The following is a 72,089-nucleotide window of genomic DNA, read 5'->3' as shown; positions in this document are numbered from 1 at the left end:
GTCCTTTGACAAAATCCAATACCCCTCATACTAAAAGTCCTGGAGAGATTAGGAATACAAGGCATGTACTTCAACATAATAAAGGCAGTCTGCAGCAAGCCCTTAGCCAAGATCAACTTAAATAGACAGAAATTAAAAGCATTTCCACTAAAAACAGGGACAAGACAAGGCTGCCCACTCCCCCGATAGCTACTCAGTAGAGTACCTGAAGTCTTGGCTAGAGCAATAAGACAACTGAAGGGGATCAAGAGGATACACATTGGAAAGGAAGAAGTCAAAGAATTTTTATTTACAAATGGTGTGATAGTATATATAAGTGACCCTTAAAATTTCAACTAGGAAATTTCTACAGCTGATAAACACTTTCAGCAAAGTAGCTGGATAGAAAATTAACTCACACACAAAAATCAATAGCCTTCCTATATACAAATGATGAACAGACTGAGAAACAAATCAGGGAAGCTGTGCCTTTCACAATAAGCTCAAATAATATAAAATATCTTGAGGAAACTCTAGCCCATCAAGTGAAAGACATGCATGATTAAAAACCTTAAGACACTGAAGGAAAAAAAAATGAAGACGATATCAGAAGACAGAAAGATTACTCCACCTCCTGGGCTCATCAACTGGTAGGATTAATATAGTAACAATGGCCATTCTACCAAAAACTATTTACAGATTCAGTATAATCACCATCACAATCCCCACACAGTTCTTCACAGACCATGAAAGGACAATCTTCAGTTTTATGTGGAAACACAAAAGAATCCTGGATAACTAAAACAATCTGGAATAGTAAAAGAACTGCTAATGGTACCACCATCCCTGATTTCAAGTTGTACTAAAGAGCCATAGCTTAAAACTGAATGGTTTCATGCAGAAAAATCCAAATAGAACCATACTTACCACCCTGCACAAAACTCAACTCCAAGTGGATCAAAATCCTCAATATAAAACTATATACACTGAAGCTGATAGAAGAGGAAGTGGGCAATAGCTTTGAATTCATTGGCACAGGAAAAGACTTTCTGAACAGAACACCATGAGCACTGGAACTAACCAACAATTAATAACAGGACCCCAGAAAACTGAAAAGCTTCTGTAAGGCAAAGAACACCATCATTTGGACAAAGCAGCAGCCAACCGAACGGGAAGAGAGTTTTACCAACTATACATCCAAAGGAAGACTAGTATCCAAAATATATAAAGAACTCAAAAGCTAGGTATCAAGAGAACAAATAACCCAATTAAAATTTTAGTTTAGATCTAAACAGAGAATTCTCAAAAGAAGAAATTCAAGTGGCTGAAAAATACTTAAAGAAATGTTTAATATCCTTGGTCATGACAGAAATGCAAATTAAAAACTACTGTGAGATTCTATCATACACCTGTCAGAGTGACTAAGATCAATAAAACAGTGACAGCCCATGCTGGCGAGAATGTAGAACTGGAGGAGCACTCATGTTGCTTCCTCGGGAAGACGGAAATTGATCTACCTCAAGACTCCGCTATATTACTCTTGGGTATAGACCTAAAAGATGCTCATCCTACCACAAAGGCACTGCTCAGTTATGTTCATCGGTGCTCTACTCATTTCAGCCAGAAATTGAGATCAACCTAGATGTCCCTCAACAGAAGAATGGATAAAGAAACTGTAGTACATTTACACAAGGAGTATTATTTAGTGATTTTAAAAAATGAAATAATAAAATTCACAGGTAAATGGATAGAACTAGAAAAAAAAAATCATCCTGAGTGACGTAACTCAAGCCCAGAAAGACAAATATGGTATGGATTCACTTACATGTGGGTGTTAACTGTTAAGTCAATGATAACCAAGCTATGGTCCATAGAATATAAGGGTTAGGTATAGAGTAGGGGACTAGGGGCACAAATAGATCACTCTAGGAAAGAGAAATAGAATAGATAGTTATGGATGGATGGGGTGGTGAGACTGAAATGGGAGAATCCAATGAAGAAGGTGAGGGAGGAGGAGGATTAAGGAGGAAATATAGGGAGAGACAGCTAAAATTAAAAGCCATTTGAATGATAGTAAGGAAACCTAATGTAGTAGAAGCTTCCTAAAATACATATATGAAGATGATCTAAATAAACTTGCTAAGTAATGAGGGAGGCGGAGCTCCAATGGACATTTCTTGTCACCAATTGAAGCTTTCCGCACCAGGACTGTGGTACATATAATTGAGTTGTTGGCAAAGGGATCCTATAGCAACCTCCAAATAACCCAGGCTATTGCCAGGACTATACGTTTCTCTCCATAAACTAATGACAAGGCTTCATTGCTGAAGATAACACCTACACAATTTACTGAGCATGGAGAAGTTGAGCTGGTGACTACATAGAGCCTTCACCAATGCTGGTGTCTGGTATAGGAAGATACCTTGCACACTATCAAAGGAGAAACATAAACACCAAAACAGCCAAATGTCTTTGATCTGCGATGATGTCCTACCTTCAAGTTCGGCTTGTGCAATGGTGACACAAAGTCTGTGGGAGTAACCAATCAATATCTGATTCAACTGAAGACCCACTACATGAGCTGGAACCTATACCTGACACTGCTTGGGTGACCAAAAACCTGAAACCAGATAGCCCAGGGACCTAAGATAAAACCTAACATTACTGTGCCTTAAAAGAAAAAGTTAAAATAAAGTGATTCCTAATGACATTCTGCTATACCCATAGATCGGTGCCTTGCTCAGTCATCATCAGAGAAGCTTCCTCCAGCAACAGATGGAAACAAATACAAAGACCCACAGCCAGACTTTATTCCAAAAGTGAGAGACCTTGCAACACTCAACCTGAAAGGGATGGCTCCATTCATTTTTCCCTTCAGGGCTCAGGAAAACCTGTGGAATAGGAGGCACAAAGAGTATAAGGGCCAGAGGGGATGGAGGACACCAAGGATTCAAGGCTTTCTAAATCAACAAGTACGCTCAGAGAAACTGAGGCAGCATGCACAGGGCCTGCATGGGTCTGCACCAGTTGCAGTCCTAGAGCTGAAAGGAGAGGTGAACACATGACCCCATCCTTAACTCAGAAGCCATCTCCCATTGAGAACAACCTGCAGATGATAAGCTAAACAAAACAAAGGGAACTAAACGCTGTAAGAGTAGTTAGTCAGGTTGACTCAACGGGGGGAGATCTTGAGCTTTCTGCCAGACAGAGAATACTCTTACTTACTAAGCTTCTTGGAACATTTATATAAGACACAGAAAAACCCGAAAGACAGGTAAGTATGCATTCAAGGTTCTAGAATATGGTAAGAAGAGAAACTGTTAATGCAATGTATGTTTGAAAATACGGTTAGTTGGGGGGTCTTAATGATTCATGAATCATAGAAATCAGATGTGTAACTACAGATTCTTTTTTTTTTTTTTTTTTTTTCTGTGTAGCCTTCGCTGTCCTGGACTCACTTTGTAGACCAGGCTGGCCTCGAACTCACAGCGATCTGCCTGCCTCTGCCTCCCAAGTGCTGGGATTAAAGATGTGCACCACCACGCCAGGTGGTATAACTCCAGATTCTTAAGGAGAAACAAAACATGGCATTTTGGAGACCACACAATCAAGCAGAAGCAATCATATAACCTTCCCTTCCAGCCTTATGTTTGTTTATTTTCTGTTCTGTGACAAAAATACCTTGACAAAAGCAACTAAGGAAGAAAAGGTTATTTTGGCTTCAGTTCCCATCATGGTGGGAAGACAGGCAAACAGGGGAGAGGAGATAGCAGGACAGGATTGTGGGCAGTCACATTGAGTCTATACTTAAGAAACAGAGCATGAACAAGAAGTAGGGCAGCTCTACATCCTCAAGGACCATCCCTATTGACTCACTTTTCTAGGCAAGGCTTTGCCTACTAAAAGTTTTACAACTTTCCCAAACAGTACCACCGGCAGGGGTCAAAATATTGAAACACTTAGTCTGTGGGGCAGATGTCATGTCAAACCATGTGTGCGTGTGTGTGTGTGTGTGTGTGTGTGTGTGTGTGTGTGTGCGCGCACATGCTCACATGCATGTGTTTGAGAGAAGGGGAGAGAGAGAGAGGACATATAGAGTGTGCACAGGCCATGGCCATGTGTGGAGGCCAGAGAGCAACTTTTGGGAGAAGGTTCTCTTAGGGCAGAGTCTCTCTTGCTGTCTGGGCCACGCTGCATACTCTAGGCTAGCTCACCTGTAAGCTTCGAGACAGTTCTTCCTGCCTCCTGCCTCCCATCTGCCTTGAGTCCCAAGGATTGAAATCAGGTCATCAGGCTTTTTCAGCAAGCACTTTTATTCTTTGAGCCATCTATACAGGCTTTTAACAGTCCTTTTATATAAGTGCTTTAATTATATACTTTAAAAATGAAAGCTAGGGAGCCAGAGAGATGGCTGAGCAGCTAAAAGCTCTAGCAAAAAAAACCTGAGCTCAACTTCAAGAACACACTTGATTGGCCCACAAACACCTGTTACTCCAGTTCCAGGGGATTAGCTCTTCTAACCTCAGGGAGCACCTGTACCCATGAGCACGCGCGTGTGCACACACACACACACACACACACACACACACATACACACACACACACACGTACAATTTTAAAAATCAAAGATGGGTGTTAATCAAAAGCATGATTAACAAGCAAAAAGCATAAAAGGGCATCAGTAGAAATTGTCAAAATAAAGGCAGACATCAATGTCACAAACAAAACAAAGAAGCAGAAAAGAGTCTGCTAACAGGGAGAGGGTGGCATGCCTGTCTCCAGACACCTCTGGGAAGGCAGGAGAAGAGAAGAGAGACACACAATTGAATTGGCTCTGTGCAGTGAGGTGTACTGAGGGGGGGCCGTCCTGAAACCTAACACGGAAATTAGCCACACCAAGTGAAACTGTGCATAGAAAACTGGTGAAGTTTCTGAGGGGGAAAAAATCCTAATTATTAAAACCATCTTTAGAAAATTTGGAACCCCAGGTAGTAATGATATTCATGTTGAATTTTTTATGATTTTCTTTTTCAGAATAACTTTTCAAGAATACCATTCTCAAATGGCCGTGCCTCCATGCTCCTTGCATGCTTCCTGGGAGTAATTAGCCCCCTTGTCAAGTAAACTCTACTGGAGGGTGGCAAAGGCATTGTGTTCATTTTTTTTTTAATTAACAGAAACTTGAAATTAAAGCTTGACCAATAGCACCCATGGGGTGGCTTCAATTTGGGTATAAATACTATATATATATATATATCATGCCCAGTTTCTTTCTCCTGACCCTGTGCAGAAACACAGGAGGACTCCACTTGGTTTAATCTCTGCTGTTACCACCTTGGAAGATGTTTGAAAGTTACATTTACTAAACATCTTTACTCATGACATTTTATATGACGTTAGTTATACTAATATATAAAACATATACACAAAATGTTTACCAATGAGAGGTCTTCATATAGGATTGCCCAGTCCAGCCTTGATCTGAGGGCTTTTGCCTTGTCTTATTGTATTTTGTTTTGTCTTGTTTGGCTTTTGTCTCTTGAAGGCGCACTGTCTTCTGAAGAAGAGACAGAGTAGAAGCGGATCTAGGGGAGAGAGGGGACCTGGGGATGGGGGCGCTTGGAGAACTGCAGGAAGGGGAAGCTGTGTTTGTATTGTATGGGAGAAGAATCTATTTTCAATTTGAAGTTTAAAATTAAAAAATAATGTTTGAACAGGGCTCCCATCTTTTGATTTTTGTATAGGGCCCAGAAAAGCATGATGCCAGTTCTGTTAGGTGTTAGAAAATCAGTATCATAGTACAACATAAAAATCTCTACCTTTATTGAAATGAGCGTATCTAAGAAATGAGATTAAGCACAATGGTACATCAGTGACTTGGACTACATGTTGATATTATCAGATACTAAAACGGTGTGGTAGAAACAGAACACAAAGCTGGCTTTCTTATAGATTTAAAATTTGAATAAGTGGGTATGGGCATCCAGTCAGAAAAGTGCTTGCTGTGCAGACATGAGGACTGGCATTTGTTGCCCGGTACATACACCTTTGTGTGGTGACACAGGCTTGGAATCCCAGCTCTGGGGAGAAAGAGAGAAGCAGAGCCTTAGAGCTTGCTGGTCAGCCAGCCTTCCTAGTCACTGGCCTCCAGCTCCCAGTTAAAGACCCTGCCCCATAAAGCAAGGTGTGGTCACGCATGGTGGCACTTGTCTTTAATCCCAGCCCTCTATACACAGGAGCAGGTGAATCACTCTGAATTTGAGGCCATCTTTACCTACATAGTGAGTTTCAGGACAGCCCCCACTGTGAAGAGAAACTTTGTCTCAAAAATCAGAACAAAACAACAAAATTGTGGGTAGCTCCTGAGGTTGATCTCTGACCACCATGCACACATGCACACACACACACACACACACACACACACACACACACACACACACGCAATCACAAACTTGACTGGAATATTCTGGACTGACTTTTTTAAAAAAGAACCTGAATACAAAATAATTATTAATTCATTAGTAGAGAGCTTTGTTACTTTTTAAAAGAAAGAGAAAGAACACTACCCAGGGTATGGAGGTACACAAACATTGTGGTACACACCTATGGTCCCAGCTATAGAGAGGCTGGGCAGGGAGAGCATGTGAGTCCAAAAGCTGAAAAAAAAAAATGTCTTGAGCAACATAACAAAACCCAGTCTCAAAAAAAATGAAATGGGGCCAGGAAAAAAAAAATAGACTCTATCTCAAAAAATAAAAGAGAAGTGCAGAGGAAGGCAGACAGTGGCTGTTGATCTTCATCCTCCACGAATAGGCACGCCCATGTGCACACAGACACACTAATAAATGCATACATCACACACACAAAGAAAAGAAAAATGAAAGAAAGTGAAAGGAAGCCTTTACCACCATCGTGGTAAGAGAAAACAAATATGTGGTCCAGGCCGGACTGGGAAACAGAAGCAGGATGCTTCCAGGGGACCAGCTAAGTAAGCACTATGTCACTGCAGTCAACATAATTATAAACTACCAAGATTCAACAAGACTGGCCAATAAATTATAAATCACTAAGCTTGTTGAGTTCAAGGAGACTAAGCATAAATCAAGACTATCATAAACACACACAATAATTATTTTAAAAGACATGTACACTAGAGTTTTTGTAGCTGCAACAAAATTCATAAGGAAAACAATTTAAAAGGAGGAAAGGTCTGTTTGGGGTCAGTTCCAGAGGCTTCATGGCTTCATTTATTCTGCAGCATTGGTGACCAGCACCATGTATAAGTGTATGCATGGCCTCATGCTTCACGGCGAATCAGAGCCGCAAAACGAGCAGAGCAACAAAATGACCACCTCATACTAGACTAATAGATTTCTGCTTCGTGTTTGTTTGTTTTTGTTTGTTTGTTTGTTTGTTTGATCTTTCTAGCCTTACCCAAGCTGACCCTGAACTCCTCTCTCTCTCTTCTCTCTCTCTCTCTCTCTCTCTCTCTCTCTCTCTCTCTCTCTCTCTCTCTCTCTCCTTCCCTCCCTCCCTTCCTCCCTCCCTTCCTCCCTCCCTTCCTCCCTCCCTCTTTCAGCCTCTCAATTGTTGAGATACTAACTTGGGCCATCATAATGAATTTTAGAGTAAGTTTTTAAAGAAGGAAAAAGTACCACAGCGCATGTATGTCAGCAACACAAATAACTGACAAAAGTCAGTGGAATCTATAAAATAATATTTTAATATATGAAGAAAAGAAATTGCAAGTATATTACAACGTTGCCATAGAGTCTCGTTAATAGGCACCAATTGATGAAAAAAATGAGTGAGTGCTCACCGCTTTCCCATTACACAGTTAGTAAAATTCCTACCAAATACCAGTGGAATATTTTAATGAAACAAGTATTTATAAAATAATTCTAAACTTAAAAAAAAATAAACAACTGAGAAAGGTTGGAAGCATTTTTCAAAAACAGAGAGGGAGTTGCTTTGCCAAATTTTAAAGTGTGCTGTGAAGTTCCAACAATTAAGTGTTTTATTGGCAGGAGAATGTGCAAACAGATCAATAGAACAGGCTAAGCATGCACAGAAAGAATGTGGAAATATGTAAGACTCAGAGGATGATAAAGAGAACATCACACCCAAGGGGGAAGGAGTGGCTGAGTCATCAAATAGTATTTGTATTTATAAAGGAAACCACAGGGGGAAGAAAAAAAGAAATAAACACATGTCAATAATTACTGCTACTGGGGCACGGCCATGTTTGCAAAATGAACAACAGAAGCAGTACACAGGAAAACACTGACATATTAAAGCATGGGGCCTATACAGATTGTGCACAGATAGAATGAAAAAGTGCATCCCTGTAAATAAAGGTGAGACCATGGGTCCCAGGATGTGGGTCAGTGGTACAACAGGTGTTGAGCACCCACATGGCCTTGAGTTCAATTTCTATCACCCGAACAAACAAAACACATATAAATGGGAGTGAAAGTCCAGCCAGGACATGTTGGAAAGAAATATTTTCAACACACACACACACACACACACACACACACACACACACACACAAAGCAAATTGTCATATTATTTAAAGGAATCTCCCAAATCAGACAAGAACTAACCAAGAATCTAGACACTAATAGAAATACAGGAGAGATTTGAGGTCAACAGTCAGCACACCACGAGGAAACTGCAAAATACCACTGTCCCACCTATGCTGAAGCAGCAACCAGAAATGGAGTCTCCTTTGTTCTCGGTTTTAAGGTTGAATACAACCATTCAATAGAGCAAGCTCTTGTGGAGCAGGGTGGCACATGCCTGTTGACCCCACCTAGCACTCAGGTGGGGCCATAGAATTTTCCAAGCTGTTCTAATGAGTTCTAATGAGTGCACAAGTTTGGGAGCCTCAAAACATGTCTCTCAACATAATAATTCCATTTCTTCACATCTAAGCTTTAAACACGTGAGTGCAGCCCAGAAAGATGGGAATCTGGCCACAGACAACCCAGCAATGTCATATTCCAAATGCCTCTACTGTTGAGCACGTAATACAGCCTACACTGACTCAATCCTTTAGACAAAGGCTTGGCTTTTTTTTTTTTTTTTTTTTTTTTAATGTTTAGAAAATTGAGATTCAACGCAATGACAAGTGTGGAGGAATGCTGAGTGAATGTATCAACCATCAATAAAGCGCTATTTCGCCAATCAGCTGGGCAGAAGGACAGGAAGTGGAAGGCGGGACTTCCTGGAGATGAGGAGAAAGTTTGATGGTTGAAAGAGGACGAGGGGGACCCCGGCCCAGGGGTCATAGTGGCAAGTGTTTGGAACATATGTATGTGATAAGGTTTAGAGTAGTTTGTTTAGTTTACAAGTAGATTAGATTCAGTTCAGACTCTGCCCGGTGAAATGCTGGCAGCTTTAAAATACGTTTCAGTCTCCCTGTGTCAGTTATTTGCTTTGTAGGCCTAATGGATACAAAATACTGTAACAGACAACATATAACGCAGAGAAGAACCTGGACCCTTCACTTCATTTTTTTCCCATGGGTCATTTTGTCTGCCTATAGTAACTGGTCAGTGGACATGTGACAAAAGGAAAGGTTTGGGGTGGCAACTGCTAAGACACAGACTCTAACACTGTAGTTGTGACAGTCAGCTTTCCTGAAGATCAAAGGAGAGGGCTTTAATGCTCTGAAGCTTTCTCACGTGAGCCTCTATCCCTTCCGGAGTAGTTGGGCCTCTCCTTACATTAGAGCTTGTAAGCCTGGGGGAGGGGCTTCATTAGGAAACAACCAGAATAAGTAGTAGAGACTCTCAGTGTGTGGCTCTACACTGTACAGGCATGGTCCCCTCAGTTGTCAGAGGAGCAGCTTGCCCCATGGCCTTCTATAGAACTAGAGGTCTTCACATAAGGGCACAACAAAGCCAGGGTGAAAAGGATCTGAAGCCAGCTCAAACTGAAGTGTCCTGAGGAACCAGCTGGGAAAAGTTGCAAGGGGATGAAGATTCCAAAACAAAATGAAATGAAAGCAAAAATTCTCACAAACAACAATAACAATACATGGAGTTCATTTTGTGTTGGCCAACTACTCCTGAGCATGGGGCCCACCCTGGAGTGTGGGTGATATACCCAGTGACATCCCATATAAAAGGAACATGAAGCTGGCAGGGTGGGGGGAGAATCTCTAAGGAGTAGGGGGCGAAAAACATGATCAAAATATATTGTGTGATTCTTTTTTTTTTTTTGGTTTTTTAGACACAAGGTTTCTCTGTGTAGCCTTGCCTGTCCTAGACTCGCTTTGTAGACCAGGCTGGCCTCGAACTCACAGCGATCTGCCTGCCTCTGCTTCCCAAGTGCTGGGATTAAAGGCGTGCGCCACCACGCCCAGCTTGTGTGAAAATTTTAATTAAAAAAAAAAAAATCAGATTCCCAGACCTGGCTTTCCGAGGGTGTGATTCCTCTGTCTTTGCCCCAGGCAGGTCTGCCAGAAGCTGTTCTGTGACCACACTCAGGCACACTGCTTGGAGCCCAGGAAGATACCCCTCCCCAACTGCCACCCGTGGTAACACTCCAGTCCAGCAAAAAGTGTTTCACAAAATGGTGGACTCACTCACTCAAAATGTTAACTTCTGCCATTTTTAGTACTGTGTTGCAAGAAGTTTAATGGGATATGAAAGCCTGTTAGGCATTGCTGCTCGGGCCATTCCACCTGGTCCCCCACCTCCACCAGAAAGCATCTACTCAGGACTCCCCATCATAGGAGAGAGGCTCACCTACACCCAGAGCCTCATACCCTCAGTATCCAGGCCCTTTGGCCAAATTACAAAATGAAGGGCTGGTAGACCCAGGGGACCAAGAGGACCTAGAAGATCCTTTCACACCCGTTGCCTTCCTTTAGGATTGAGGCTTTCTGTCTAAAGACATGATTACCACTGTTTAAAGTTCCAATTATATTTTATTTATGGTTCTTTACCAATGTAGAATGGCTATCTGGCTGAACATGGCAGAAAGAGTGGTGAAGGCAGAATAAAGCAAAACAAGTTTAAACTTTAAAAGTAGATTGGCTGTTGCCTGGTTCCCAACAGGCCATTTTTCTTGGGAAGGCTAAGATGGGTCTTCCTGGGCTAAGTCAGATAGAGCAAGCTCTTTCTGAATGATTGTCAATGACCTTGTGTTTCCAGGAAGAACTGGTGTGTGGAGGGAATCTGGCAACTTCCCTGAAGTTGCACCTCAGTTATATGCAGCTTAGCATGAGGAACTCCATGTTGATCCAGCCCACTGGGGCCTGGCACAGGAACTCAATTCACAGCAATGCTCCCATATCTCATTCAGCACTAACGTGGGGGAGTAAACAATCACCTGTTTGAATCACATGTACCTCGCTGTTCTTGGCAAGTTGCCGGGCAGATAGGTTCTGCATGAAGGGGAAAGGATAGAGAGAGTGTTTTCAGACTCCTCACTTTCCCAGTCCATGGCAACTTTGATAGGAAGTGGTAGAACTTCCTACTCCCCTGAAACTGTGGCTTTGGGGGACTTTGGTAAGTAGGGAGGGTCTTCTTCAGGCCCTATATACCGACCCCCAAATGTCCTGGGCACGTGGTGAGAATGATGGCTGATGGCTGAGAACACTGAGTGATGCCCCATCAACCTGTGGGCCACCTCCCTCCATCTGCTGTCCATGGAACTAAAAAGGCAAGAGTTACTACTAGGTTTGGTCAGTGTGTGAATCTGTGTGTCACTGTGTGTGTCATGTCTGTGTGCTTGGATGTGTGTCTATGTGCATATGGGTCTGTGTGTGTTCCTGATACTTGCAAGGCCAATGCTTTCCCACTGAATGACACTGCCAGCCCCTGAGCTTAATCTCCAAGTAAAACAGAGAAGAAATTTAAGTAGCCCTTCTGCTACTGTTTTCAGTTACAGAAGAATTAGCTTCCTCTAATTACGATAGCAATAATTATACAATACATAAGATATACTATGTAGATCAAATATGCAATTAAATAATTACCATTTTTATAAGCTTTTATGGGATAATGAGCAAGGTTAACTGCAGAGGGAGATGGAAGCCGGTGTTCCATGCTTTCTCCTTTTTATTCAGGTCAGGACCCCAGCCTATGGGCTGCTGCCACCTGCAGTCATGGTGGGTCTCTTACCTCAGTTAAACCTCTCTGAAAACATCCCTCCAGACAAGTCCACGGGTTTGCCTTCCAGATGTGATTCTGCATCTTTTCAAGTTGCAAATGCCCATCAACCATCTATGCTGTTTAGTTGTTTGTCAACTTGACACAAGCCAGGGTAATCTGGAAAGAGGGACCCTCAACTGAGAAAATATCTCTATCAGATTGGACTGTAGTCAAGTATGTAGGAGAGCACAGTTCACTATGGGTGTGTGGTTCTGGGCTGTATGCCAAAGCAGGCTGAGCAAGCCATGGGAAGCAAAGCAGTAAGCAGTGTTCCTCCATGGTCCCTGCCTCCGTTCTTGCCTCAGGGTTCCTACCTGAGTTCCTGCCCTGACTTCCCTTCATGGTGAGCTGTGATCAGGATATATAAGCTAAAATCAGCCCTTTTCTCCATCACTGAGTCAGCTCCATCACTACAGCAAGTTCCTAAGACAAATCAAGTCATAAAAAGGAAAGAGGTCTCCATGATAGAGCAGGCTCCAATAGGGATGTGGGATCCACCCTTCATGCTGTGAGTTGAGAGAGAGAGAGAAGAGAGAGAGAGAGAGAGAGAGAGAGAGAGAGAGAGAGAGAGAGAGAGAGAGAGAGAGAGAGAGAGAGAATATGAGGACTGGGGTAAGACATACTCGAAGGACTAGTAGTCCTCCCACTAGGCTCCACATATTAAGGAGATTCCACTCCCATGCCCACAACAGTGCCAAGTCTCTAACACACAGGGAGCATTCCACCCCCAAACTCTACGTGGGCTTGAATGAAGGAGTCTTCAGAGCTTTGGCTTCTGGGTCCTGCAGTGCTGTCCTGGTAGAAATAAAGCTGTTTCTTCTAGGACATAGAAGTTGACTTGAATATCTGCAATGTTTGCCTCTGAACAAGTGTGTTCTCGCCTCCTTTTTGAGCTGCCTAGCACTCTTTTCTTCCACCACTCAAAATAGTCTTCCTAGAGCAAAGAAACTTAAGCAATATGTCCAACCTGTCACAGGTCACGGCACACATACAGCACCCTGCTAAGCAGAGGGGTTGTCTATGGGTTGGAGGTGACCAGTTGTCCTTTCCTGTCCAGTGCTCAACCCTCCAAGACTGAGGAGAAAGACACACAGTGCTTTCTGTAAACTGTTATCACCTGGGACCTCCCACGCTGGGAAGAGCTGGATTCACTGATCATGGAAAGCAGAAAAGTGCCTATCATGGACGCACTTGCTTCTAATCCTAGCACTGGGAGGTAGAGTGGATCTCTGTGAGTTCAAGGCCAGCCTGATCTACATAGTGAGCTCTAGGCCAGCCAAAGCTCCATAGTGAGACTCTGTCTTAGAAGGAAGAAGAGGAGAGAAAGGAAGAAGAGGAGAGGGAAAGGAAGACAAATAAGAACAAGAAAAGATGGGATTTTTGCCTTATTTATCCAGTTATTTTTCTGCAATCACAGGGAGACACCAAAGGCCTCAAATCAACTGTTCTGGGACTCTAGACTTGGGTGTCCACAGGCTCACAAGCAAAGCCTGGTGCGACAACAGGTAAACCCTTGACCTGGGATGTCTTCAAACTCAAGGCCAAGTATGGTCAACCCAATGGAAAGTCTAGTTCTTTCTTTTGAGACCAGCACCAGTATGCCATCACAGCTACTGCACACGCTGGGAGTTCAGAAAGGAATTGAAAGAAGCAAAGTCTTACTGATTTCTGCGAGTGTGGATGGAGTGGGTGCGATTTACTGCAGGGACTATATGGGCCAGATGTGCTTCATCATATCATAAAGAAAGAGGTAAGTGTGGAGGGTGGAGGGTGGAGCTGCTTTTCTAACTCTAGTTGTGCTGTTTACTTCCTATTCCAGGCCTTGGTTAAGTTTTCCCACATCAAATGGGAATATGCCATCACCATTAACAAATATATTAAAAATAAATGCTTGAAAAGCCAACTGTCAGCACCATGACAGTGTTTCCCACCAGCCTGGCCTTAAAGCGGAGGTCACATCCAGTACCACACAGCATCACTTACACAGGGACTGCTGGGCCAGGTGTGCCCCAGAATGGATCAAAACCAAAGCCATACCTGGCCATTCCTTTGCTGGGAAATACATAGGCACTTAGAGGACCTGGGGTGTCAACCACAAACTTGTACCAGCTCAGCATCCAAGGCCAGTGTCTAGTGATCCCCACAACCTCAACTCCATTCTCCAGGTGCCCATACTAAGATGGTCCTCTTTGTCTTGTCTCTGGAGTTGTCTGCCCTATTGGAGCTATAGGAAGAAAGACTCCGGGTAGCTGGATGACCTGACCAAGGTCATGTACATAGACTCAGAGATGTCTAGGAGGCCTCGGAGGGTCAGCCTTCTTCAATAGCCCTTCATTTTATCTCTGAGACCAGTGCAAGTATTTCCAGATCCTTTGGGTGTGGTTTTGAAGCCATGCCAGGTGCTCAGACATATTTAGTCACTGTCAGATCAACTCTACCATCACGCAAGCATTGCTGATTTTCCAGATTTATATTTGTAAATGATTATGCATGCAAGAGCAGCTAGTATTCTGCCAGGAGTGCAGCAGAGTGGGTAATGGGGTCCCTGGCCCATGTGGCTCTTTCAATTCTGACCAGAATTAAAGCACTGACTTCTCTCAAAAACAAACAAAGCTCCAAGGACTTTCCTAGAATCAAAGAAGATGGTGATGACCAAAACTTCAAAGGATAGTATGGCGTGCCACCAAGAGTCCCTTTTGAGGAAGGACCTGCTGGCCAGGTGTTTAGGATGCTGTTGGTGAGTGACCTGTAGACTGCCAAGACCCTGCCCTCTTGAAGACATCTCTCATGCAGTGACTGATGAAATCCCAAGGATGAAGAACTGGCCACTCCCATCCAATGCAAAACACTCTGCAGTCCCCTCAATGGCTGGGTCTCCCCCAAAAATATCATAGCTGATTTCTCCCTCCTTCCACATCTGCCCCTTGCCCCATTCTGCCACATGGTGGGAGTGTGGTTCCAAAGGCTTTCCTTAATAAATATCTTGTCTTCTAAATCAACCTCAGACTGGGAGGTGGTGGCACACGCCTTTAATGCCAGCACTTGGGAGGCAGAGGCAGGCAGATTGCTGTAAGTTCGAGGCCAGGCTGGTCTACAAAGCAAGTCTAGGACAGTCAAAGCTACACAGAGAGACCCAGTCTCGAGAAAACCAAAACAAACAAAACTAAACTAAATCAACCTCAGCATCTGAAGTTAGGGAGAGATAGCAAAATTTTTAAAAAATTTTTCTGTAGAACTAAAGGATTCTTGGAGTATATTTTATTTTTTAAATTGATTTGCCATTGTTTATATTTGCAAATATATATATATTTATTTATATGTCAAATATATATATATATGTATATCACAAATGATTTGATCAAGTCTACCTCCTATTCTCTTTCCTCCAACTCCTTTCCTACAGCAACTACCACCACTCCATGCCAACTCCGTGTGTTCTCAGGACCACTGAGGAAGCAAATGAGACTAAGCACATGGCAGTGTGTCCGTAGAAAGAACACAGTCAAAGTGATGGGTCACTGGGAAGGAGCCTGTTGGCCCCTTTCCTTCCCTGGCCACACAGTGTCTTCACAGCAGCCTGCGAGGGGCGCCCACCCCAGACAGAAGTCTAGGCCCCTTTGGGAAGAAGAAAGAGTAAGAGAATATCAGGACTCAAAGGATCACCCCCCTCCCACCCACTCCTACCCCACCCCCCCCCCCGGCTCCTGTCTACCAGTACCTGTCATTGGTGCAAAAGCGAGGAACCTCATGATGCCCGGGCCCAGCTGACAACTTTCCAAGTTACACTGAGCTCTCACAGACTTCACGGAAGAACCCTACTCTCCAAACCACTAAGGAACTCCTTCCAGCTCCAGGTTTAATTAGTTTTCATTGCAATATTAATGATCCCAACAAACCATTTCAACTTTGCTGGTGCACAGCTGGAATTCCTTTATTTGGCATTTGGTCTCTTTATAAGAGAATCCCAGGCGCCTCCTCCTCGCCGCTTGCCCCATCGAGGGGGAATAAGATCACACTCTTACTTTGCTTATCCCTTGGCCAGCCCAGGGACAGTAGCTTTAATAATTCTGAAGCTGGGAGCATTAAACACATCACAAACTGCCATACAAATAACATATAATATAACTCCAGGATTTTAATTACAGTGACTAATATATGTACCAACCCTGAAATCTCTATGGTACCATTAGGCCACACGCGTGGACGTTATTGGGACGCTTAAAATGTGCACAAGGTGTGTCATTAGTTGATCCAAGACCTTCCAGGTCTAGCATTCTCACCTGGGACTCGGGAATTCATTTCTTGGGCAGTTTGAACCACCCAGCCAAAGGCAGCATTTCTTTCATTAGTGGCGATGAAAAATGATTAAACTTTGTCTCCAGTGCAGGTCAGCTGGTGTTGAACATGTCTAGGCTGCATGGCAGAACAGTGAGCCATTCTAGGTGGGTTCCTCAGGCTATTTTATCAGGGAGAGAAAAACAGCAGCAAATTAATATGGAACTTTGCCCCCCACCTCCCGAAATGTGCCAGTCTGGACTGGATGGAAGGTATCTGGACTTCTCTGAGAATCCACCTGATGTTCAGGGCAGCATCCTTCTAGACATATGGGTAGAGACATTGGCTGACGCCTGCCAGGAACTGATTTAACCCCTGAATGAATTTATTTGCTATTGCTGAAATAAAATGCCTGAGGCTAGGTATTTTGTAAAGCAAAGGAGTTTGTTCAGCTCACCTTTTAGAACCTGGAAGTCCAAGATAACGTGAGTCTATGTTTGGGCTGCGGTGAGGACCCCTCTGAGTACTGTAGTATGGCAGAAAAGTGAAAAGAGAAGCAGCAGTCTGCAGAAGGGGCAGAGAGTGCAGGTGGCCTCACTAGTAGCAATGAACTCTAATGAGGACTGGCTAACTCCTTGAAACCAGAACCAATCTTTCTGAGGCTGGGACCGTATGGCCTAGTGACTGCCCGCCAGAACCACCTCTTCAGGACTCCACTACTTCTCAACACTACCACTCTGGGGCCCAAGTGTCCAGCACAGGCACCACATTGAACCACAACAACCCTCACTGGGCCTTTCCAACTAAAGGCTTGCAGCCTCAGCTCAATGTGCAAAGAGCTTAGGGAACTCTGGTTTAGCCTACCCAGCATCAGCACCCAGCAGCCATGCTATGGGGTCAACAGTAAGAAGCTCATGATAATGGTCCAAGTCCAGATGTGTAAGCAATGTAAGTAGGTCCCAGCCAGTGCCTGAAAAGGATATCAGAGCAAGGCAAACTAGCCACACATATGAGGGCGTGGAAAGGGGTGCTCCCAGAAGCTCACACTAGGCAGTAGAGCAGACCTCTCCAGAGTCCATTGCCAGCAATGAAAGAGCTTATCTCACTTTCCCAGCAGTAGAAAAGCTTATTTCCCACAGCTTGGGGCACAGCTCCCATCAGGACCATTGACATGGCGACCGCTGACATGGCGACCATTGACATGGCCTCCATAGTAAGACGTTTCCATGACAAGTCATCCAGGCAGAGACTACAGCAGTGATGTCTCCAAGCCAGTGTCACTATATGCCCCATCCTCAGAGGAGTGCACATTCACTGTGGCCAGAATGTTCTTCCTCAAATATGACCCTTCCCTGCAACCTCTTGAGACCCACTAGAAGGGGCACCCTGGCTCCAGTAACCATTGTAAGTGTTTATCTCACTTCCCAGGTCTTGGAAATGGTCCTATAGCTGCTGGCAAGCTCTTAATAACTGGTCACAAAATGGAAGAGGATTAAGAGACCCATGTACAAAATGCTATAAAATATGTACAAATGAAATACGTGAAATGTTCAAGACCTATGTTATTAAATTATTTTGATAATAAAACTATTAAACTATTATTTATCTATTTTATGTGTGTGTGTGTGGGGGGGGGGGTGTTTTGCTCGCACATATGTCTATACACCAGGTGCTCGCCTGGTGCCTGTGGTGGCCAGAAGAGGGTGTTTGATTCTCTGGCACTGGAGTTACAGGTAACTGTGAGACCTCATGTGGGTGATGGGAATTCAACTAGGTCCTCTGGAAGACCAGCCACTGCCCTTAGCCACAGACATCCAAGAAAAAAGAAACTTGCCCTACATCTTGGAAAAAGAAGCCAAAGCTGATTAGAAACTTAAATGATGAACCCGATCCTTAGACAAGGACTAAGTCACTCCAATCTAAACCCAGGCAGTGTTTGCCCTGATGCCCAGAGCACCATCCATAAGCAGAAAAAGACACCAGAAACAACATCAAAAACCAAAAGATGCTAATAACGAGCCCTACAAGAACAAGCAAGCCTACAGAAAGCCTCCGTGTGTGTGTGTGTGTGTGTGTGTGTGTGTGTGTGTGTGTGTGTGTGTGTGTGTGTGTGTGTGTGTGTGTTAGAAAGCACCTCAAGGTATGATTCCACACCCGGCAAGGAAGCAAGTGACTCAGTGACTTCTAACTAACTCGCTGCTGCCTCAGTCTGTGACAGTTAAGTTCCGTTTGCTTTGGGGCCCCTGAGTCCTCCTGCTGGACCCCTCCTAGGTGCCTCTCACTCCCTGCCTGAGACATTTTCTGCTTCCAGGGCACCTAGCCATACTACACAGTCCCGGAATACACGGGTGTTTATATCTAGGCCCACTCTTGACCTATGGAGGGATGGGAGTCAAATGGTGACCCAGCCTCATCTAAGACATCCGTGCCCTCCCCCCCCCCGCCCCACTGGGAGGGGCAATACTAAATGCTATCTCAAGAAACTATTAGGAGACTTGTGCCAGACAACATAGTGCTCCTACACGTTAGCTACAGAGAAGCCCCAACTGCGGCTTGAACTGACTTTCACAGTCTGTCTGCTCATCTTTCATCTTAAACGCTACCTCCCGGGACTTACTCCCAAATGTACTGCCTAGGTAGAGCATTTATCTTAGGCTCCGATGAAGGTGCCCAAGACGAGATATCTCAAAGAATTTAACAAGTGCTAAGAAGTCTGTCCTGTTCCTTGACACCTTGCAGTAGACTGAGTCCCCTTGGAGCTACTGGGAGCCAAGTGAGGAAATAGTGATGGAGCAGGTATGGTGGGAAGGTGAGGGCTGGGCTCTGAGCCTGGCCATGGTGAATGTAAAAGCCAAGTAAGAGATCAGAGACATCGAGTCTGGATAGGAAGTGACCTTCCAAGAGCCAAGCCAAGGTCAAACCCTCAGGTGGGTGGCAGGTAAAATAACAGAATCGAGGAATTTACAGGCACTTATGGGACCACTGCTCTGGAATCCGGGGTACAACTAAGTCCCTATCAAAGGTCTCCTACCAAGCTGGCCCACCCAGAGCGCCACTGGTCTTAAACGACTGACATTGCACAGGCTGGCACCTGGCATCCAGAGGCCCTGTAGCCCATATGAGAAGCAAGGTCCTGAGAATATAGGTGGCATTTTTGCTTTAAGTGAAAGAGAAGCCCCAGCTGTGAGAGTTGGTTGTGTTAAGTGAGGGATTGAACTGCCCTGAAGGCTTTAAGCTACTGTCAGTCACTACTGAGCGAGACACTCCTGAGCAGTCACTCCTCACAAGGACAGGCCATTTGTAAGACTATGGCCTTCCTGATCCAACAGGCTGGAGTTTTCTTATTTTTTTGGTTTTTTGAGACAGGGTTTCTCTTGTAGCCCTGACTGTCCTAGACTAGTGTTGTATAGCAGCCTGGCCTCAAACTCACAGAGATCTGCCTGCCTTTTCCTCCCAAGTACTGGGATTAAAGGTGTATGCCACCATGCCCATCCAGCCTAGACTTTTATATTAGTTCAGCCGGGCGTTGTGGTGCACATCCTCAATCCCAGCACTCTGGGAGGCAGAGGCAGGCAGATCTCTGAGTTCAAGGTCAGCCTGGTCTATGAAGCAAGTCCAGGACAGCCAAGGCTACACAGAGAAACCCTGTCTCAAAAAATAAAACAATAAAAGGAGGAGGGGGGGAGAGAAAAGAAAAGAGAAAAAGAAACTTTCATTAAAAAGAAACTTCTAGAAACCTTTGACACCTGTTACACAAGCTGAAACATCATGTGGAAAACTTTAAGTGCTAGCAAACGAAAAAGAAAGAAAAGGAAAGGAAAAAAGAAAACCCTAGCCAATGGGCATGAATCAGGGCATTTTATAAGTATCTCAGAGTCTGAATGAAACCCGGTGACCACTGGTCCCTCCAGCCTTCTGCCTGCCCGTTCACCTGTTTAGTCTTCCATTTGCCCCTCCACAGGTCTGTCCGTCCATCTGACCACCCACTTGCCTCCTTCCATCTGTTCATTTACACATCTCTTCGTTCAGGAGTCCCTTGCCTGTGGCCCTTTGCCTGTAGGTAGAGAAGACACTCCCTCCTGGTAAGCGTCGTGCTTGGAAATAGCTTGAGCTTACACCCTGCTTGCAGCAACCCACCAGACCCAGGCTAGCAAACCACACAAAGCTGGCTCTTTGAAGAAATACATATCGAAGCTGCCCTGAAGGCAAGCCCCAGAAGGTGTCCTGATCCTGTGTCCTGCAATTCAGATACCTTTGGTTTAAAAACCCCAGAGATCTGGGGTGGGCGGGCCACACTCCCATTTCTCCCTCTGGTAGCTCCCTGTATTTGTCTTTCTTTTATCATTAAGCTTAGTGAATTAAAATCTAGCTTTCCGGCTCTTTAACTGTCTTTATTTCAACCAAGTGAGGTCATTTACCTGGCCTTTTACAAATCAGAGGCTCCCTTTTCGCCCCTCCCCACCCCCCAAGGGTGGCGGATTCCCATTGTCTCAACCCTGGCTAAGCAAGGCCACCCTGGAGGATCTGGCTGGAAAGCTCAGTCCCTGACCAGGAGGCCTTCTCTGTGACCGGTTTTCAGGACAGAGCCTTCCTTAGCTAGCCTCCAGAAGGCTGAGACAAGCTCTGTGACCAGATTCTCAGTCCAGCCTCCCAGAGAAAGGGGCCCACACTTGCAGAGTTCCCCATCCCTCCCTCCCTCCCTCCCTCCCTCCCTCCCTCCCTCCTTCCCTCCCTTCTTTCCTTCCTCCCTCCATCCATTCATTTACCCATTCCTTCATTCAGCAGGGCCTTGCAGAGTTCCCCATCCATCCATCCTTCATGGCAGGTTAACAAACACACATAGGAACATCTCAGAATGCTCTGCATGGATTAATGCACAGCCACCTGAGTAAGTAGGAACTACAGAGCTGTGTGTGAGGACCCAGAGAGGTGAGAGGTCACAGGGGAAGCACAACCTAAATACTTGCTCATTCCATCATGACTGTTTGTTGTCTTTTAGGAGAGCAGGCTGAGGCTCTGTTTGCTGGGGAGAAGGGATCTCAAAACCTCGGGCAGTATCAGGCCTTCCAGAACCTCAACAATGTCATTATAGGAAGCAAGTCAAGACTTACAAATGAATGTGGGGTAAATCAGGAGGAGGCTGTGACCACAGACTGGTGTCAGAGTAGAGGAAAACAGCGGATGGAGGGGAGCAAAAAGGGAAGAAGAGAAGGGGAGTGTGGACAGAGGAGGGAGGACCTGAAGGCTGTGGTCTGGGGTGCACAGCTTGAAAGGGGACCAGGGAGGACAAGGCTATGGGGCAGCATTAAATCTGAGGGCCTGACTCACCAGCAGCAGCACAAAATCAGGGTGGGGAGATGACAGATCCAGGGCTCCCAGCTGCTAAGGGGCTTGGGTGAGGTCACCAGTGAGGAAGAGCCAATACGTATGACTTAAAAGGGGAGGGGAAGATCTTGGGATGTGTAAACGGGGCTGTCCCCACCCGAAGCCAGAGCAACCACTGCAGAACTGCCACCTCCTGTGTACGGGTGCTGTGTGTCAGCCACACTGGCCTAGGGGATCCAGCCTGGTACCCCCAAACACTGCTTCCAGTGTGTACGCTTCTCCTTGTCTCCCTGGGAAGGAAACTGGGCCTTCCCAAGTGTCCACAGGCAACAGTGATGGAGGAGATACAGCAAGCTCCAGGCACCCTGGGAGGACACCCAGGTCACCTGCGCTCAGCAAAGAACAGGACACAGTGACAGCTGATCAACTTGGTGAGGATTGTGGTGGCAGAGTGCCACGCTACAAATCATGCCACATCATCAAGAGAGCAAGAGTAACCAGCAGGCGTCTCCGTGTGGCCCGCTGACTCCAGCTCTCTTAGCTCAACCGGATCTATTGACCATCCACTAATCCAGCCGATAGCTGGGCAGCTGAGCCAGAAGCTCCACAACTCCCCAGCCCAAGGTGACACCCAACCTCCTCCCTAACCCTGGGATTAGATGGTGTTAGTCATCATTAAAGAGCTGTCTTCAGAATGGGCACTACCTAGGCAGCCTGGGGCACCCCAATCAACAGGACAGAGGCACCCTGCGTTCTGGATGGATCTAGGTCTGCTGCTGACTTGACACTCTGCAGTGACTTGGATGGTGACCCCGCCCCCCTCCCCAAAGCATGTCCACAGCCTAGGGCCCAGACCCGGGACTGCCATCTTATTTGAGAAAGAGTCTCTGCAGATGTGATTAACACACCAAGACTAGGCCAAACCTCAGTGGCAGGTGCGCTTTCAGTAAGCAAGCGCATGGGGGCATTTGAGAGAGGCACAGGGAGAGAGGTAAGGAAGATTTCTTGCATTAAGTCACATGACCTTGTTTGATTTCCAGCTGCCACTCTCCATAACGCAGGGAAATACAGCCTTTGAGCTGGCTGTGTGTGGTCACTGACAGCAGTCATGGGGTGGTTATCGCACATGGCTGGCAGCATCTGACAGACTGAGCTGCTATTTGCAGAAGGACCTGCTGGGAGCTGGCTGGGTCCTGCTCTGTCTGTCCTTGGCGGGGAAGGGAATCCTGAGGTTGCATCTGCCAGGGTGTGGAGCCCAGGGCCCCCGAACAGGATGAGAAATGGGACTATTTATAAACAAACGGAGCCAGAGGGCAGGCAAGGGGTCAAGAAAGGGCGTCACCAAGGTCAGAGGCCCGGTCCCAGGAGACAGGGAACTATACAGGGAAGAGCCAAGTCCGAAAGGAAGGAAGGGGTGGAGTCAGGGTACTCCATGCCTCTCATCATCGTGCTGGGCCATGGTCCCTTTCTGAGCAAGAATGTCCAGCCGGCTTTCAAGTCGTATCTGGTGTTGTTCGAAGAGCAGGCTCCTCTGGGCTGGGCACGAGCAGATTCTTTCCAGCTGTCTCCGGGAAAGGAAACAAGAGTGCCCCCAGAGTGCGCCCTTGTGTGGGCCCTTGGCCTGGCCTGCTTCTGCCATTTTGAGGGGATCACCATCACGGTGAGTGGACCGCTGTGTCCTTAGAGTGGAGGGTTTTAGTGACAGGGGTGGTGTTTGGTTTGGGGCCACTGCACACAGCCAGGCAGCTTTACCCAGCCTGGGGGCAGATGTAGATGGATGGTCCACTCTTGGGCTCCAGGGTTCCCGAGAGAGCCAGCTGCAGCTTTCCTCTCCAGTGTCAGCAGCCTCTGGTCAGCTAGGAGTCTGGATTGGCTTCCAATGAGAGCCTTCTGACCTGGAAGCACTTCTCCCTATAGCAGCCCAGGCAGGAAGAATTGTGATGCAGACTTACCTGCCCCAACTCAGAGATGACAGGGTTGACCGATAAATCTCAAATTCTAACTCAGTCCACTTCTTGGCTATGTTACCCTCAGCAAGTCACTTGGTCTCTCTGAGTCTATTTTCCTTGTTTGCAAAACGGGGCTAAACTAACAGGCTGACTTCACTGAGCTTATGGGAGGATTGGGGGAGGGGGGACTGCAAGTGTAACCAAAGCTCTAACATCTTCAGAGGACATCTTTAGACAATGTATTTTCTGTCTAACCTTTCTTGCCATGTAAGTGTGCTAGGACTGCCAAGATCCACCCCACCAAGCCCTCATGAATGCCAGGTGTGCCTCTGGTGCTGCCCTCAGTAGGTGGAGGAGTTTGGTAGGGGTCAGACACCTGAAGCTCCCTGACGCCATGACTCCGCACCTACCCTAGCTGGTTATGGTCTGGAGGTGAAACCAAATCGCACCTTCATCTATCAGTGGCCTCAGTGTCCCCAGTAGAAGCTCCTCCTGAAGTAGACACAGAGTGTACATGAGGCAGGGGTCACCTCTGGAAAGGATTGTCACAGGGAGATACAGGGTGCTACGTCTAGCCTCTTGCATAGTCTTGAACAGGACCAAGAACCATCCTGTCATCACATGGCCATTACAGTACTAAGCCAGTAACAGGCCTCTTTCCAATACTGCCACAAACAGAAACATACAGATTCACAGACTCAGACAGGTCCTCTTACACATTTATATATTCTCACATACTCACACACATGCACAAGGGAGTCATGCATGCTAACACATGGGGGCATACCTCCACAGCAATTAGAGGGGAAAGCAGAAGGGAGGGCCTGTGCCACCCAGATGTGCAGCCTGGAGTTTCTTGACCAGTGAAAAGTGGAAGAGTGTCATCTAAGCCTGCCCCCCTTCTCTATCACACACACACACACACACACACACACACACACACACACACATACACACACTCATACCAGCCATGTGTCCATGTGATCCTCCACACCACAACCCCGCCAGGCTGCTCAGACTGAACATCCAAGAGTGTACCTATGGGAGTGGTCCTGTGTAAGCACCTGAGCACTTTGTGTGGATCTGAGTGGGGTAGCCTTTGCATATGGGAGGGCCTGAGTGGAGTAGCCTGTGCCTATTGAGAGGGGTTGAATGGGATAGCCTGTGCACATTAGGAGGGGCTATCTCCCACTGCTGTGCCCAGCACTTCAGTGTGTGGCTGGGGCCCATGCAAACTAGATAAGATGTAATGAAGGGTCTGCTCCTCAAGTTGACCTTGAAATGTTCCCTGAGTGTTACTCAACCTGGAATTAAAAACATCCCATGGAGGCCGGCAGAATCTTGCCGCTGAGGAGGCCTTAGAATAGACGTGACACTGAGCAGTAAGGGAGGACTCCCCGGGCTGAGCCCTGCCCACACATCTTACTCTTTGGACCAACAGTAAGAGGACCCCTACAGAAAAGCAAATGCTTAGGCCTTGCTCCGAGCCAGCTTATCAGCAACTCCAACAAGTTGGCAAGCCTCCATGTGGTCAAGCCTCTCTTTGTCACAATGGATGCTATTCAAGGTGAAAGCCCACCCTCACCCTGTCTGCCACCATCACACGTGGCTGTCATCACATTCTTTCATCTCTGAACTGATCCATCAAGCATTGAAAATAGGGTCCTGCGGTCCTACAGCCAAGGAGACAAAGCTTGGAGTCAAGTCTCGCTGTCACCTACCTGGCCTCCATTTTCCTGACTCTGCCACTGACATTGCAGGATCAGAACATGGACCTTAATGCAGATACACATAGCCCATGAGCCACGGGGAGCCAGGGATAACTGAGAATTGTCAGGGAACCTCTTACTCCCACAGAAAGAATTGCAGCTGTAGCAACCAGTCAGACCTTCACACATCCACACATCCAGGAAAGGCAGTTCTTAGGATCTTCAGAGCAGTGGATGGAACACTGTCACTCTGGGAAACGGGGCTATCAGGATGCACAGAGCCCCTGTCTCTCTGGCACCCTGTACCTCTCAGAAGCTCTGCTCACAGTGGTAGATCATGTGCTATAGGGACCATGGAAGTAACAACTCATGGAGCATGGAGGGTGAGGAGGCAGGCAGCCATCCCAAGAAGAAAACGAAGAAGAAGAAGAAGAAGAAGAAGAAGAAGAAGAAGAAGAAGAAGAAGAAGAAGAAGAAGAAGAAGAAGAAGAAGAAGAAGAAGAAGAAGAAGAAGAAGAAGCCTGAAGCAGTCAGGGCAAGGCTGGGGGAGGTGGTCTGGATACAAGTGCGCCACCATCCCAGATGCTATGTGAAGGACATGAGTGGCAGGGATCGGAGGGGCTGGAAGTATCAGCATCCCAGTAGAACTGAATCCGTGGGTAGGGTATAAAGACTGTAGGGTCAGACTTAATGGTGACCAGGCCTGAGAGAACAGGCAGGAGGGAGCCAGTGCACTACCACAGCATGTTGAAGCAATTATGAACCAACGATGACCAGGAACATGCAAGATTTTTGGACAAATTAGACACCCCATGGCCAGATGCCCGGGTTGAGCCTCACCATCTTCATCCGTTTGAACTTGATCAGAAGGCCCACTTTTCTGGTTGATGTGGGCCGAATTATGGCCAAAGGATGTACCCCTAACTCTGCACCAGGATCCTGAGAGAGGGGGCCAGTTATGTGGGAAAGGGAATGTTCAGATGTCATTACGTCACAACACTTGAAATGAATGACATAATTATTGAGGGTGTGGGGTGTGGTAAATGATAGACCTAGTGACAATGACCTTATGAAACACACGCAAAGAAGGGAAAGCTGCATGCAGATAGAATACAAGTGCTGTGTCTCTGGATGCTTCCTGCCTCAGAGCCCTCAGGGGGAGCATGGCCCTGATGACAATCCTGGCCTCCAGCACTGTGAGGAACTAAACTGTTGCCTTCCTAGCTTCGGCAATTGTTATAGCAGCCACCAGAGATTCGTACATCATCAATGGAGAACCAAGCATGTTTCCTTTCCTTATTATTTTCTGTTTCCAAGTTCTTCTCAATGACCATGTTACTTTTATTATGGGGGTGAGGAGGGAGCTGTTCTTTAAAAGGACATCTTCCTGTTGCTGTCACAAGTGTAGAAGACAAAGGAACCCCATTTCTTCTAAGTTGGGATCTCCATCTCCCATCTGCCAAGGGGAGGTCTTCCGTGTCTGTCATAGGTAAATTGGAGGGCTCCATGAGGCAGCTCAGCTGAGGACAGGCCTGGACATGCAGCACAGCCTGTCTGCCTTGGAGCCCAGAGGAGGAGGCCACATCCTCCAACCAGCAGGCAGGCTGTTCTGCACATACCACCACCCCCCCTCTTCCCTTCTGACCACGCCCAGTGCCTGGCTTGTCCTTCAAGTCAGATGGTAGGTAAATGTCTCCAGTGCCCTCCAGGCAGAGATAAATATCAGAGAGCCGGATCCTGGAATTCAGTTTCCTATTTTTAAATGGAACGAAGGATAAATCATTTCTGCTGACTGTTTTTACCTGGCTGCAGGAAATGATGCATCACCATTTTTTAAAAGAAAATTAAGCCTTTAATTCCATGACACGTGTAATAAAATGGTACTTGAGCTCCCTGCACTGAATATATGGCCCATCGTGTCCTAATTTACTATTCTGGCACTACCTAAAATGTTCTGAAGTTATTAATGTGGCAATATATTCAAGCACAAAACCCAGCCTTCATACGCTATTGAAGCACTTAATTAACGCAATGGATGACCGTGCGGCAGCAGAGTGGCGTAACAGCAAGAGCTGCTGTGCACCTTCTAGGCATGCCATTGACGCTGAGGTCAGCTGGAGCCCGAGTTTCTTATTCTGGAAGGCACCTGACACCATCATCTATCTCTCTTTCTCCGCTAAGCACGGATGCCCTGATGCCGTCTCTTTCTTCCGACAAGGAATGCAACGTCCTCTTCTCCTGCTTGTTCATAACATTGACCAGTGTGGCCCGAGCCACTATCTACTGACCTCACACCCCTTAGCAATGGGAGCATCCACCACATGAGCACCTCTGGATGTATCCACGGGATCACTTGGAGGGACAGCCCTTCTTTCCTGTCTGAATAAGCTCACAGATACTGGCTGGGCTCTCTCTCCAAGGTCAGGAGCTCCAACTCAGCCTCAAACAAAGCAAAAATCCCATCTCACCCTATTCAAGGGTCCAGTGGCTGGAACAATTGATTTAGCTTTTAGACGCCTCATACAGAGATTTGAAAACATACATTCTGTTCTTAGCAACAGGCATGAGCAAGATTCCTGCTGGTGACCAGAATCAGTGGCCTGAAAAGAGGGTAATAGCTGTGCTGAGACCACCTCTCTCAAGGAGGTGTAATGCCTACAGTTTTTAGCCAAATGACCTTAAGCAAATTCGGTAGCTGGCAATAGCACCTCCCTCATAGGGGTGCTGTGGTTATTCAAATTCTCCCATAGACTCAGACCCACATCTGACACATAGTCAGAATCACAATGCGTTCGCTGTGAACTGTCCCCACACATTACACAGTGGCTTCCATAATGTATCTAGAACTTGAATGACTTCCCATGTGCCACACAGTTAAGTGAGTGTCCAGTACTATAAGGCTTATGTGTGCCTGCACTTTCTTGTTCCTCACACTCAAGCCTTCAGCAAGTACACGCTCAGTGAGGACAGTTTTACTCACAGTGTCCCCTTCACTCCCCTACCTTTTTCTCATTCAGTTTCTCACCAGCTGCCCTGTCCTGCTTTTAGAGGGTTCCCCCCCCCCAATGGCATGTGTGTGTATGTGTCTGTGTGTCTCTTTGTGTGTCTGTGTTAATACACGGTAGGTTATATAGACCCTTATTTAAATCCACCATCAGCTTCCTGTAAAACTTAATAAATGCCTTGGCCTTCAAGGCTCCAGGAGATCTGGCTCTATCTGCCTCCTCCCCTCCTCCCAATTCTTCTATCAAATCAATTTCAGACCTAAGTTTAAGTTCCATGAAAGCAAGGACTCTGCCTGTCTCCTCGGCTGCCTGTGGTAGTCAGAAAGCAAATGGTTTTCAGAAATAATGAGTGATCAGGTCCCTGAAATCTATACCTATATCCCATGCACTACCGAACAGTGGGGAAACATGCTAACAAAGCACATCACTTTAACTAACCTCACCCTGCACCAAGCCTGTGAGCAAGTGGCAATCAGAAGGCAAAGGACTTAGTACCAGCCCAGGCTCCATCTCTAAGAACAAGAGTGGCCCTGGAAAGGCCAGTGCATTTGGCTCCACCAGCTCCAGACTGCATGCACTCAGGAGCATCCTTAGTATAGGACACTGTCAAGCTTTTAGACAGGGCAGCACACAGGGCCACATCCCCAGCCTGCTCCATCAGAGTGAGCCCCCACCAAGCCTCCTTCCTGTGTCCTGCCCAGGCTCTGCTATGTTTCTACCCCTTCAACTGCTTTCTTCCTTAAGAATGTCCAGACCAATGACCGGAAAGCATAACTTGACTGACTGTTCGATGAGGAAGAAGGAAGATGGAATACAGACAGGAAGAGAGGCCACTTTGGTGCCACCAAGTGCAGCTTTAAGCTCCGTCTCTGCTGTTCGCTGGCTATGTGTCCTTGAACCGCTATTTTTCAGTCTTAAGCTTCTAGCACCCAGAGACCTTGGAACATTTGGCCTTAATTCAGTTAGACAGCAGCATGGATGGCTGGTAGGGAGATCCATAAGCGGGTCCTTGGGCTAGCTCCCCTCCCGTTACCGTGGTGAGAAGCATAAACCACCATTATTCCTCCCATCACATGAGGCCAAAGAGGTTTGGTGGCTTCCCATAGTCCTTTGCTGGTAGGGGCAGGGGGTGACGAGGCAGATAGACAGCAACTGTGGCCCTACTCACAAATCCTGCAGCTCCTGCTAGTGAGCCAGTAGGAGCAGAACAGCCAATTGCTCAGATCTTCAAGACAGCCATCTCCAAGTCAGTGTTCCACTCCCTCATGACTCTCTCCCTAGTCTCATCTGCCTCTGTGGGGGGTCTGAAGCGATCTGACCCCAAAGAACAAATCCCCACCCCATGGCTGGGCTTGGCTGTTAAGCCAAAGGCTGCCCTAACACTAAGACCAAAACCTGGGGACAGTGCCGCTGACAGCCCCGATGACAGCCTAGCTGGGAGGAAAGCTATATTTAGCACATGCTTGACCTAAGATACTATCTACCTTGGGAGCAGAAGCACAGGGAGGGGGTGGCAGAGGGGAGTGGAGGAGAGGCCTCCCACCCCCATATACCCACAGGGCCCCAGCCATGGAGCCTCAATTAGCTACTCAGACAAGTGTCAGCTTTCCAAACACAATTTTGTTTGCAGTGTTAGAGAGGCCTTAGACTTGCCAGGAAGCCTGACAGAAGTCACCAAGCATGGTGACCTTGTTAGGAGTCAAGCAAAAAGCAGCTGGCTCTGTTTGCAGGAGGGGGAATCTCACAAGGGGGTTGATCAATGCGGTGGGGGAGGGGGTGGCAGGGTTCGCAGTGGGGGTCCCAGGTGGGTTGGCCTTGACTTGAGTTCTTTGGAAGGAAATTAGGAGCCCATCCCCATTCTACAAAGGCACAGAAGGTGTCGCGCAGAAATTTCACCAAGGGCCTCAGCAATACTGGTGCTGCAGACATATTAATATCCCCTACCTCTGGAGATAACCCAAAAAAATTAAGGCTGGGGTAGGGAGCCTCATTTCCCAGATGCAATCTTACCTCTGCCCTTTGAAGTGCCTGAAATTGACCTGAGACTGGCCCTGTCAGCACCCTGCAGGTGGCTGCTGAAAGCACTCTTGGCACCTGATTTAAAAGGAAGCCTGTCTTCCAGCCTGCATCTCAGGAGCTCATCCCAAAGACAGGGAGTCATGGGTCACTCATCCTGAACACTCCCCCCAGGAAGAACCCAGTGGCCTGGCCTCAGGGGCATGTGGGTACCCAACACTATGCCAAGGAAGGACACTGAGAGATGCCCTGAGACAAACAGGATTGCCCTTGGGGCTGGAAGCCTTACTGCATTACCTAGCTTTTCACTACCGTGATTAAATACCCAAGAAAAGAATCTTAAAGGAGGAACAATTTGATCTGGCAGGTGGCTTCAGAGAATTGACTCCATGGTCAGTTGGACAAGACAGTTGACATTCAAGTGGCCCATGGACCCATGGGTAGAGGCTTCATCTATCAGGCTGGGAACATGGCATAGTTGGTAAAGTGCTTGCTGTCAAGCATGAGGACCTGAGTTCGATTCCCCAGCACACATATAAAAGCCATGTGGAGGTGCATCTGTATTCCCAGTGCTGGGGGAGCAGGGACAGGTGGATCTGTAGAGCTCACTGGCCAGCCAGCTTAGCCAGTTGGTGAGCTCTAAGTTCAGCAATAAAAGGTATAGAGTGACTGAGGAAGATACCCAACAACCTCTGATCTACGTACACATGTGTGTGTACTCACATGAGCACACACACACACACACACACACACACAGAGGATTTTTATTTATGTTTTTCTAAGAAGACACTTCTAGAGCAGTTTTAGGCTTGTAAGAAAACTGAGCAGAAGGTTTGCAGCTGTCCATGTATAAACCTACCCTACACATACACAAACTTTGATCTTCAAGGTCCCCACCTTCTCTCCCTCCCCAAAGCTGTCTGTAATGATAAAAGTACATTTTATCAACAATGAAAGAATAGACAGAGAACGCCAAGGGACAGAGAGGACAGACAACAAGGGATCCTTGGCCCAGCATCAGAAGCCAGGCAGGGTCTTGACCCTTTTGGTATGCTCTTTAGTTTCTCCAGCTGCGGTAACGTCCATCCGTGTAAGTGTTTAAGTTCATTCGCCCGCCCATATACCAACACAGAGGAGAGACCACGTCAACGCTTTCTCAACACCCAACCCTAGCTCGCCCTGGAGGAAGAATGTTTCCTATCTACCTGCTTTAGGAGTTAAGGTCATAAATGGGCCTGCCCCGGCCAGCTGGTGCTGCTGGGACAAAATGCCATGATTGGAGCCTCCCTGATACACATCAGATAACTGAGAAGGGGTCTCCACTCAGCATAGCAATGATGAGGTGGATGGTCTGCCTAGACCTATCCACAATGCTGTTCTATGACCTGAATAGATAATAAACCCCAACATCAAAAGCACTTCCAAAACGTAAGATATTTTCAAGGGTCTACTTTATACTTTGTGGCATTTGTGATAAAATCAACAACTAATTCAAGGTAAGATCTTTCATGGCTCAGTCTACCCACAAAACTCAAATTTTTAACCTTTTTGGTGTGATAATGCAAAGCCTGTCCAACAAACCTGTCACATAACACACATACACACTCACACACACACACACACACACACACTTTCACCCCTCATGTATTCAAACATGTACATGCACACACATTCACATATCTGTGCACATTTCCACCCAACCCCATCACTACAGATGCACGTGTCCAGGAATGACATCCCTCTTCAGAACTTAAAAATGGAGCCATGAAGCTTTGGTCTAAACTAAAAGGAAATAAATAACATTGGGAAAGAAAGGCAGCCAGCTCTGAGTTGGGGGTTTGAAATAGATCATGAAGGCCAGGTATGGTGGTACATGCAATTGTAACACTTGGTCCATGGGGCAGGAGGATTAAGAGTTCAGTATCAGCCCTGACCACACAGGAAGCTTGAGACCAGCCACTCTCTACCTCAAAAAACAAACCAAAACCAAATCACAGAGTGCCATTTTACACAGCTTGAATGGTGGCATACTCACTTGAGGCAAAAAGACTCCATTCTCTCTCGCTAAAACTACCTGCCTACACTCAAATACGCAATATCTGACAGATAAAAAACAAAAAAGCCTTGTTCAGGTAAGTACATCACTCTCACAAAGGCTTCCTTCCCCTGAATCAGCTGCATATTGGTGGGGGAAATTACTACTTCACACAGACTGTCTAAGTCTGTGCAAAGGAGTCAGGTTGACACTGTGATGCCACCGTACAGATGAGTCGAGAGCAAGATTGGAGAGAGAGCTTCACCACACCCATGGGCTAGGAAAAGCCTAAGCTGGAAGTCAGATACAGGCTTTGCCCTGCTCCGCCTGCCTCTCAATGGGTGCTGGTTAGTGTCACTGTCACAGGGGTTGGACAAGGTATGGAAGAGGTAGCTAATAGTCCCCAAAGTCACCGCTCTGAGTTTCTCTGTGGTTTCCGGCCAGCTGCTTGTTCTATGATAAAGGTCTCCTACCTCTTCTGGACTGACCCAGCAATAGCCATTACAGTTGCTCTCTAGGGTGTGACCTGGCCTCTGTGGCTTTATTTTGCTCCAAATAAAACTATGGTCACTGGCAGTCCATTTCCTCATGGGCATCATTCTCACAGAAGCCCTTGGTTCTGGTGACATCAGATCTATATCTGACTTGCCTTCTTATGCAAGCCTTCTTCCTTTGTACCAGTGGGTGGAGTTTTTCTTGGGGAATGGTGTCTTTATGTGGAGGTTGTCTATGTGTCTGCATGGGATGTGTTTCATCACTCTCATTCCTAGCTCTCCACATGCCTTGCAGCAAAGTGAGGACCAGGGTCAAGACCCTTGCAAACATCCTCAGCCTCAAGCCTTTGTCTACACAGTGTTGTATTCGTTGGACAGGAGGTCTTGGAAGAGCTCTCTCTGGACATGACTTTCAGTTCTGTCCATCATTTGCTGTGTAGCTTTTGGGCAAGTCATGGTGTTCTAGACCTCTGTTTCCTCCATCCATGCATCTTGAGGGTGGAATGAGATAATGTATAAAGATGCTTGGTTCATCCCAGGGATTACAGGACAACCAGTCCTCTGTGGGGCTTACTGAAGCCGACAATCTATGCTACAGAGACCTGGTTATGCGCCCCAGTGCCCTGAGCTGAGAGGCATCCTTCTTGTGATGCAGGGCAGTGGACAGTTAGCCACCCAAGGAAAGCCACCCAAACACCCCCCACTTTATCCAGGTAGTGTGTCCTCACCACCAGATGATCACCCATTCCAGTGCTAATTAAAAACAAACTGGCCCAGATACTTAGGCCTCCATCCAGACTCAGGCCACTGGGCATCCCAAGGGAGATAGCTGGTAATCCTCAGGGTAATGGGCCTCCAGGACAGAGTGCTCATCAGCCACACAGGGGGACACTGCAAGCCCACGTCTCATCCTGTTGGCAGCAACTGCATGTGGAAGGGAGTAGCCCATGTCCTTTGCACATAGGAATGTGACGAAGGAGCCACAGTGTGTGTGATTTACCTGAGGGAGAGGACTCGTGCATCCTGGTAATGAAGACCTCCAGAGGCTGGAAGCAAGACTTCTCTGCAATGTTTGCATTGGCATCAGGGAGAAAATATCTAAGAAAGAGGCAGACCTGAGGTTGGCTTCTTAGTGGGACCTCGCTGCCAGCACACGATGAACTGCCCAAAGCAAGGCTTATCCACAGCCTTATTCACCTTACAGAGCAGAAACCAGAAACATACATCAGACACTCTTGGGAGGCTCCATAACTCCTCTACCTAAGGTCATCATCAACCAACACCCATTACCCAGAAACACAAGGGGTGGACATCACATCTGTAGGGCTTAAAAGCTTCGCAGACAATTACTGTCCACAGCACTAGCTAAGAAGCCAGGCCTTACACCAAAGCAGGGACTCACACCAACTCCATGAAGGTCACCCCAGGTTACTATCAGCACAGAGCAAGACAATCCCTGTTTTCACAAGAAATCTCACTTTAAATGAAACTATTAAGTCATGTTTGCTGCTTCTTTAAACCCTGTTTTTGAAAAGATGCTCACCACCATTAATGACTAGGAAGATGCAAACCAAAACCACAGTGAGATACCACCTCACACGCATTAGGACGGCTGCAATGAAACACATGAATAAGAAAGTGGAAAATAACAGAGGCAGAAAAAGATAAGGCCATGAAATGTTGGTGGGATGGACCGTGGGGCTGTGTCTATGGAAAATAGTTTCACAGTATCTCAAAAAGTTAAACATAGAATTGTCATATGATCTAGCAATTTTACCATTCATATCTCTCTCTCTCTCTCTCTCTCTCTCTCTCTCTCTCTCTCTCTCTCTCTCTATTTCCCTCCCTACTTCTTTCTCTCTCCTTCCTACATCCCTCCTCCCCATCTCTCATGTATGTGTGTGTGTATGTGTGTGTGTGTGTGAGAGAGAGAGAGAGAGAGAGAGAGAGAGAGAGAGAGAGAGAGAGAGAGAGGAAAGCAGACACACAAACATTTGTAGCAACATTGTTCCCAGCAGCCCAAAGGCAGCCCATCCCAGATGAGTGGATGAACGGTGTGTGGTAGGCACCAGGCAATGAAGTGCCCTTCTGCTTGTAGGCAGAAGAAAATTCTGACCCATGCTTATGAAGAGAACAAATCTTAAGGACATTATGTAAGTGAGATGTGCTAAGCGCAGAAAGAAATTGTAACATCATGCATGTATGGGGGAGGAGGGGGATGGGAGTAAAATCCATAAAAATCCACAAAGAAAAGAAGACTGGAAATCTCCCAGATATTGAGACTGAAAGTGAAGAAATGGGAAGTTAACCTTGAATGGATAGAAAGTTCAGTTTTGCATGAGGACAAACCTCTGGACACTGGCTTCACAACGTGGAGAATGTGTGTAATCTTGCACCACACATGGAGTCTGGCTAAGATAGCTCATTTTATGTTATGTGCATTTTTATCAGAATTCATGAAGAAAAGCACAGCACAAAACTACAAACTTGATGCGGTGTGGGAATGGTTAGGGTCTCTTGCGATGCAGTGGCTTTTCTGCTGTTTTGTTTTGTTTTGTTTTTCTGAAACAAATGCTTCAATTGGGGCTGGTAGTGAGAGGCACAGGGCATTTGTGTATCCGTTTTCAAAACATCTACCAAAGGTGAAGAGCACCCAGGGGACATCTCACTCTCTTCCCAAACACAGAAATAACCTACTAGGGAATCACTGTAAGTGAAGAAAGCGGGTCATGAAACTTCCGGGTGAGCACCGGACACTGCCTGTGTGGTGCTTCCTTCACAGGCTCCTAGGCTTGTCATTCGTTTGGTCCCTTTTTCCTCTCCAGATAGTAGCCAGCCTCTCAGATATGGAGGGGCAGAGTAGGCAGGGGCCCAGGAGGTGGAAGAAGCAAGACCAGAAAGAGAAAACTAGGGACAAGAGTGGTTGCACACTCCCGGGGGCTGCTGAGGGAGGTGCCAGATGGACGAAGGTCTCTTTGGTTCCTGGGCTGAAAGATGATTTCAGGAGAACCCGACTGGAACTGCTTTTTCTCTACAGCCCTGGCCCTGACACACAGAAGGGAACAAGCAAATGGCAGTTTGCAACACCACAGTGAGGCTACTTTTCCAAGAGGCGTACCTCTATCCTAGCCTGAGGATTGAGCAGCTGGCCTCCAGGCAAGTCTAGCTCCCCACCTAAGGCCACTTTGGAGGACAGCATCTTCCCATTCTCACGACTGTTCTGTGCCAACTATGAGCCTTTTTCATTCTGGAAAGACTAAACCAGGCCAAATTTCTGATCAACTTCATCTTCAGCCTCATTCAGGAAAGACAAAATCCATTAAAGCTCCGCTGCTCCCCTGCGAGAGGCACCGAACCCCCATACTAGTGAGATGAGAGCTCTTGGGGGGATAGATTCATTTTATGTGGACCAGTGTCTGGCTTATTGAAGGTGCTTAATAAATATTCGATCATAACAATCTTAATTACTGGATTACATCATGTCTGTCTTAGGGTAGGATATAAATAAATAATGCCGCTATGATAATGAGGCTCTTGCGGAGGGCTGCTCAGTTGGAGCCCTCACTACCACACAGGAGGTTTTAATAAATTTGGGTGGATTTCATATTTCATGAAGAGATATCTGCTTACCATGGGTGAACATTTCTGAAGATAACACTTATTTTGCATTAACGTGTGCAGAATACTTGCTGGCTGCCTGTTTTTCACACATGTGTGAAACCCAACATAGGTCAGATGTGTTCACAGCCAATGCCAAGGAGGATGACTAGAGTGGTGCTACAGTGTCCTCACCGCAGAGGGGCGAAGGCAAACTAGTGGCATTGTGGCCTAAGCCAGGTCCTCTTCATACAGAGCCCCAAACCCAGAAGTCTTCCAGCAGCCTTCCAGAAAGTTCTATAACAGAAGGAAAGAAACATTGGTCAGCAGTTAGGGCAGACCCTGTCTGGAGGGGTGGGTGGTACCATAACACTCCAGTCACTGCCCTATGTGGAAATAAAGCCAGTGTTCATTTCCCTAGTTAAAAGCCACACAAGTCCCCTCATTTGTAAATGTGATTCATCATTTCATGCTCCACCGCCTGTCGCTTTATGGGCCTTATCTGGTTCCTGGGCTGGAGATGACAACAAAGGCTAGGGCTGAGAGCCAGTGCTGTTCCTTCTGTGGATAGCAGGAGCAGAGAAGGGCAGGAAAGACCTTGGCCTAGGAGTCACCCATGCCAAGGGTGGGAGGGATAAGGGGCTGGAGGGGGTAGGGCAAGTAGGAGAGGAACACACCAAGCCTTACCTATTGCACTCACCATGTGAAGTAACCCGCATGCTCACCTGCACCACACAGCATGCATGCTCACCTGCACCACACAGCACACATGCTCACCTGCACCACACAGCACGCATGCTCACCTGCACCACACTGCATGCATGGATGGCACCAGCCTTTACCTACTGCAGTCACCATGTGAAGTCGCCCACAGCTCATCAGCACTACACAGCACGCATGCTCACCTGCACCACACAGCAGGCATGCTCACCAGCCAACACTGCATGCATGCTTGTTGGCATCACACTGCACGTGAGAGCTTCACATTATGGAAGGAACTTACTTCGAGGTTACAAAGGAGTGTTGGAAGCTTCCAGAAGCAGAGATAATCTTCAGGAACTTGGCCCTGAATTTGAGATATCAATGCTGGAGGCAAGGTGAGGACATGTGAAGCCACTGCTAAGAAGAAGTAACTTTGCCCGGCTTCATGCTGCAGCTGAACCAGGTCTAGTCTCCCGTGCTCTGAAAGCAGACAGGAGAATGAGAAGGAAGCTTCCCGAGTGGTGTTCATGGAGTCGGGGGTCGGGGGGGGGGGAGTCGGGGGTTGGGAGGGCAGCCTTGACATCCTCCATGTCCCTAAAGGAATCCCAGGGTCTCTGATAGTGAGGTGGTTGCTCTTAGCACCTGTGAACCTGGACCCCCAAAGCAAAGGCCATCTGACACCAGAGGAACCCTAGTCTGGCCCTTGAGAACGGTAAAAAGCACGGGGCTCTCTCATGACAGCTCATCATGCAACTCCTCCTTTCTAAGAGCCTTTGCTTTTCACAGCAAGGTTAGCCACCATCCCTGTGTGGTTTCAGCCCAGGGAGCCACATGGGGTAAAGACAAGAGCCTCTTGTCAATAGCAGGACCTGTCTCAATTACCCTGCTTCAAGTCACCTGGGTGACATATGCAGCATCTTTAAATACGCACAAGTAAGCATGTACACACACACACACACACACACACACACACACACACACACACACACACACACAGAGCTTACAGGACAATATCTGCTGGTGGTGGTTTTAGATTATCTTTTTATTGAATAGAAGATAGTAGAGTCCTTGAGATGAGACAGGTTTGGGTGTTGTTGTTGTTTTATGTGTGCTTGTATGTGATACACACACTCTTCATGCTTTCATTCTTTTACATGTGTAGGTAGAGTTTTGTATTACTGTATGTAATCCATTTTTACCTGATTATGTAACAGTTCACGCTAATGGTTTTTCTCCCCTTTCAGTTTTCTAATTTGGAAGGACAGCTACACTCCCAGCTTGGACGTTTAACTGTCTCTGGTGTTCTGTGGGCTTGCCAATATTTGTAGAGATGTTGGCCTCCCTGAAGCCACTTAGTATCGGGTAACCCTAAGTGAGGTTACCAGACAGCCTGGAGTCTGTGGGACAGGCCAGTCTGGCCCAGGTGCCACCGTCTCAGCCACGTGGCGAGAGGAACAGACTCAGCTCTGCCCCATCCTGCTCTGTCTGTGTTTCTGGTCACCTGACCCTCTCCTTCCCTGAGCCCTCAGCCCCCACATGCTCACCTGGATTATCTCATTTTCATCTTCCCCACTTTGTGGTTTTCCTTTGCTTCCTAATTCAGGGCATTTCAAATGAATGGCTACAACTCTCAGAAGACAGGCAAACAGATGAGCAAATTCAGACCTTCTCCTGTACCCCAGACCCTGTGGAACTTTGAAGTCGCATACCATGCCGTTCCATCCATGTTTCTGCAGTTCCACCTGCGTGCTTCCTGCAGCTTTATGCTACTATCACGCCTGAAGACCCACAGCAACCTTTTAATACCAAATCTCCAAGTAGTGTTATTAGTCCCCTGGTTTAGAAAAGTATGCGGAAGTCTGGTGTAGCGTGATCTATAGACATGGTATGTGATAACCATTGTTCTAGCACCTTCTAGCCCATATGTCCTGTATGCTTTGTTCAATAAGTCTGTTGCCTTTTCTCACCCCACCGTTTCTTTTGGGGAGAGGCTGGGTATTAATTTTTATCACTAAGCCAAGTCACGGGTTCTGTTACAGCATGTTCACATGTACAGGAAATTGGCCTATCTGTAGATCTTTCTGCAAATGTCTTGCTTTCCCAGGCACTTCTTGCTGGCTGCAGCCTTGTGGTTGTACTTCGTAGTTTTCTCTACCCGTGCCATTCTTATACACTCAGGGGTTAAACTAGGTTTGGGGTTTTTTTTTTTCCAATGAAAACAAGGCTTTGGCTGTGTTTTCATCAGCAGCATTTTGCCAGCATCCATCCTCTTGCACAGAGGTTTGACAAGTTTGTTGTTGTTGTTTGTTTGTTTGTTTTTTGAGACAGGGTTTCTCTGTGTACTCTTGGTTGTCCTAGACTTGCTTTGTAGACCAGGCTGGTCTCGAACTCACAGAGATCTACCTGCCTCTACCTCCCAAGTGCTGGGATTATAGGCGTGTGCTACCACATCCACTTGGGGTTTGACAGTTTATAATATTCTACTTCCACCTTCTCTTCATTAGGGAAATTTTCCTTCACCCATCACGTGTTGCTTCTGATCATTTGATACAGTTTGGGGGGAGGGGAGGTGTCAGGCTCTGTCTGCTGCCTTGGCCCTTTTTTCAGAAAGATAAGCTGCTCCCTGTGTTTACCAAAGGGAATATGGAGGGCTGTATTAATACCCTCCACCCCCACCCAGAGTCATTATGAACTAGTTCTTTTTTATTCACTGATGGTTGCATTCTTAATAGTGGACACACCACCACTTCCTTCCCCAGTGAGAGCCTCTTCAAGCCAATGCCTCAGCTTTTTTCCTATGATCCTGGAGGGTTTTTGATGGCCTACCTGTCTTTCTAACATGACAGTGTGTTCCAGGATCTGCTTACATATTTCCTGGTTCATTAATTTGCCTTTTTTTTTTTTGTTTTGTTGAGACAGGGTTTCTCTGTGTAGCCTTGGCTGTCCTAGAACTCTCTTTGTAGACCGGGCTGGCCTCGAACTCACAAGGATCCACCTGCCTCTGTCTCCCAAGTGCTGGGATTAAAGGTGTGTGCCACCACTGCCCCGGCTACTATTCTCTTTCTCTCTCTCTCTCTCTCTCTCTCTCTCTCTCTCTCTCTCTCTCTCTCTCTCTCTCTCAATAAGAAAGGGCAATTGAACCAAAAATCTAGGCAGAAATCACAAGCACTGCTATTCCGTCAACTAGAAGATTAGTTTATTCTAAAAGACAGTAAATAAGAGTTGTGGCTGATATTGCAGTGCAGAGCACAGGGCTTTGCTCAGTGTCACTTCTTACCATGTTCATTTCCTTTCTCTACTGCTAAGAAAAAGCAACCTTTCTTTCTAATGGCACCAGCATGCCTACTGATGTGTTTTACCTTTATGTACATGTGTGTTTCTTTCTTTCGTTCTTTCTTTCTTTCTTTCTTCTTTCCTTTTGGTTTTTCAAGACAGGGTTTCTCTGTGTAGCCTTGGCTGTCCTGAAACTCTCTTTGTAAACTGGGCTGGCCTCAAATTCACAGAGATCCACCTGCCTCTGCCTCCCAAGATCTAGGATTACAGGTGTGTGCCACAGTGCTTGGCTTTAGGTGTGTGTTTCTAAGAACAGCTTAAGGTTTTATTTTACATTTGATTTGCTAGACAGAGAAACTAAGTCAAACTGCTGTATTTTAAAACCATTTGATGTGTTCCCTCCAATGTGCTACCTACACACTAAGCTCGTTTATTTCAATGTTGGGGTATCTGTTCATTTGGTTCTTGGGGCTGGGAACAGAACCTGGGATGTCTTCGTGCTAGGCAAACACTCTACTTCTAAGCTAAATCCTAAGATCTCCCATTTGTTTCACTTTATTGAAACAAACTGTTGCTCAGTTTTCAGGATCTGTTGTTTTCTACCTAATATACAATGTAATACGACATGACATATAATATAACATAATATAATATAAAATTTAGATTGTAATCCCATAAAGCATTTTCATGGCTCCAAGCCAAAGGTACCCAAAAAAGGGCAGATTCAGAGCAGTCTAATTTTGATCCTTCCCCCACACCATGTTCCCTTTCTTCCCCCTGGGTAGCCATTTCTGGTTGTTGTCTGCTTCTGATGTCCTTTTAGAACAGCAGCAGCAGCAAATGTGAATCCACTTGCAGCCCCTCCTTGAATAGCTCATAAGCACACTGCACCCACATTTCTTCCCCTTGTCCTCAGAGTTACAATATACAAAGACAGAGAAGACACCCCCCATCCCTTTTTTACAGCTGCATAGTGCTCCATGGCAAGGAGGCTTGCATTGTCTTGATAGTCCCTCAGCACGAGCTCCTAAGGTTCCCAGTCATTGCAGACCTGCTCCCATCCTAAAGCATGGCCAAAACAGACTCATGACAAGATGGTGTCATGATCTGACATCATGATCTGACTTCCCTACCCATGATTTTATTCCATGTAAGCTTGTATTCCGTCTCATTAGGCTAGTCAACTGTTGGAGTCCTGGGAAGAAATGTCTTAAATCTCTGAAGCCAAACCTATGATGCATGTAGCTTGGCTGCGGACAGCCTGGTGCTTCTTGAGCACTCCGCAAAGACTTTAGGGTTGAGAAGAGCAAAGACCAGGGTAAAGTGCTCTAAATAGAGAGCCACTGGGTGCAAAGGCCCAGGTGCAATCCTGTCACCCTAGATACAGGTGAAGGGCAGTTAGACCATGGTTTCTCTCTTCCTACAGGGAGCTGGAATGCCTGTGCTTTGTATTCCATTCCTCTCCTCCTGCAGCCAGGCTGCTCTATTGATCCCACATGACCTCTGGCTGCATCAGAAGAATGAGTGTTTATTTTAGGAAGGTCCCGTTTGGACAAGTATGGAGGGATTATACCCTAGGAGAAATGGGGTTCCTGCTTGAAGTCTTGAATTAGAACCAATGATGACTGGGAAACCAAGACACCATATTTTAGAGCCACACCCCAGGTTGAAACAGCCTAATTGTGGATATGTGAAAGTCTGTGACGCAGAGATGAGCTGGCCCAGCACTATGCAGCACAAACACAGTGCAAGTCACGGGGGCCGTTTGAAATCTCCCGAGAGCCTCACAAATGAAAAGAAATGTACAAAATAAATAAATAAGTATAAAAACAAAGTTTAAGTAACTTTATTAATTGTGTTGTTTGGCAGTTTCAAAATGTCTATAGTGCATTCTGGTCCCTGTCACCTTGACCCCTCTTATCTCTCCCCAACCCCTATTACTGTCCACCTCTTTTTCCCTATAGGCCCCTTTTTCTCCTTTGTGTCTTTCTGTTCCGAGCTCACTGAGTTTAACTGGGGCCATCTGTGTGGCCTTGGAGCTATCCACTAGAGCCTGGCTCAGCCAAGGGTACACAGCTGAAGACAGGGGCTGCCCTTCTCCTAGAGCCCATCAGTAGAGAGTAGCTCAGCAGAGAGGGCCAGAATCCCATGAGCCCTCCATTCCATTCCCATGATTGCCTGTTGTCAGCCTTGGATGCTGTAAGATCAGGTTGCCACTGGCTGCATGGAAAGAGAGTCTAATGATACACTTTATTAAGTCGGAACTATCCCAAGTATGATGTTCCCCAACTTACAATGAGGCTGTGGACCAGCAAGCACGTGGTGAGTTGAAAATATCCCCGGCTAAAAATTCATCTGATGCAAAACAACCAACCACCTTAGCAATGCACATGCTGTCACGTGGGCTGTCTCCTTTGTGGCTGGCTGAGAGATCCTGCTTCTTCTCCCTGCCTAGCATCTCCGGAATCTTGAGACCAGATGCTGCCAACCTGGAAAAGATCGGCATTCATACTGTGAGGCTGACCACCAAACACATGCCACTTCTAGATACAAAATGGGAAATCTCAAGGAGGACCCTTGTAAGTTGTAGATAATCTGTACTGTCATCCCAACATGCAACCAGTACAGGACATGACTGAGGTGAAGGAACCCTGGAGGTTAAGCCTTAGGGAGGCTATCTTGCCCTCAAGCTAGGATGTTCCTCCATCAACTATGTCCAGACAGGAAGAGCAACAGCCCCATGGAAGTGTCCTCAGCCACCTGGGTCTGAGAGCTATTTGCAGACTGTCAGCAACTAGTGGAGCACTCCTTTGGAGTTCATACCTCAGTGCCAGGCACTGAACTAGCATAAGCAGTAAGCATCCCTCTATGTACACACAGATCTCATGTTCCTGAAACACAATTATGGCTTGGATCTGAAATGTGCCACACAGGTTCACGTTTTGAGCATTCTATCCTAGTTGTTTGCCGTGTCTTGACTCCGCCCCTACCCTTGTGCTAAGGATTAAACCTAGGACCTCGTACATGCTGGGCACATTCACTAAGCTAAATCACCAACCTTCCTTTATTTTAATTTTGAGACAGCATCTCACTAAGTTGCCCAGGCTAGCCTTGAACTCGCTCTGTAGCACAGGCAGGCATTAAACTTGTAAATCTGTTGCCTAAGCCTTACAGGCTTTCACAAGCAAGCCCGGCTATGACAATGACTCCAAAAGCTATGCAACCTTTAGGAGGCATGGCCAAGCTAGTAGAAACAGTTCATTAGGGGCAGAAGAAGTGTTTGGTTTTCTTCTCTCTTCCCCCCAAAGTTCTGGGATAGCAAACAACTCATGGAGTGGAACGAAAGGCTAAGATCAAGTGCGTAGTGTTTTGGCTCACTAGGGTAAGAATGTTGAATGGTACAAGGCACAGTGTAAGTGTAAGTGTTCTGTGTGTGCTGGCTAGCTTTTTCATTTTATTATCAAGCCAGGATGATGTAGCAGGCTCCTGAAGATGTTATCAGAAATGATTCCCAAGGAAATCTTGGTGCTGGCAAAGAAATGTCACCTATGTCCAGGTCACAAAGGTAGAAGAATCAGGTGAGTTGATGCATGGTCTTTACAAGGATGTAAGCTTCAAATAACCAGAGCCAGAAACCAGCTAAGAAGCCACGGTGCACTGCTCTCGTCGCCAACTTTTGAACATGTCCAGTTAACGCAGATGCAACACAGTTTACCATTACTGTTAAAATGAAGCTAGTGGTCATTGCGTGCATTGAGGCTGCGGCGTGGCCATTTTTGTTCCTGCCATTAAGCAGACCCTCTGGCCCTGCTATGGTCCAGAGGCCTGCTGAGAGCTGTCATGGGACATGGTAACACATTGCCTGAGGACAGCTTTATTTATGTGCCTGCTGAACGGACAAGCAGGCCTTGTTTTTCTAGACCATTCAGAGCCCAGTGGCTCACATAGCAGCCGTGAGTCTACATTTAGAATCGTGTCTTCATTCACATTCTTTCCGTGTAGCTCATGGCTCCTGGGCTGGATGGCAGTGGTCACTTCTTCTTGGCCAGACCCCAGGAACCATGCCAGCTCTGGGCGATACAGACCCTGGGTTCTCGATTCAAAGCCCAACTGTTGTCTTTGCTGGGGGTACTCAGTGTCAAGTGTGCCCATGGTAACTAATGCAGATGTGAGGCCCATGGCTTGCAGAAGGTGGAAGCTCTCTCCCTGGGGGACAGCTGGATTCTGGGGTGGTCAGGTTTGGTCTGGTTAGCCCGCTCAGAGCTCTTGCTAGGCAGAACGCCTTCTTGCTCTCTCCGAACATTGATGACAAAGCTGCCTGTCACTGCTAGCCCCTCCCCCCCCAGAAGGTTCCCCTGGTCTCTTGTCAGTCAGTCACTTCAAGAAAACAGTATCAGGCCTTGCCTCCTCAGAGCACAGGTCACCATTTCTATGATCCCAAACCAGACATGAGGTCATGCCTGCCACCTGTGAGGCGTTAAGAGTGAGCCAGGAAGAGCAGCACTGAGGGGAGCAGGAAAGCAAGCTGGGAAAGCGGAGGCTCCACGGAACAGTTCAGCTCTTGTTACTCACGCAAGACAAATGCCATGTATAGTGAGGTCTGGCAATGAGGGGTCATCTAATGTTGGGCTGAAGTAACTCTGGCCACACACAGACAAACATGGGACTGACCATGAATTTGTTTATATGTGTAAAAAGGGGGGGGGGAACCACTAAAATTTCAAGTCTATGGTTTCTTGGGTATTATTTAATAGAAAGCTCTATTTAAAAAAAAAAAATAAGTTGGCCTAAGTGTTATTTAAAAGGAAACTAATAAATGATAATTAGATGGTTGCGAATGTCACAAAATTATGAAAAAATAATAAATGGCTAACACTTAGGGAGTTTGGCAATATGCAAATATATATATACATATATAAATATATATATATATTCATTTTGACCTTTAACCCCACAGAGCAACAGGTACTCTTTCCAGTTTAACCATAGGTAAACTGAGGAAGAGTGATTTGGCTGTCGATAGTTAATGGAATCAAGGCTCTCTATGCCTTTGTAATGTATTCACTCCTGTTTGAAGTTGGGATTTGTCTTGGGTGGGGTGGCTAACACCTAAAGGCTCAATTTGAGTCTTCTTCAAACCAACTCTAAGTGTAGGGCCAGAAAAAAAAATCAGAGCAGTGTCCACCTTGAGGGCCTGATGCTCACAGACTAAGGTTCAAGGCTAGGACAGAGGTGGCTGCCCTTGAGGTGCTCACAGAGTCAGGACAGGCAGTCCACAAATAGACCCAGAGGCATAGTGCTCTGCAGGCCTCCCCCAGAGCTTTGAGCTCCGTTTGCAGGCAGGTATCCAATAGGAGTGGATGACTTGAATCCTTCAGGCCCCAGACCAAGGGACCATACGAGGGGGCTTTAGCTAGAAGAGAAGACATTCTCATATTGACTCTTGGCAGCAGGTGAGCTTTCCTGGGCCAGCTTGAAGAGGATGAGGAGGGCAAGTGGGAGCTAGCACAGCACAAGCTGAAAGGAAGGAGGTGGTTGAGGGCCACTTAGGGGTAGGAGAGATGACCCCAGGCCAATCTAGGAAGCAGCCCTAGACAAGGCAGGTGTGTACTCATCTCAAGGCTTTGCGTTGGAGGTGGGAGTCCTTCCAAGAGAGGGCGAGAAGAGCCCTGGCAGATAGAAACGACTGTTGTTGGTACCCAGGTTTTGCCAACGCCAGGGCCAAGTTGCCGAGTGGCCACTTACCTTGTAGCTTCCCCGATGATTTCACATCCTTCTGCAGCACTCCCCCTTGAAACTCAGCCCAGCCTTCCCCCAGCCTGTGGCTGGCCAGATTCTTTTGCTCCCAAAAGCATGGCAGAGCATGGCTCCTTACTCGAGGAATGCAGGCTGTGGTCGTCCAGAGCCGATGATGAAACGAGCTATTTCTGCCTTGGGACACCAGCAGGCCTCCAGTGCTGGCTCCACAGCAGTGCATGCTATCATGTTCTTAACATTTCTTGAGACAAACGTTGTTTCCTTCCCACCTTGGGGGTGCTTTTATTCTATTCTAGGTTCTGGGGTCGCTTTAGAAGTCACTCCGAGCTGCAACTGGAATCGGGGCGAGGGTCCGGCCAGTCGGCACACAATTTTCACTCCCCCAAGTTATCTATTACTTGTGGCTGATCTGGATGTAAAAATAGCCTCTGAGGCTGTTTGTTTAATCTGACTGTTACTTGACACCACACCGGTGCTGCTGCAGAGGGAGCTGTTTGCCTCCTCCCCACCAAGAACACCATTTGGTTTCCCCAGGCCGGTCTCCGTTTGGGTAAGCTTCTGGGGACTTCCTTGTGTGGCGGCTTCTGGCCACTGATTTTGCTCAACTGGGTAACTTGGTCAGCCGTGGGCAGTCTGGGTGCTGAATCCACTTTCCTCTCCTCTCTGGGTAGCCTGGCTAAGGGGGAAGAAGTTTGGGCAACTGGGCAGAGCCAAGTACCCTCCAGGTCCTGGGAAGGCACAAGCAGCTGAGACACACGCGCGGGGAGAACAGAAGGTACAGTCTGCACACTTGAGGGAGTCTCAAGCCGACGCTTGAAGGGTGTCTGCTCTGGGAGGGCTGTGAGTGCTGAGGTGTGCAACATGGTGTCTGCGGGGAAAGAGCACACTGGGTGCTCAGGCTCTTGAGGTTGTGTGTGCTTGGTGGACCATGAGCAGATTTAGAGCACGTATGTGTGACTCGCCCTCTCATGTATCTGTCAGGGTGCTCAGCTCCTCCACGGCTGAGTGGGCACGTGCTTGTGGATACGTCTGGTCCTTTCATTGCCAAATGGGACCACCAGGGTCCCAGGTTTTACAGCAGAGTTGAAGGAGGGTGGCAGCAACTCCTTTGTCGCTCTCAGCTGCAACAGACAGAGGCACTAACTATGGGGACACTTTCTGCCTTTCTGACTTATGGGCTTTGAAAGCACGTGGGTCTCCAACACAAAGCCCTCAGCAGCCTGCCTGTCCTCATGAACCCCAGGGAGCCCAACCAGATCCCTGTAAGTCAGGCTTGTCCAGTCGAAAGCCATCCTTTTTCTCTGATGGAGATGAATTGGTAAGCGGTGAGAACACTTTTGATTATGAATATATGAAAATTTAATAGAATTAAGAAATATTATTTAGCACTTTAAAATGCCTCTGTAAATAAAAGAATCAGATGTGCATGTTAAAAGAACGTCTGCTTTTCCAGCATTTGGAAACAGTGGTGATTGAATGCCCTGTGTCTGGGAGCTGGGATTTGTAAATAAAGCTTTGTTGGCACACAGCCCAGCACATTCATTTGCATACAGCCAGGCCTGCTTTTACACACCTGCCCAGGCCATGCAGCGTGCAAAAATGAAATCAACTGTGTGATTTTTTACAGAACAAGGTTGCAGGCTGCTCCAGGAGCCGAGTAGTTTTAATCCATAATCACCCACAGCATCAATACAGTTCGTGCAAGCGAGCCTACTTCAATTCGGTGGTTCACCCCAAAATAAAGCAAACAGGAAGACATGAAAGTAAGAAGTTTGAAGCATGAAGTTGGGAGAAAAGGTCAGCAGGGATGCAAGGAGAATGAGAGGGGGGAATGGGGTAGAAGTAATCAAAATATACTATACACTGTCAAAGGTTAAAAAAAAATTAGAAAGAAAAGAAAGAAAGGGCTAGGAACAGGACTGTCAGGGCCAACAGCATGCAGACTCTGAAATCACCTACCTTAGGCCTGTTTGTCAGTTCTGGATCACACCGGAAGTGTTCAGTTTTGCCCGGTGAGGCTGAGGGTTACCTTAGCCTTAGAGTCACCAGTCGTGTGGAGCGTCCGTGTAGCCAGCTGACCAGAGTAGATTATGCTTATTGCGGAGTTTATAAATAGCCATCTCCGGGTGACCAGAGTCCAACCTGTGTCTGCCTCTAGGTCTTAGGCTGGGAGCAAGCGTGCCTGCTTTTTGGGTGACCAGAAGCTGGTAGAGATGGGAGCAAATGCTCCCACTAAAGAGGGTGGTGGTGGCGGCAATGATACCATACTGGATCACTGAGACAGAAAGACCAGAGTCCACCAGGACACCCAAGCAGAGGGAGCTGTGAGAAGGTGGCAGGAAAGGCCAGAGGAAGAGTCCATGTCTTTGGCTGACTGCCTTTTCTCAGTGACAATTATTGGTGCTTCCTGCCTCTCTGCTCTTGACCCTGACTAACAGGGGGAAGCCCCGAGTTCTGAAATAGCTTACTCCTCCAGTCATAGCCAGTCTCACTAAGCCCTGCCCATGACACCAAGGTTAAGCCACCTTGCTTGCTACCTCTTGGGGTTTTAGTCTCTCTGCCCAGGGACTGAAAAAGAATGAGGGGACTTTAAGGGGAGCGGTGCACAGGGCTGCCATTCCCCAGTCAGGTCCAGGCAGGCTACAGTGTGTCTTGGCTTTGAATCTGTTGGTAGATTAAAGCCCGTTTTGCCAAGTCTAGCCAGCCCACAGCCCTGGTAATCTCATGGGTTTTGGGTTGTCTGTTGTTCCTGGTTTTTATTTGTTTGTTTGTTTTGTTCTTAAATACAGACTGGCCTTGAACTCCAAATCCTCTATCTGTACCTCCAAATTGCCAAGTTCTGAGGGTCTTGGGTTTCATTTAGTTAGTTGAGAAAACTCCAAGTGCCTCTTGGCCTCTGCTTGATCTCCAGGTGCTTGCGTGACGTGAGCTGCTGGAACTGGCTGGAGGGGAATGCAGGAAGCCAATGAGGGGACAAAGATCAATCCAACAGGGAACTTGGGGGAGTACACACGTAATGTGAGCCACAGCTTCAGTGTGGAACATAGCTGTATACAGGACTAGTGCAGTGTGAGTAATGTACGGCCTCCTGGAGTCAGGGGAAGGCAGACCATGTTCTTGGCCTGGCAGCTGGGTCTGAGGTGGAGCAAACACACTCTGATCTGGGCCTGTGTAAGTTGACCTTAGAAGAATCTGACAGCAGAAGAGTTTGAAGAACCCAACAAGTATCACTGCTTCTCTCAGGACCTGGGAGAGTGTTCTCACACAGCTCTCCAAGGTCCAGCTCAGACAGGGTGTGAGCAAAGGGCAGCACCCAGGAAGGGCTCCCCAAAACAGCTTCAGCCAGAGTGCTGGGCTCTTGGCAGCATCATGCAGTCCTTTCTTTCTTTGAAAGGTCCCTTTCTTCTGGAACTACCCGGCTGGGTGGAGAGGCCGATATCACTGCAGCCATTTCTCATCTTAAAGCCTATGCCTAAAGGATGCAAGAGATGCTGGGACTCAGTTGATACTGCTAGGAGCAGGACTCTCGAGGCTGCCCAGATCCTTGCCCAGCCTCTCTGCCATAATCAGAAGTTGCTTTTACACTTGGTATTGCTGAGCCCCACCTCTGAGGGGCAGGTGACATTGGAGCAGCCCCTTGATTGGCTGTCTTGAGACTATCAGTCGACATGCAGCATTGTGTTTGGGGGTTCAAAAACCCAGGAGTTGGCAGCTCTATCAAGCTAGGCCTGGCCACCTGTCCTCAATAGGCCAACTAAAGAGACAGGTGTTGGTGAAAAGAAGTGATTTAGTCAATGTGACCACATTGGAAGAGGGAACAAAGAGGCATAGTGATCCCCAAAGCCATCTTTGGGGGTCCTCACACAAAGTTTAAATTTAAACATTATGTGCATGCCTGGCTAGCTCCATCAGTTGAACGAGAAACTGACTTCTAAGTTTGAAGATAGGGTTTAAAAAATCACTGGCCTGTCATTGTCTAGCTTTGTCTTCTAAGGCTAGGTTGTCGTTACTGTGTGAAATCTCTGAGAGACCAGAGCCTCCTCTGGCCAGCACCAGGCTTTAGCCCTTCCCTTCTATAAGGATAAGATTTCTGGAGAAATTTCAACTCCCAAGGGACCTTTGCTTCAATATTCTGATAGTCAAAGAAAAGTCAGAAGTGTCTTTCTCTTTAGAATATCTTCACTCCTGCCAAGATCACTACAGCACACACACCTGCCCCAATCTGTCTTTGTCTGAAACTCACAGGAAGCAGGGCCCAAGTGCTGCAGAAGACAAAGGTCAAAGTTCAAAGACACAGGGCTATACCCTGCCCTCCAGTTTTCACACCACAGCCTCCATGCAGAGGTTAGCTATATGTCCCCAACAGACAAGGCCTTAGCATGTCTGGGTTTATTGTTGAGGTCACGCAGCATGATAAGTCTTGGGATTCCCTTCACAGAAGCAGATATTGAGGCTTAGAGTGGTTAAATAACTTGCCCAAGGATGCACAGCTAATGAGGGGCAGAGTAATCAGACCAGAGAAGACCAACAGAAGAGGTCTCCCCAAGGCCAGGGGGATGGCCTGGAGCTCTGGTCATTCCCAGTGCAGTGGAGGATCTCTCCATCCTGCTGTCCTGACCCATTCAGAATCAAGGTTAGATACATGAACTTGAGATATACATCCAGGCCACTTGTATCTTGGGGTCAGAATTCCTATGTAGGACATCCTCACTCCATGAAAGACTCTCTGTGTTTTGGTTTCCACCTGTTCTTTCCACAACCCCCTAAGGAGTTAACGATTAACTGCAGCTGACTAAGCAGAGGCTCACAGTAGTGAGGTGGACTGGCCGGGTCACTTATCAAGCTGGGAGTGGAAGCATTGGTCACACAGGGCCTTGGGTCTGAATCTTGACCTAGGCTTCCTGGTCATAACCTTCAGCCTCTCTGAGCCTCAATTACTCCATCTCAAAATGGTTGGCAACAAGCCTAGCTAACCTTCTAATTGGAACTCCAAACAAAGCCATATGTACAAAGTGTGCTGTGAGGATCAAGGGGTTAAATGGACAAGTTCAAGGGCAGATGGCCAGGAGCTCCCTTAGAATGCTGGTACTCAGTGAGCATCTTAGGGTATGGATGTCCAATGATGGATGGACCCCGTGCTTCTCTTCTTTATCACCCAACCCCAGGGTACCATTTCCCTGGTGAGGCAATTGTCCCCCAAGAGGGTATGGAGGACTCTCTGGATTCCTTTTTGCTTCCCTGGAGAGGTACTGCATGGGCTGGCATCTCTATCCAACCTGGCACACTCTGGGTCCTTTCATGGTCCCCACTTGCCCAGGTACCTTGCCTGGCTACCTTCTGGAAGCTAGAGAGAGGATGGTTGCTGGGTAGTACCATATTCCAAACATAGCCACCTGCCTCTCCTAAGGGGCCATGCCCCATCTGCATCAGCATATGACTGTGCTGGAAGATGGCACCCGGGTAACCAAGGTCCATGCTGTGGGATTCCCTCTGTACAACTTCTACAGAATCAAACGCAGTTCCCATGAGTGCCAGGGTGCTGGGGTTGCCAGCAAGCCAGGGGCAACTGAGGCTCAAATAGCAGTTTGTCCAAATTCTGTTGGATTCTGAAACTATGATCCAGCAAAGCATTGTTGCTGTCTGGACAAGGTGTTAGAGAGTTCCAGGGCCTTTGCATCTCATGTTTTGAAGTCTGGCAAATGGAACAGGACGTCCTGTGGCCAGAGGTCCTAAAATCAGCTCCTGGGAAACTCAAGTGTGAAAACTAGAGCATGGGGCCACAAGGGGCAGTACAACACTGAGTAAACATGCTTGGCCTACATCCTAGAAGGTGCTAGAGCCTCCTTCAGCAGTGCCAGGTTCGAACCCCATACCACCAGGTACTAAACCTCTCTAGACTCTACATTCCTTCTTTATAAATAATAGGTATTCTTGACCTGCACAGTTTTTGTATTAAATGGCAATAAATATTGATAATGCTGGTGCCATACAGTGTTAATCTTAGGCTAGGTGCACAGCAAGTGAGAATGTCTCTCATATATCCATCTGCGTCCTTTCACAAGTAAATGCCTTGCCCCTGTGCCAGGCTCGTACTGCAGGGACAGTAAGCACACAGCACCCAATCCTGTCCATAAACTACCATCAGGGGAAGCCTGCCCTTGCCCAGTGAATCTTGCCTGACTCTGTCTGTTACGTGGTTGAGAACTCTGATTTCCATTCCCCACTCAGAAGAACATCACTATAAATGGGGCTTGGTTTGCACTGTCCCTATTGTACAGTGATGGTTAAGAGACATGTCCAGAATGACACTGTCATAGAACCAGGCTTCCAGCTAGCTCTTTCTGTGGCCCAGAACTGTCTCTGCAGCTCCTTTCCCAGGTCAATTCCAGCATTTTCTGAGCCCAGGGCAGGATGTCCATGGAGAAGGTAGAAAGGAAGTATAGGTCAATGTGGAACAAATACATGAGCAGGGCGAGATGCCATCCCCAGGGAACTTTGGTGGTATGTAGCAGCCAGGTCCAGAATCCCTCTGTGAGAACCTCCACAAGGCACCCAGAATTAGCACCACAGCTTGGGAAAAGAGTGATGCTCTAAGACAGCGGTCCTCAACCCTCCTGATACTGTGACCCTTTAATATAGTCTTCATGTTATGGTGATCCCCAACCATAAAATCATTTTTGTTGCTACTTCATAACTGTAATTTTGCTACTATTACCAATTACAAGGTCTGTGTTTTCTGATGACTTTAGACAACCCCTGTGAAAGGGTCATTTGAACCCCCCGAACGGGTCATGACCCACAGGTTGAGAACCATTGCTCTAAGACTTGCCATCTTTTGGTTACAGTTGCACTGTTATGCAGCCTTGCTAAAATGACAGCAAGATGGCACGCAGAAGCCTGTACTGGTGGACCCTGTATGGCTTAGAAGCCGGGTAATCCTCCTCTGGTGGCTTCCCTGGCATCAGGCATATTCTTGCAGTTTGGGTGAGCATCAAGGTGATCAGACATTCTTTAGAAAGTACGAGTTGATCAACACTCACCCCAATTCTGACAAAAGTGCACGGAAGGGGGTTCCAGGTGATCCAAAAGCCTTCTGCTCTCCATCTGATGCACCTATAAAGGTAGATGGAACATCTCCGACTCTGAAGTGAATGGAGACCCCTGAGGTGTGGCATCTGCACCTGCAGAGATATGGCCATGTTTACCAGGCACGCAGAGGAGTGACATTCAGCATTGCCCCACCCCATCTGAGGTGGGTTAAGGGAGTGCAGCTGCTAGCTGGAGGGCAAGCTCATGCAAGCGAGGCTCTCCATCCAAAAGCAAGCACAGCTGGAGCCTGCCGGGATTCAGAAGAATTCTAGAGTCCCTTGCACCTTGCAAAGCCTGCTGTGCACACCTGGTCCCAACTCTGCCTTCAGGATATCAGACTGGCATCGGGAAATGAGCCAGTGCTACAGATCAGCACATAGACCCCAGAGAGCCAGTCAATAAACACTGCTTGGCCTGCAGTGGTCATCAGGGATCCAGAGCAGGAGCTGCAAGGATACAGGCTTCAAGAGACTCCTTGAGCCCAGCCTAGCTCTCCTTTCTTTCCCCTTGACTTCTCATTTCTCTTGAGGCTGGATCCTCCCTTGGGTCTGTGATGCCCGGAATCAGCGTCCTCAAGTCCCAGTGACACTAGCTACAGACTCGGCCTGAGGTCTAAGCAATGATCAGAACTTTCTGGGAAACTGGCCCCTCTAGACACTGTAGCCTGGCAACCCAGGCAGAAGAAACTTCAGACAGGCTGAGCTGCAGAACTAAAATGCCTCTGTCCCAGACTATACCCATCAGCAACAGGCCTCTGGCTTGAGTTAAGGCCACACAATTATAGCCAGTACTTGGTGCCTGGTAAGTTCAAGTCAACTGCTGCCTTCCTCTGAGATCCTAGCAGTGTGTTGTATGTTTAGCCACTGCAGGGCTGAGAAGCCCGTCCGCGTGTGACATGGCTAGTGGAAGATTCAAACTTAAGCCAAACCAGTGTTACCACTGGGGACGTGGTACCAACACTGTGCTTTTCCAGGGCTGGAAAAAGCAGCCTTATACTCCACCAGAGCGCTGGGTCAGTTTGAGAGCTCTTGACTTTCACCATCTAACTACCAGCCTGAGGGTTATTCAAAAGAGGTCAATGCCTTTGATACCCTAATTAGTTTGCTTTCTATTGCTATGATAAAACACCACAATTAAAGTCGACTTGGGGAGGATAGGGTTTATGTCATCTTAGGTCTCAGGTCATACCCTATCACCAGGAGTTGTCAGGGCAGGGACTCATGGCAGGAACCCAGAGGCAGGAACTGAAGCATAGAGGGGTGCTGCTTACTGGCTTGCTCCTCGTGGCTTGCTCACCCCGCTTTTTTTTATACAACTCAGGAGCACATGCTAGGGGTAGCACTGCCCACCCCCCCCCCCCCCCACATAAATCATTATTCAAACCAATTCAATAAGAGCATTTTCTCAGCTGAGGTGTCCTCCTCCCGGATGACTCTAACTTGTGTCTAGTTGACAAAACACCAGTCAGTATAGCTAACAAATGTCGGAGCCAAGGGGCCAAAATGGCTAAACCATGTATGCAATAACTCTTCTTCTACAACTCAGCGCTGTGTCTTGACACACATAAGTGACAGCCTCAGAGAGAGACAGACACAGCCTAATATCACCTAGCGTACAAAGCAGCCCTTCCCAAGACTCCTAGTCCCACAGAGAAAAGGGCTCTGATCTTGGGTCAGCCCCATCCAGACTGTATCTCCAGCACCAGATACAGGGCATATAACAAGTGCTCCACCAACACTAACTGGGTGAATGTATGAAAAATCTTGAGGTGTCACTCCCACGAGCCCATGTCTTCTCTCAGCAGAGCCTACATCTCTGAATTTTTAAAAGTTGAAAGGGATTACAAGGACACAGCCATGGTGACATTAGGCTGATGGTGGAGGAGAATCACCCTAGCACCAGAGAGAAGGAATCGAAGGCTAAGATAAGGTGTTATTTAGGTCCAGAGTGCAGGGGTCAAACAAGGGTCAAGCGAGAATCCTGGAAACTTTCCCCAGTGTAAGATGAAGAAGAAGTCCACAGATTTGGTCATTTCATCATTCTCTGGTATAGAATAGATGTCGGCCCCCCCCCCAAATTTATATGTTGAGACCCCACCAGAGGGATCTGTGAGAGATTATTATTATATTATCTGTGAGAGATAATTTAGTTAGGAGGGTGGAGTCCTTATAAGTGCCTTTAGAGGAGGAGTCCAGAGAGACCACAACCACCACCATCACCACCACCACCACCACCACCACCACCAGCATCACCACCATCACCATCATCACCACCACCATCACCACCACCACCACCACCACCACCACCACCACCACCACCACCAGCATCCCCACCATCACCATCATCACCACCACCATCACCACTACCACCACCATCACCACCACCAGCATCACCACCATCACCACCACCACCATCACCACCACCACCATCACCATCACCACCACCACCACCACCACCATCACCACCACCATCACCACCACCATCACCACCACCATCACCACCACCTCCACCACCATCACCACCACCACCACCACCATCACCACCACCATCACCACCACCACCACCACCACCATCACCACCACCTCCACCACCATCACCACCACCACCACCACCACCACCATCACCACCACCATCACCACCACCACCACCATCACCACCACCATCACCACCACCATCACCACCACCATCACCATGTATGTGTAGACAGAGTAAAAGGATATCCATTCACAAGCCAGGGACAGAACCCCACCAGGTAACGTGTCTTGAGTACCTTGAACCTGAATTTCCCAGACATAAGGACTTCATGGTTGGTGCTTAAGCCCCCCATATGGTATGTCTGCTCTAACAGCCAAGCCAACTAGGACAGTCTCCTCCAGGAGTACAGAACATAAACAAGAGCCCCTGGAGCAGCAGGGCTGTCGAGTATTACAAAGAATACAAGAGCCTGGCAGGTGGCTGAGCGGCGAGCTGTGCTCCGAGCTGGGCACAAAGGAAGCAATGGTCATGACTCACTTCTCTAAATGCCTCCTTGTGGTGTGGGCTAGCCGATTCCTCCAAATAGCACCCCAAAAGCCCAGCGAGAGGAACTGATTCCAGTTGCCCAGGGCCTTCTGGGTATGATAAACTCAACCTGTCACACCTTCTGTCTTCCTGCTTCCCCTTACTAAGAATGGAAAACACCGTTCAATTAAGGCGATTACATCCTCCCAAAGACAGTGGACTTGAAAACCACAGCCCAGGCAAGTGGTCAAACCGGTGGTAGAACAAACCCCAAAGGCCTCCTGTGGCGAGCGGCAAGCCTGGGCAACAGAAGACGACAGTCCCACACCGGGCAGCTGAGAGCGGGCCCTGGGCCAATGGAGGAAGTCTCAGGCTTGGCTGGACACTGCTCGGCCCCAAGGCCTCATAGCTTTGAGCCTTCTCCAGAAACAGGGACCCCTGTCCCCAGCCATCCCAGCACCTCTATTCCTGTGGCTTCTGTGAAAAAGGTGGAGGTGGCCAGGAGAGTGAAACGAAATGCCTTCCTTTTCTCCGCCTGCGCCTTCAGTTCTTCCCTGGGCCTCGCCTAGGAGCAGACAGCAGTGAGGAAGACCTCTTGGCAATGCATTCTCTAGGCCCTGAGCCCCATGTTCTGAGGTTCGTGCTGTAGAAAATACAGAGGAGTCCATGGGGGAACTGGAGCTGACTCGCAGCCTGAACTCTTCCTTTTCTTTTCATGTCATGTTATACCAGGCAGCATTCTGCACCTATCTGTGCCTTCCTCCTCTGTCTATAAAAGTGGTGATGAAGTCCTACTCAGCTCTCCTCAAAACAGTCATGAGAAGCAAGCAAGACAATGAGTGGCAAGGACTACACGGTGTTGTACAGGACTGTGTCACTCTGCCTCTGTGACATCTTTTTTTTTTTTTTTTTTTTCCGAGACAGGGTCTCTCTGGATTAGCCCTGGCTGTTCTGGACTCACTTTGTAGACAAGGCTGGCCTCGAACTCATACCAATCCGCCTGCCTCTGCCTTCTGTGTTCTGGGATTAAAGGCATGGGCCCCCATGCCCAGCTTGTGATATCTTAAGAAGATCACACTGACTTCCTCTGATTGTCATCCACTTTGGGTGCTAAGAGCTGTAAGACCCCAAGTGCCAGACTGAAGTGCCAAGAGGGTAGTAGAATTTTAATTTCAGAGTAATTTTGGATTTAAATAGTTTCCACATGAATAGACTTATAATTTAAGGGCTGTTTACTAACTGTCTGAAAGTTGCATTTCACCAGTCATCCCATGGTTTTAACTTTCTCATTCTGCCAGCCTAGGCATGTCAGAGACCTCCTGCTGTGTCCCCCTGCTCTGTGTGATTCTCAGTGTCAGCCTGGGTGCCCAGCCTAGCTCTATCACTCACCAACTGGGAGGCGCAGAACGGCTGTGTTGCCTCTCTGAAGCTCTGTTGTCTCGTCTCAGAATTAATATTGATAACGTGTGTGAGTGACAACAGCCCAAGCTGGGGCCTCACCCTGGAGTCGCCCACCACGGCTCTGATTGGTAGGACAATCATACTCCTTGTGTGGTGTGAAAGATTGGCTGGCTATACATGGAGCTTTGGGAACTAAATGTTGGCACACAAAAGTTTCCTCACCTGGCCACCTCTTGCATTCCCCAGCAGAGGCTGGGCTATGTGGCACTCTCAGGCCTGATTTAGCATCTGGCCTGATCCCTGAGGGAGAGACCGAGAACATGAGGTATCTGAGCTCTCAGCCTGCCCCCTATCTGTGTACCACACACTCCAGTGCACTTGTCATCACATCCTTGTGTCCCCAGAAACGCTCCCTACCACAGCAGCTGACAGCTTTCACACACGACAAGCAGGCACCAGGCCCAGAGTAAAAGAAACATAGGCAAATTGGCTTCATTCCAAGGATCTCAAAATGTTGGAGAGGCCGATTCATGTAGAAAACGTGGAATAAGGCAGCACATGTAACAAGAGAAAATAGATTCTACACGGAGTGAATGAAATGGCAATGTGGTAAGCAGGGTGGCCAGGGACAAAGAGGGATTCTCTGCAGAGGGATTACCACTCAGCCAAACCCATCGAGGACATGTGTCTGCAGATCCCTCAGCCAGTGGGTGGCAGGCCAGGACAGTCAGAGGCACAGAGGGAGGAAGTCACACTTGTCCTTCTTGCAAGGGGTCTGGCGGGAGGCACCATGCCATCTGCAGAATGCAGTGATGCAGTGACAGCTCACCTTGAGTCAAGGTGAAGAGCATCTCATACTTAGGATACATCCAGACTGCAGAGTGGATCTTGGTCCAGTGTGTGCCCTCACGTCTGGCTTCTTTGGTACACTCTATTCAAAGAGACAACCTTCCAAAAGGAAAAGACAAAATACACCCCTGAGCGTACTTCTACCCATTTAGGCTTAGGAAGGAGTGAAGGCATTTTCCTGTGTTTCTGAGGTTAGTGGAATCCCCCAGAGACAGCACCTGGGTGCTTTTTGAAACATGAGGGTTTGAAGGAAAAGAGCCACAGGTTTGGAGCTGGCTGGCAGATGGCTGGAGCCTTGAGCTGTACCTTGACACGGTCTCAATATGTAGATGCTCAGGTGTGAGCAAAGTCACAGTCACAAAACTTTGGGTAGCCTTTGTCCCAGTGAGGCACGTTCACCCACCGCCCTCAATAAGCCAATCAAGGGGACCACATTAATAGTGAAAAGCAGAGAGGGAGTTTCTTCAATATGGCATCCTGGGAGGAATAACAAAGACATCAGAAACTCCTTCAAGTCCATCTTAGGAGGATTTCAAAAGAGATAGGCATGGCTGAACAGCGTGGCCAGGAGTAGTCCCTGCCTGCCGTCACTTCTGCTCCAAGTCTCTTCTGCCAAACCATCTGTTAAGTCATAACATCTTTCTCCAGGAAACAAGTTCCTCCTCTGGATGCCCCAAGGCCCTCATCCATTTCCTTTTCCCAGAGGAAACTCCTGGGAAAACATGGGGATCCATTCTTTCCATAGTCTGATAGCCAAAGAGGGGAGCAGGTGTCTCTTTAGAATTTATTCATCTCTGCCAGCCAGGTGGATTACAGCCTATGTCCATGTTACAGAGTGAGGAGAGTCCTTAGATAGAGGCAGAAGAAACATCATGGTGAGGAAGAGAAGGCAAGAGACTGAACAGAAAACAAGGGGGAGGAGGAGGGGGAGGAGGAGGAAGGAGAAGATGAGGGGGAGGAGGAAGGGGGAGGAGGAGGGGTAGGAGGAAGGGGAGGAGGAGGGAGAGGAGGAGAGAAGGCGGGGGGAGGAGGAACAGCCAAGGGCACTTGGTGAAAGCCAATAGTCTCAGTTGTGGCTAGAAGTTCAGCCATGAGCAGTCCCAACCTCTTAGAAGGTTCATCCAGGAGCAGCAGACAGGATCCGAAGGCAAAGCACATGGGCTCGGCACACTTGGAGAAAAGGATGTGCAGGAAGCATGTAGGAAAACAGCTGCTTTGGAAAGCTGGGGGTATGCAGAGGAATTCGCCCTACCCCAGTTACATGTCACTTATGTACTCATCAGCCCGTATTCTAAAGCCTGGCTTCTAACACACTCAGCCCTGCACAATGTGTTCTGTATGTGCCAGTGGACTGGAGAGCCTAGGTGGCCTCTTTCAAATGCCTGATAGGAGTGACCCATAGGGACCATCCCAGCAGCAATGACAGTGAACTTCTGAGTCAAGTGGGTAGGGGGAGAGTCTGAGCCTAGAGTGGTAGGTCCTCAGCATCCTGACAATAAATGCCACCATGTCATTCTCATCTAGTTGGTGTCTTCCTGTGGCATCAGCTGACCTTAGTCCCTCATCCCTGTCATGTTTTAGGAGAGCCAATGGATTGTATTTTATTTGGTGGTGCAAACTAGTCCATCTGAACTTTTCAGATGGCCTTAGAGCCTAAAGTCAGTTCCTTTGGTCACAAGACTCTCTTGCTCCTCCAGCTGTGTGTGTGTGTGTGTGTGTGTGTGTGTGTGTGTGTGTGTGTGTGTGTGTGTGTGTGTGTGTATGTGTGTGTGTGTGTGTGTGTATGTGCATGTACTGCCACATCTGTGTTGACTGACGCGCTCAGCATGCAGACAGATAAGACCCTCTTTCTAGGTTCAGGGAACCTTCTAGAGTGTGAGAGACAGAATCAATCATCAATTTGTAGAACATATGGATCCTGATACCTGATCTGTCACAGCGTAGTGTGCTCTGGGAAAAGTAATGGCAGCATGCTGTGGGACAGGGAGGAGAACTGTCAATGTCAGCGGGGGAGTCGGGATGGGCCTCGCCGTATGGCAGTACACACAAAGCACCTCTCTGACTCTCTAAAGAAATATGCTCCCCAAATTTGAGTTATTATGATTATTAATATTATTAATAAACTAGCTTAGGCTAGATTAATATCCAGCAGCTACAATCTGGAGAAGGTCTGGAGGAAGCCCCAAGGGTCTGCCTTTAAGATTTGCATAGTGGCTTTATTTTAATTAGTTTACCTTCCTTCTGAGCGCTCTGGAAACCCTCCTGGACAGCTTTGGGGTTCTTTTAGCTGTCAAAACAGATACTCACACCTCCTTCCAACAATAAATCGAACACCACAGCTGTCGGCTGAGTGGACTTGAATTGGCTGTTCTATGTCCCTTTACTGCAAAAACTAAGTTACCGACTTAGTTAGGAAGAGTCCTTGCCCATATTTTACTGGGAAAGAAAAGGTTCATAGCTGGCTGTCTCCTGTTAGAAATCCTTCCTGCAGCCTTACCAGAGACTTCCGGAGATTTCTTAGACTACTGGCAAGTTCATGAATATTAGGAAGAATATAAGTTAGCATTGTACTGGTTTTTTACCAAAAATGTCTATATTATAATTTCAGTGCATGCATTTAAGTGTGAATTTAAAAGACTGTCAGCCAACCTCCCTATGAACTGTACTACTGGCATTGGAAGACAGTTTTTCTATCTATCGAAGACTCCACAACTGTTTTCACTGAAAATGTATTTTCCTCTTTATTCTAGATGGGCAGTGACGACACCAAATCTCAGCATGAAAAACTGTCTGAAAAACACAGATCCTAAAAGCCAGCAAGGCAGGCAACTGCAGCCCCCACTGCCAAAAGAGGTAAGTGTATAAGTCAGCCTTCCACTGCTGTAACAAACACCTGAGATTATTAACTCAAAAAGGGAAACATCTGTTTTGGCTCATTTGAGTGTTGGCTCTATGGGTTTAGCACCGTAGAGAGGAGTACCATGAAGAAATATGTGAGGAGGTAGACGTGTATCTCATGGCAGCCAGCAAGCAGAGTGGAAGAGGACAGCCAGGGCCTCAGCCTACCGGCTTCCCTCTAGACCCCCACCCCCCATCTCCTGAGTTCCTAACATCACCCAATAGATCCAAAATGGAGACCACGCCTTTTTCACATGAGGATCTCAGGGACATTCCGGGTCCAAATCAGAGCCCAGTGGAACCAACCCAAAGGCCAGCATCAGGAAATACCTTCTGAGGTTTATAAACGGGCCCAAAGTACTGCTGGGGAGGGTGGGAGTAAAGCCAGTGTTATGACTATTCCTCTTCACTCCAGGGAATATAAGCAGTTGAAGAAGCTATCTGAATAACGCTGGTGGGCAGAAGTCATGTGGGTGTTTTCTGACCACCGGTGAGCATCTTCCTGGCCTGTTTGGAGCCACACTGAGCCCAAGATCAGGTAGGGTTATCTGCAAGCAACTGAAGCAAAACTTGAACAGATACACAGAAATGGCTCAGTGTGAGGAGATGCATGTCACCTCTGCTAGTACATGCCTATAGTCCCAGAGCTTGGTGGGTAGAGGCAGGAGGTTCAAGGCCATCCTGAACTACATGAGACCTCATCTCAAGAAAACACAATAAGGTGGTCAAGGTGGAGGCTGAAGGCCTTCTCTCCCTGACAACCACGCCTCCCGCCCTCGCCCCCGAGCCCCACATGCATTGTCAGCACCTATGCACATGTCGGCACCTGCACAGCTATGAACTACAAAGCACCCTTGCTCTAGTCTCACACAGTCTGAGGACTTTAGCAGTCACATTAACCTCAAGGGCATCACGGTAAATGAAATAATCCAGAAACGAAAGAACAAAAGACTGTGTGCGTCCAAAGTAGAACTGAGAGCTGGGAGTCTAGCTGGGTGGCAGAGCACTTGCCTGGTAAGATTAAAGTCCTTGCCTTTGAGCTCCCAACACCATAAAAAGCAGCGCACTCTCCACCAAAGATAAAGACATGTCCCTGCAATCGCGGCACTCGGCAGCTGAGGCAGGAGGATCGCCAGTTGTAAACTTGCATATCCATCTCATCTCAAAGAAACAAATCAGAAAACCAAAAGTAAAACAGAGGATATGGGAACGTAGAGCGAAATGACTGGAGAGCTGGTGTTTAGTGAATAGAATGTCATTTTTATAAACTCGAACCACACTGCAAAAGGATGCAGGTCGGATGGTACCGCAAGTGCGCGCTTGGCATGGCTGAGACGGCAAACTTTATGCCGTGCATATTTCGCTGCAGTTTTAAAAGGAGGGCCTGTAATGAGTGGTATAGTCCAGGAACAGGCAGGCTGGGAAAGAGCCGCCTGAACACTGGGCTCTCCAGAACACAAGTAGTAAGGTTCCAAGTGATAGAAACACAACCTAGGAGGTAGCCCCAGCACATTTCCAAGTGTAGCACTGTGACAACAGGACCGCTCTGGGCCTGACTGACAATCTGAACTTGACCCCCTGTAGCCATGTGATAGATGGAGAAACAGACTGCTGGGGAGTTTGTCTCCTAGTCCCCACACACACATGGCAGCACCCTTCATGCTTACTCTCCTTTAGCCCAGCCCCAGGTACCTACCATTCTGCCCTCTGTTCCTAGGAGTTTGATTTTAGATTCCTCACATCTATGGTAATTGCATCACATTTATTCTTCTGTGCCTGAGTTATTACACTTAGAACGATGTCCTCTGGGAACATCCATGTTGCCACTAATAACACACTTTCCTTTGTTTTTAACCATAAATAATATTCTAATATGTATATATCTTGTCGCTCTACTCATTCATCCATCTGTGCGTATCTAGGCTCCTTCCCTGTTTGGTCTGTTGATAGTGATGCTGCCAAGAACGTGAGAGAGCAGTGGCTCTGCAAGGCCTGACTTCACTGCCTTGCTTGTACGCACTTGGCTGCACTGAGGAACTTTTAGAACAATAGTTAATAAGCTGTAATGGTTATAGGGCTTGTAAAGATAAATTTTATATTTTAATGTATTTGTTTTATGTGTGTGAATGCTTTGCCCTCATGTGCATCGCATGTATGCTCGGTGCGGGCAGAGCTCAGAAGAGGGCATCAGAGCCCTAGAACTGGAGTTGCAGGCAGTTGTGAGCTGCCCTGTGGGTGCTAGAACCCCAGGCCCAGTTCTATTGGAACCACCTAGACTCTTAACTGCTGAGCCATCTCTCCAGCCCCTAATTTACACTTTTATCGACAGTGTGAAGGGGTCTTCTTTCCCTCCATCACGATTTTTTTTTCCATTTTATTTATTTTGCGTACTGTGTGTGCAGAGGTGTGCACAAGCCATGGTTTGAGTATGGAGGTCAGAGGATAACTAGTGAGAGTCAGTTCTCTCCTCTCACTACGGGGGTCTTGGGGGGCCAAACTCAGCACGCACTTTTTACTGTCTCCCTGCCTGCTGCCTTTTGTTCTTGTTGGTTGGATTTATTACTATTTAACCTAACAAGCATGGTTTCTCACTATGGTTTTAACTTGTACTCCCTGAACAATTAGTGATGTTGAGCATCTTTTGGTATACCTGTTTGCCATTTAAATATCTTCTCCGGAGAAATGCCTAAGTAATTACTTTCCTTCTCTGTTGTTATTTTATTTTGGTTTTGGAGACATGGCCTCTCTACACAGCCCTGGCTATCCTGAAACTCACTCTGTAGACCAAGCTGGCCTTGAGTTCACAGAGATCCACCCGACTCTGCCTCCCAAGTCCTTGGGTTAAAGGTGTTCACCACCACGCCAAGATTGCTTTCCTAATTTTTTTTTTTTTTTTTTTTGAGTTGAGTTCTTTGGGTTTGTTATTTAGGGTTTTGTTATTTTGAGGTTTTTTTTGGTTTTTGCTTTTTAGCAAATATTACATATTATAGACACTAACCCTTTAGGAGATCCACAGTTGCCTTTTTATTTTGTTGATTATTTCCTTTGCCACACAGAAGCCTTTTAGTTTAATGTGGACACACTCAGCCATTTTGGCATTTGTTGCCTGTCACCTCAGTCATCTTTCTCTTAAGGCCTTGAACTGATTAGTTGGTGTTCATTTGCATGACACAAGATAATCTGCTTTACCCGAAGTCTACTTATTCTAATGCTAGTCACATCTGAGAAATACTGTCAGGGCAACAGCTAGACCAGTGACCAGGGAGTTCACTTGGTTAGCCAAGGTGACACATGAAATTAACAATACACAGACCTTATCATCCATTTAAGACTGACATGAAGCACTTGTGTAGATTGATTAAACTGGGCACCCTATTCACACCATGTACTTCTTCCTTTTACAGATAAAAAATATATAAATCCTCACTTTGCTATTGCAACCAGTCAACTCAAAGCTCTACCTCGTGGCAGGTTTATTTCTCTTCTCTCTTGCCAGAATCTCACCAAACGGCACCTACCAGCTGACAAAGACAGTCCTACTAAAGCCAACAGACTATGCAGGGAAACAAAAAGTGCACAGATGGGTTCAGTGATACGTCCAGCATCGGCAGCGTGCTGGATGATGCAGACAGGGAGGTGAGCAACCTCACAGACCGGGCATTCCGGAGTCTGTGCATCTCTGAGGATGCATCCTTCCATGACTCTGACCTGGCTTTGTCCCCAGATAGCAGCAGCCAGACGTTGGGGACTTTTCATCAGGAAACAGTGAGCCACACCAACAGGAAAAGTGGGATTTGTAGCCAGCTTCCATCTCAAGGCACAGAACATTCAGGCTGGGCAGCCACCTTCCAACAGCAGCCAAAGTATGTTCAAGGAGAAGAAAAGTACCCCAAAAACAGTCCCCCATCAACACCAGCCCAGAGGAGACTGGAGGTGCCCATTTCTGGCCTGAGGAGCAGCGGCAAGCCCATCTCCAAAGTCTCCTCACTAATCAGATCCTTTGACAGGACAGAGATTCAACCTTGTGACAGCCGGCCTCCACCCAGCAAACCCCCGGCTCTCAAAAAAAACCCCAAATTTGCACCCCTCCCAGAAAGTGGCGTCAACTTCTGCTTTGACTCTGCCTTTCTGACTGTTAGGAGGGTGCCTGCTGAAGTCTCTAACACCCAAAAGAGCAGCCACCAGCCTGGCAAAAGTCCTGGAGAACAGGAGTCTCCCAAGAACCCAGAAATAGCCTGTCACGGCTCAGACAGCCTCCTCCGGACACCTGAGCATGTGGCTGGCTCATTTGAGCCGAGGTTTTCCTCTCCAACTCTCAAGCCAGCCAAAGGTGAGCCAGGAAGAGGTAAGGAGTGGGTTCCCAGGGGGACTTTTCTGCACAGTGAAAACAGTGCTTTTGAGTCGTGGAACACTCACCAACCAAAGCTCCTGGAGAGAAAGGACACTGCTGAAACTACCCCAGAAGGCAAAGCTCCCAAACTTTATGAGGACATGCCCTTGCTAAAGGAGCCCAACCCTGCTGAGTCCAAGGTCTCCCCCTGCCAGAGCCGGGATAACTGTGCCCAGGAAGAGAACAAGTCAACATCAAGGACTCAGTCCACATCTGGAGCCTGGGGTACCAGGGATCCAGGGTCCCAGGTATTCCCTGTAGAGGGAAATGCTTTACAGATTGACCCTCAGGTGAAATGCAGTCAAGCCCCATGGAGGAAGCCAAAGACGGGCAAAGGAGGGACAGATGGTCCACACGATGCCTTGGAAGACAAGAAACAGCCCAATAGGAGAAGCCTACCTCTGTATCCAAAGCTCAACCCTCAGGGTCAACTTCCAGAAAATGGTGTTCTAGACATGCCAGAGGACTCCAGTGACCATTACACTCCCCCTTTTAACATCAGTAAACTTCTCACCCCAATTATATCCACCAAGCATGTCCTGGAATCTTCAGACACCCAACCAGTGGAAACCAGCCCATCCCCTCCGGGACAGCTGAATGGGTACCAGAAGGGGCCTAATGAGGCTCAGTCTCGAGATAGCTACAAATCCAAAGCACCCAGCCTGCTGTTCAACCTCAAGGACGTTAGGAAGCGTGTCAAGAGTACATACAGTCCCTTGCCTCTCTTAAAAAACTTTGACGAGAAAACCAGGGATAAGCTTGATGGCAAGCAAGAACCTGTGAGCAACGGGGTCACCCTTCCCAATGGGCTTGGCGAAAACCCTCCCGCCGAGCTTTTCAAGGAGACTCCAGCTGATGCTCCTAGCGTTTTGCACAGCAGTACCCAGAAGGATCCCGCTATCAACCCCAGTGAGTCCCTTGTAGACAGCCACCCGGCCCTCCCCCTCTGTTCACCTTCAGCTGACTCCAAATCCCACTTCTGTGTCAATGGGGAGGCCGCAGAAAGGAGCAGTGATGAGAAAGAAGATGCTAATGCAGAGGCAGAGCAAGCTCCTTCTGAGTGTGGTCCACACGCAGACTCCAGGGAACGCCTCCCCCGGAAACATCTGTCCCTGAAACTCTGCAACAGGGAATCTGAAACTGAGAAAAAGAAGCCCCACCAGCTGGAGAATGGGCTTTCGAGATCCATCTCCCAAGAGACAGAGCCTGAGCAGGAAGTGGGGCTCCAGAACCCACCCTTGAACCAGAAGTTCTCCCCAGGCCCCCTCTCCCCTGAGGAGGAGGATGTGTTTTACAGTGACAGTCAATCGGATTTCACTCCGTGCCGCCAGACAAAGGCTAAATTCAGCACCAGCTCTTCAGATCAATCCTTCGCTTCTTTTGATGATCAGCAGCAGAAGATGTGGTTTACAGAAGGCCCCCCGGAAGACAGGAAGAGTCATGTGAGTGCAGGCAACAGTCAGAAGGATGAGAAGGAGACCGTGATGGAGAAAAAAGTGCCGCAGCAGCGTGCCTCAAGTAATGGACATACAGGTGTGGAAGACCACAGACAGGAGGAAATGCAAAGAAAAGCACAAGGTTGGGAGGGAGGGAGACCCAGGAGGGAGTCAATGGAAGAGGTCAATGTCAGAGGCTCTTGGATGGGGGATGACAAGGATACAGCTCTTTCCCATGCCAAGGACTCAACCACCTTGCCAGCTTCTAGCAACAAGCACAGACTGTTCCCAATTAAAGACAACACACTCAGAGCCACCCCGGTGATAAAACCTATCATTCTGCCTCTCCTGAGGACAGTGTCCTCCGAGGAGTCACTTAGTGGTGGGCACAAAGAGAATGAATTCCCAAGGCAACCGTGGGGCGAAGACACTGGTGGCCTCTGTGCCTCAGAAAGCCAGGAAATGCCTAACACCCCTTTATCCAATAGCATGCCGGGCACACAGCAGAAGTGTGTGGTGTGTGAGGACGTGGAGGAGGACCCGGTGCACACTGCAGCTCAGGATGAGACTTTTCAGCAAGGCCGGAAGGGGAGTTTCTCTTTTCAATCACTGGTGGAAGAGGGACACGGGATTAAGCCACACCCAGATATAATAGATGAAGCCCTAACATGTGATAAGAAAATCAGATCTGCAGACTCAAGGAAGCTGGCCCCCCCACAGCATATTCCCACCATCTCTTTACCTCCAGATGACTTAGAAGAGCCGACCCCCTCCCTGCCGCCCCACACGTGTTGGGAAGAACAAGACTTCCAAAGTCACTTTCTCTCTGCACCCAGAGCAGGACCTCCAGGAAGAAGGCTGGTCCCCAATGAGGCAGCGACTTCCCCCAACCCCAGCTCTCTGGGAGAGAGCAGCACCTGCTCTCCTGTGGCCAGCAGTGTTTGGGAAGAAGCTTCCCAGTCCACTGGGGAACTGGGACTGCATCGAGAGCCTCTGTGCCCCAGCCCCTGGGCCAGCCCAGGTTCTATAAGGTTCACCCGGAGGGAGGACATGACACATGGCCTCACATGGGAGGCTGAAGGCTCCGATGCCCAACTTGAGCACTTGCCACATCTCAGGACCCTCTCTCCAAAAGGTGTTTTGCTGGCAGATGCTGCTGAGAATCCTGAGCCCTCTGCTCTGCAGGAGAGGGCTGCAGGCAAGCCCCCTGCAGTCCCACCCAAGACCGAAAAGGCCTTGCGGAGGGCAAAGAAGCTGGCAAGCAAGAGGAGAAAGGGCGACCAGGTGCCCGGGAAGCACACAGAGGCCTGGGAGGGCAAGTCCTTCACAGAGGACACACAGGGGACAGAGCGGAGGCCTGTGTCTCCTGAAAAAGGGTCTCGGCCCAGATTCCCTGCTGTCCGCTCCCTGCCCCCACCCAGGCACCGCCACTCTGTGTCCTGTGGCTGGGAGCCCACTGGGAGGCGGCCTTGGGGACACCAGTCCCTCACGCCCCTGCCCCCTTACCCTGCCACCCAGAAAGTGCTCCAGGATCCCCAGTCGGGGCAATACTTTGTCTTCGACGTGCCTCTCCAAGTGAAAATCAAGACTTTCTACGACCCAGAGACTGGCAAGTATGTCAAGGTCTCTGTTCCATCCTCAGAGGAGGCCTCCTCCGAGCCACCTCTGCAGGATGCCCTGGCTACTCCCTACCTACTATATCCCGGCTTCCGGCCAGTGCCTGTGACTTCCTTGATGCCTCTGCGCTGCTCCTCTCAGCTAGCAGCTCCCACCTTTCTCAGGCAGGGTCCCAGCCACAGGCCCCAGAGCTCCCAGGGTGCTAGACTGCAGCTGCCCCCTGAACATCTGGGTGAGTCCACCCAACATGCCTCTGGCCAGCTCCCCCGTGGGCCTCCCCATAGTCCAGAGGAAGAGGGCTCAGAAGCTCCAGGCCTAAACATCATCTCCACCAATGACCTAGAGGACTTTGCCACAGAGGGTGTTTCTTGAGAATTGAAGCAGACTGACCCACCCCAGCCCCCGACTCCCCTCAAACTAGAAAAGCTTACAGACCGTCTCTAATATCTTTATCATCTATCTACCTACCTACCTAGCTGCACGCACGCGCACACACACACACACACACACCACACACACATGCACACAAACACACACACACACACACACACACTTCAACTCACATTTAGCCATTTGAGATCCCTATAGTCCAAAAAGAAGTGGGAATCCCCATGGGCTCCCTACGGCCAAGATTCAGTCTCCTCTTCCCCAGCCATCTCGCTGCCCATGGATGTGGTGTGGGACACCACCCCATCCTAAGAGTGACTAGACTCAGGCCACCCTGACACTCTCCTTCTCAGGGGTCGGCCTCCTCAGCAAGGTTCCCAGGAATGCTGAGGCCCTGCAGGAGGCAGGAAACACCTCATCACATCCTCACATCCAACCTGGGGTTAAGCATAGCACACAGCAGCAGAGTTTTAGGTCCCATCAGATGGCACTGGCTCAGTACAGACCCAAGGCAATCTTGCAGAAGTGATCCTTTGCAGAGTGGATTTTTCCCCACGGTGGAAACTTTGTCTCTAAAAATCTCCTGATACAGCAAATGTTATTTAAAATGTGAAACAAGTTTGCCAGTGTGGTCCTGTCCCTGGACTCCTGTCTTTCTTCTGTGTGGGTTCTCAGAAGGTAAAAGGGGGTGGTGAACCCTGCAGCCACCGCCCCCCCCCACCCACCCCCCCCCCACCCCTCCCTCACAGCTGCCAAGACCTCCCTCCTCCTTTGACCAGGCTCTGTACCTTCTCAGTCCAGGCCTGCGGCTTTTGCAGGGGATACAAACGATGGTCTCAGCCCACCAAAAGAAACGGCCTCAGGAAACTGAGTCAGACTGTTGGTACCCCCAATTAGTGACTGCTTCCCGTGTCCTGCACTCAAAACTCAGATTCCTTAGTCCCTGGCCTCAGAGGGGTTGGAGGAAACGAGTTGAATCCACAGAGGGAGCTAGCTGAGTGTGGTTGACTGGCCCTGCCGTGAGGGTCAGAGAGAAGCACTCTCAGCTGGCAGCCATGCCAGGGAGGAGAGCCTGCCCGAGTTCCAGGGCTTCCACCTGGCCACTGGTCCTGGTGCTTAATTCCTATTCTGGGGATAGGATTGAGTTGCCTCCTTTCTTGTTTCAAATATCAGCAGCTGTCAAGATTGTCTCCCCACACCCTAGGAACATGGAAGGAACCAAGTTAAGTCTTCCACCCTCCTTCTGCTCACAGGGGTGCCATTTCCACACTGGGGATGGAAGGTTTGTGCGTAACTTGCTGTGTCTAAAAGCCTGTGCTTTGAAGCCATATTCTGAGTCAGGATTTGAATTCAGGGTTCTGTATCTGATTAGTTTCCTAGCAAGTGAAGCCACAACTGAATTTCATAATGGAACTATCTCCCCATCGCCCCACCATGCCACAGACTATGACCCCATCCATGCCATTTGATTTGGCTACACCTGTCAGCCGGGTTACTGGTCAGGAGTTTAAGTCACTTGGCTCACCAATATGGCTCCTCCAAGTCACTGACAAGAGACAAGACAGAAGATATATTTGGGTAAATGTATGCCACCAAATTACCTGCAGGGTCCTCTCCACTGCATTCTCATCTGACTAGAGTATTAAAAATGACCTCCTCTTGAAAGTCTTAAGGCCCCTAGAAAAGAAGTACCTAACCAAAGACAAATCCTGAGGCTCAACAGTCACTATAGTTAGAAAAAAAATTGTGTCCCCACAAGGAAAAATTCCTGGGGCATTTGTTTGGGGAAAGCAGTCTTGGAGGCAATATTAGAAGGGCAATAAATAGACGCAAAAGCTCACTAGGAGGATGGTTGGAGGGCAGGCTCAACTGCCCTGGGATGGAGAATCAGAGCAGAGCTCGGGCAGATGGCAGTGTCTACTCACATTGGGAAGCAGGCAGTGTCATGGGTCCCAGGACCCCAGAACTGGCTAGTCCTCACTCATAGCGAAACATCTGTGGTCCTGCATTCAGAAGAGAGCTTAGAGAACAAAGGGTAAGTTCCCACTCAGAGGGGCCAACTCCTTCAGTTTCTACCCATGAAAGGGAAATGGCAAAGCTTACCTATTCTTCTCTACTCCCTGGGGTTTGCGGGAGCAGGGGTTGCCTCTCTTTCCTTCCTCTCTCCTTCCTCTCCTCTTGCCTTCCTTCCTTCCTTTTCGCAAACCTTTGCACTATGACAGGCACTTCACTTGGACACCTAAATTACTGTGGTAAGAGCTGGTCTCTGTACGCTTAGAGTTTTAGTATAATAGACCAAAAAAAAAAAAAAAAGAAGAAGAAGAAAAGAAAAGAAAAAAGACAATTACCACCCCGTATGTTCAGTAATTTAGAGGGAACTCTGAGGAGTAAGTCAGCCCAGAAGGAAAAGGGGCTTCCTTGGGCAGATGGCATCTGAGCCAAGTCAAGACACCCAAGGTATTGCAATGGCCCCCATGAAGACAGAAGGCCTCTCCCAGGGTTTGTTGACATTGATCAAATACTAAGCGATTTGTCACACCATATCAAAGTACACTTGCTTAGCTAATTATTCATTATTATTTCTAATCAGAGCAAGCACTGAAACAATAGCCCCGTGGAATAGACTTATTGATATATCCTTCAGCTTTTGAACTCGTGTTTCTCTTATTTGGTTGCCCAAAAATATCTCTCCTTTTGCCACCATGTCTAATAAGAAAGTAGCGAGAAATGCCTGTGGCA

The 72,089-nt window shown here is 47.8% G+C and overlaps 1 protein-coding gene across 4 annotated transcripts; it reads left to right on the top strand.

Moving 5' to 3' along the window:
- Positions 1-46,692: 46,692 nt before the first annotated feature.
- Positions 46,693-69,354, top strand: C3H10orf71 (chromosome 3 C10orf71 homolog). Of its 4 annotated transcripts, none has more exons than XM_051141801.1 (5): positions 46,693-46,833; positions 46,955-48,080; positions 61,373-61,475; positions 61,936-62,010; positions 64,925-69,354. In XM_051141801.1, the coding sequence occupies exon 5, from the start codon at positions 65,076-65,078 to the stop codon at positions 69,333-69,335; it is 4,260 nt and encodes a 1,419-aa protein (XP_050997758.1). In that variant the 5' UTR covers positions 46,693-46,833; positions 46,955-48,080; positions 61,373-61,475; positions 61,936-62,010; positions 64,925-65,075; the 3' UTR covers positions 69,336-69,354. The 4 variants fall into 4 exon arrangements, with proteins under 4 accessions (XP_050997758.1, XP_050997752.1, XP_050997753.1 ...); XM_051141795.1 differs by having other exon boundaries at positions 61,936-62,058; XM_051141796.1 differs by lacking the exon at positions 46,693-46,833 and having other exon boundaries at positions 46,915-48,080; positions 61,936-62,058.
- Positions 69,355-72,089: the final 2,735 nt, after the last annotated feature.

Source organism: Acomys russatus, chromosome 3, assembly GCF_903995435.1.
Source record: "Acomys russatus chromosome 3, mAcoRus1.1, whole genome shotgun sequence".
Taxonomy (NCBI): domain Eukaryota; kingdom Metazoa; phylum Chordata; class Mammalia; order Rodentia; family Muridae; genus Acomys; species Acomys russatus.
The sequence above is the reverse complement of the archived record's forward strand: the minus strand, read 5'-3'. Positions and strand labels throughout refer to the sequence as shown.

Bases quoted from the DNA above. Each gene is read 5' to 3' on its own strand.
- C3H10orf71 (XM_051141801.1), top strand. From the start codon at position 65,076: ATGCAGGGAAACAAAAAGTGCACAGATGGGTTCAGTGATACGTCCAGC.